This window comes from Gossypium raimondii, chromosome 3, assembly GCF_025698545.1.
Source record: "Gossypium raimondii isolate GPD5lz chromosome 3, ASM2569854v1, whole genome shotgun sequence".
Taxonomy (NCBI): Eukaryota; Viridiplantae; Streptophyta; class Magnoliopsida; order Malvales; family Malvaceae; genus Gossypium; species Gossypium raimondii.
Genome location: NC_068567.1, coordinates 55,063,955 through 55,124,902, shown reverse-complemented (window position 1 = coordinate 55,124,902; position 60,948 = coordinate 55,063,955). Strand labels below are relative to the sequence as shown.

At 33.0% G+C, this 60,948-nt stretch overlaps 4 protein-coding genes across 4 annotated transcripts; 2 read left to right on the top strand and 2 right to left on the bottom strand.

The window, feature by feature from the left end:
* The first annotated feature begins 8,235 nt into the window (after positions 1 to 8,235).
* Positions 8,236 to 15,223, top strand: LOC105794769 (LEAF RUST 10 DISEASE-RESISTANCE LOCUS RECEPTOR-LIKE PROTEIN KINASE-like 1.1). Its single transcript, XM_012624077.2, has 4 exons — positions 8,236 to 9,102; positions 13,037 to 13,069; positions 13,761 to 14,009; positions 14,101 to 15,223. The coding sequence occupies exons 1-4, from the start codon at positions 8,322 to 8,324 to the stop codon at positions 15,075 to 15,077; spliced, it is 2,040 nt and encodes a 679-aa protein (XP_012479531.1). The 5' UTR covers positions 8,236 to 8,321; the 3' UTR covers positions 15,078 to 15,223.
* Positions 15,224 to 17,825: 2,602 nt separating this feature from the next.
* On the top strand, positions 17,826 to 18,705 carry LOC105794775 (uncharacterized). Its single transcript, XM_012624085.2, has one exon. The coding sequence runs from the start codon at positions 18,102 to 18,104 to the stop codon at positions 18,570 to 18,572; it is 471 nt and encodes a 156-aa protein (XP_012479539.1). The 5' UTR covers positions 17,826 to 18,101; the 3' UTR covers positions 18,573 to 18,705.
* Positions 18,706 to 19,927: 1,222 nt separating this feature from the next.
* Positions 19,928 to 27,690, bottom strand: LOC105794767 (vacuolar-sorting protein BRO1). The gene is made up of 8 exons (XM_012624075.2): positions 26,872 to 27,690; positions 25,266 to 26,216; positions 24,910 to 24,999; positions 24,574 to 24,642; positions 22,206 to 22,346; positions 21,200 to 21,248; positions 20,779 to 20,882; positions 19,928 to 20,679 (listed from the first exon to the last, which is right to left on the bottom strand). Exons 1-8 carry the CDS (start codon positions 27,550 to 27,552, stop codon positions 20,155 to 20,157), a joined length of 2,610 nt encoding a protein of 869 aa, XP_012479529.1. The 5' UTR covers positions 27,553 to 27,690; the 3' UTR covers positions 19,928 to 20,154.
* An 18,851-nt stretch (positions 27,691 to 46,541) lies between these two features.
* Positions 46,542 to 49,739, bottom strand: LOC105794771 (probable leucine-rich repeat receptor-like protein kinase At1g68400). Its single transcript, XM_012624079.2, has 2 exons — positions 48,299 to 49,739; positions 46,542 to 47,585 (listed from the first exon to the last, which is right to left on the bottom strand). The coding sequence occupies exons 1-2, from the start codon at positions 49,644 to 49,646 to the stop codon at positions 46,903 to 46,905; spliced, it is 2,031 nt and encodes a 676-aa protein (XP_012479533.1). The 5' UTR covers positions 49,647 to 49,739; the 3' UTR covers positions 46,542 to 46,902.
* Between the last annotated feature and the right edge of the window lie 11,209 nt (positions 49,740 to 60,948).

Sequence of the window (60,948 nt, the reverse complement as noted above, 5' to 3'; positions counted from 1 at the left end):
CATATTGGTTAAATTTAAATATGTAGCATGTTTTCATATGTTTTGGGGTGTGCTTAAATAAGTTTAGGGAATGGATATTTGCATGCTAGTTGCATAAGAGAATTGGGTTAAAGGCTTGTATTTTTAAGTTGAGATGTGTATGTATGTATGTATCCTTAAAAGTAATAGGTGACTTGAGCATGAATTGAACCTTTAAACTTATGATTTTTGACCATTTTGAAGAAAGTATCGATAAAAAGGATCAAGGTATCGATACCAAACCAAATGAACAGTTTAAATTTTGACAGAATGCCAAATTGGTATTGGTATTTTTCACTAGTATCGATAAATCTTTAATAAAATCGATACCTCCAAAAATGTATCGATAAAAATGTTTTGAACTAATTTTTTTTTCTAAATTCCGTAGTATGTCAAAATGGTATCGATATTTAATTTGGTATCGATATCTAATAACAAAATATCGATACCTCTTACGAAGATATAAATACTTTGTGCAAGATTTGAAAAGTTTATAATTTGGTCCTTTTTCATGCTCGAGTCTAACTCTTTGTATCTTAAAACTTGATTTAAGCTTGTTTTTGGTATGAATATCATGTTATATGAACACTTGTCTATTAACACTTGTTTTAATTAAATTTTAAATTGAAATTGCACGTTTTTTACTTGTTAACTGTTGTAGTATCTCGTAACCCTAATCCGGCGACAGAGACGGGTGAGGGGTGTTACAAAGCCTATTGAGTTGAGTAGGGTATTAGGAATATTCCTATTCTAGCTACAAATTAACTGATTCATTAGCACAACTAGGGTTAATCCTAATATATTCAATCTAGATTTCAAACCTAACTTTCTTTTCCAAGATAATTTAAGATTATCAAAATTGTTACAACCTGAGGATGAAGCAAGCAAATTAAATAAGCACTTGACTAAACAATTAATTAACATAGATTAAAACAATTGAAAAGAAAAAAATCAATTAAATAATATATAGGACCAATAATCATTCCACTAAAATAGAGTTTAGTTCATCTTAAGTTGCGAAAACACCAACAAAAAAAAATTCAAACAATTTTACATCAATAAAAAGTAAAAGAAAATAATCTAGAGAGAGAAAAGATGAATTTGTGTTAAGCTCTCCCGATCTCCTTGTCATGGCAAGCTTAAAGTTTCCCTTAATGCAAGAGAGTTTTCTTTTCGCCTCCAAATGAGTTCTTACTCTTTCTTTTTTCTCAAAAGCTTTTAATCATGAAACATTTAAATTTTTTGCTTTTATTGTTGAACAAAGAATTCCATTAGAGCAGACTACTTATTGCCAAATTTTCTAAAAGCTCTAACTGTTTCATTCTTCATTTTAGACTTATTGAGAAGAAAATAACAATTATATCCAAACTAATTCTAAAATAATGAAAAATAACCAAAATGTGAATAAACATAATTAGTCTATAAAAAACTATAAATGTAACACCCCCAACCCGTATCCCTCGCTGGAACTGGGTTACAGAGCATTACCGGAACTTATTGATCAAACAGATATAAATTTATACATTGATATCACATAATATTCAGGTCAAAAACCAATTAAATTCATACATAATGCCCCTTATTTGAGCCCTCGAGGCCCAAAATACGTGTTAGAAACAAATCGGGACTAATTCGAAAACTCAGAGAATTCTTCGTAAAATATTAAAAATTTTCAAAGCTGCAGGGTTCACACGCCCGTGTGGTCAGGCTATGTGTCTCACACAGTCCAGTCACACGCCCGTGTGTCTGGCCGTGTGGAGTCAAAATGTACCTTTAACAACAAGTTTACCATTCCCTGCAAGCTTGAAAAATAAGCAACTCAAAAATCATTCGTTTAACCAATTCAAAACACAATCAAACACATCCATAATATGTCAAAACAATCATCCTAGGTGCCTAGCCAATGTATCCTCATAGGTACCACAATTATATCATCAAAACATACCAATAAAACATCATTCAAGTCCAATTTGTAAACATGCCAAATCCAAATCAATTTGCTTAGTTCATGAGCACTTAAACATAGAATTAAATTCACATGCACCTATCTAGATTTAGTTCAATTTATCATGCCATAATATGACTTAAAAAACAAACACATATTTATATGTATAAAACCAACCAAAATTAAACTTATAACTTGATTTACAATCAAACCACAAAATAACTATTATTTAGACACCCTAGGTACATGCCGACACAAAAGATAAACATCACCACATTTGAGTTCGGGATCGTTGTTGGATGCTGAATCGACGATCAAAAGTTAAGTACCTAACCTGCGCAAGGGAAACAAAACCGTACGCTGAGTAAAAACTCAGTGGTATTTCTATAATCCGAATATAAAGGAAATATGAAATCACAAATATACCATCTAATTATTTCAATAACCATATCACATTTCATTTGTTTCACAATATCTCAATTCTCATATTTGCTATATAAATAGTTGTTCACAATATAATACACATATCATTTAAACAATAATTTTGTTCATTCCATATCCATTTCATGAATACACAATTCATGTGTCTCAATCCATATTTCAATTCATTGTCCCATTTTCATTTCACATACAATATAATCTAACATCAATCATAATGCAATTTTCAATTAATTACCCCTATTAACACGACTCAGACTCAGACGGATACACGGATCCAACCAAATACACCAGTTTGGCACCCAATGCCTCATCAGATAATTCGAAGTAATAATTTGATACCCAGTGTCTCATCGACTAAACCGAAGTAAATTGGCACCCAGTGCCTCATCAAATATATTTGAAGTAGTAAATTGACACCTAGTGTTTCATCGACTCGAAGTCGAAGAAATCCCTAAACTCTTCCAATCCTATGGCATGTCATTTATATCCGACTTATTCCGATACAGTTAATAAGGTTTCAATTTACTTTTCAAATACAACCAATATTCATTTCAATTCAAATAATCGATATATTCAATGTATATACCATTTCAATCAATATAAACTCAATAAATTCATCACATACTAAATCAATTCATTTCAATTGCAAAACACAATAATTTTCATCTCAACACTTACCATATACATTAAATTGAATTATAACAATTAACAACTAAATTAGATTATAGAAATACAAACCAGAAATTCCGAGCTATTCCTTGTCGACTTTATATTTCCCCTTTTTAGTCGAGGATTCTGTTACGACGTTAGCTACGGAATTAAAACAATTAAAATTCATCAGTACAACACAATTCAATCTCATATTTAATATTTTAATTTTTACTCAATATTTGTCTAAATTCCAATTTAGTCCCTAATTCGAGACTAATTTTATTTCTTCACAGATCAATTCTATATTTTCATTCAATTTCCACTTTAAACTAGATTTAACTCTCTAATTTCACTTAAATCCTAAATTTCAAATTTTCATAATTTAGTCCCTATTACTCAAAATTTACATTTTATTCTACAATTCAATCCTTTTTCACTTCTAACTTAAAAATCTATCAATCTAATCCCTAATACTAAAATTATTCAACATTAACAACATTTAAAAACTCAATAATTTCTAAAATTTTGACATGGGTCGGGTAGTATTTAATATCGAGATTCCAACAACATAAAAATTAAAAGAAAAGAGACTAAATTGAGTGATCAATTGAACTTGAAACTTTGAAACCCTAATTTTCTCCTTTCTTTCTTTTCTCCTACTTCGTTTTTGCTTATCTGTTTCTTTCTCTATTTCTTTTCTTTTATTTTTTGTTTTATTATTATATAATATAATATATATAATATATATACTTAAACATTAAGATATAATATTGTAATATCATATATTTTAACTTTAAATTTTTAATAATAAACACTTATGTCGCCTCATTTATGAGTAATGGTATAATTGCTTCTTTAGTCCTTTTACTTTTCTTTAATCTATAATTCAACTTTCACCTTATATGCAATTTAGTCCTTATACTTAATTACTTTTAATTCAAGCAAATTCACTTAATCGAAACCTAATTAATAAATATTTACGAGTCCAATTTACGGGAACGGTGTCCCGAGAATGCATTTTTTTAATTTGATCCTTTTTAATTAATTAACCATCAAAAGGTTAAAATTTCTTAACGAAACTTTAATACCACCTTAATGACACTCCGTAAATATTATTTACAGCTCAGTTTATAAAAACAAGGTCCTGATACCTTATTTTCCAAAACCATTTGAACTTAATAAATCACTTATATAACATAAATTATTAAATCAAAAACCTTTTTAAAAATCACATTTGACTCATAAATATTAAATAATAATATTTACGAACTTACTCGTCGAATTTGGTGACCCCAAAACCACTGTTTTCGACACCACTCAAAAACGAGCTGTTACAATAAAATCTAATAAAAACTAACCTAAAAATTAAAATATTACGAAAATTATACTAAAATAACTGTAAATATAAAAGTTATTGATAATATACCATTAATATACAAATTTTGTTTATAAACTCAAACACTATTAAATTCACAATATTTGATTATCGTTTCTTTTTTTATTGAGTTGAAATTGAGTGACCATCGCCAATAGACATTATTAATCCTCGTCACTCATATTAGATTTTCGAGTTAGTATCACAAGCAAACTCAATATTAACTCAATTGGAAAATGCCAATTTTTTTTACAAAATAACAAATATATTATTATGAGGGTATTTTGTCTTTTTATATTTTATATAAAATTTATAAAAATAAATTTAGAAAAGTACTCATACATTGTAGAACTTAAATTTAAGAATCATTATCTCTAAAAGTCTCAACTTTATCATCTTAATCAAATCCTCGCTACTTTTATACACATTTTTTTCATTCATATACTAATTTAATAATCTCATATATAATCAAAGAAATCAATTAATAAAATTTCCAATCGATTCACACAACAATTAAATCCTCTTTTAGTCACGGTGAGATGGAATCTTGGAGAATAATTTTAATATATTTTATTTATTTTTAGATGAATTTTAGTATATTTTATTAATAAATATAAATAAAATTTTACTAAAATTTAATAGTATATTTCTATTTAAATGTAAATTTAATATTTTATTTTTAATTTTTTAATTTTTATTATATACCTACACTAATTTTAATTTAATGTCCTTAATGATCCTTTTAAACTTTCATCTCCCTATCACTATTACAATCAAATCCAAACATATAATTTACAGTTAATTTTAATTTTATCACTACAGTATTTAATCTCATCTTTACAATTCAGTGTGGTTATTATTTTTAACTTCACTGTAACTATAAATTGTTTACCTAAGAAAAGGAATCACACTTTACTTGCCTATATAGCATAGAGTGAAAAGGGGTAAGTGGACATGTGTTCTTTTAATAATAATAATAATAAAGGTTAATATGGGTAAGTAAAGCAAAGGGCCAGCACAGTGCAAACATGTAACTGAATCGCAGCTTAGGTTATCCAAATAATATTTTACAATAAAAAGAAAGCTAAATAAATAATATTGAGATTAAGCGAGCATTAAAAGGCCTTAAGTTTATAAAAGAAATTCTATCACATGTGTATGTGTAAAATTATATATTTAGAACATAAAATTAATTTTAAAATAACATACGATAAATAACGAAATTCATGGTTTGAAATTAATTAATAACAACACATGAAATATATACGATATTAAAATAAAAATATTCTAAATTGTGAGTAAAAGAAATTTAAACAAATTAATACATCTTACTAAGAATATTAAAGACACTATAATTGTTTATCACGGTATTGTTATCAATCTTGAGTTAGTTTCGAGTTGAATTGTAACGTCAACTCGGTCAACAACATTATCAATATATATAATTGAGGAGATAATAAAGTACACATAATAAAATTAAAATGTAAATATCATATTGATACAAATAGTATGAGCTAAAATCTAATTGCGTGCACATTTTTATTAAGTTTAAAGAAAAAGATTAAAATATTCTCATATAATATAACTTATTTTAATTATAAAAGATATTTTATAATTTCTTTATCTAAGTTGATCCTTAATTGACTCGTAACACCAACTCAATCAAACTTAAAATGATAATATGGATATAGAAATGAACGAAAATCAATTTGTTAATTAAATTTAAAGTTGAAAAACCTTTTGTTTTCAACTATTTTAATTTTAATAATTAAAACAATTTTCTTATTGTCTTTTTATTTAGGATTTTCTTTAATTTTTATATATTTTGAATTTTATATTCCACAAATTATTTTTAAAAATTCAACTATTTTAGTAATTTTCATTTAAAAGAAATGAAAACAAAAGTAGCTTCTATTTTCCAGAAATCAAGGGGCATCGCCATATTAAATTAGTCTATTCTTAGAAAGAAAATGCATTTTACCCAATTTTCAATCTCACTTAGGCATTGCATTCAATTCTCAGATTAATCCCTAAAGTGCATAGAGTACGAGGCATTACGCCAATCAATACGTGTCTTGCCAACAAAATTTTCTTTTTCGTTCTCTAATGATTCTTAAAAATACTTTTTAGGAGGAATTAAAAATTTCAACTTCTGAACAAAAAAATATGTTTAGACTAATTTTTTATTCGGAAAAAATACTTTTTCTCTGAAAAAGTAACTTATTTATGAATATTTTTGTCCTAAAAATGTTTCTTAGAAATAATACTAATCACACCCTTCAACTGAGGATGTTGCCAAAATCTGAAAACACGTATCACTCATTTAAATTCTTTTTTTTTCTTTTTAATGTAATTACAAAATTCAAGAATACAATTAAATATTAATATACTAAATGAAATAAAGTGAATTGACTAATAAAAGCAGACTATATTTAAAAGACTCAGCATAAGATTAGATCAAATTCACACTTATATCTGAATTTTCAATATTGCTTTAGGGTAAAGAGGAATGTATACGTTGAATGGAAGTGCAAAATATATTAAAGTGATTAAAGAAGGCGAACCACTTGGTTGGTCAACTTGTGCAACTTCCCTCCTAGTGGCCCCAAGCAATTATTGAACTCAATTCAACTGTCTAAGGTATAAGGCTGATCATTTGGACAATTTTTGCTGTAAGTTTTCAGAGTTAAGACTCCATTTTGAAGATTAAAACCTACCCTCCTAATCTATTGACACTTGAAAATACTCAATAAACAAAGTCAACAAAGAAAAATCTAAGCTCCACTTCTTGAATTCATCACGACCGGATCAAAACGATTTTCCTATTCATAAATTTTTGGTTAAATTATATCATCAATCACTAAATTATGGGTAACTTTTTGTTTTGATCACTTAATTAAAAAAAGCTACAATTTAGTCATTAAATTATTCGAAACTTTTTATTTAAGTCACGGGCTGTTATCTTGTTTTAAAAAAGTTCTGCCAGCGAGCTCCAAATAATAATTTGACGATCGATACAATGGATTTGTACCTATTGATGAGGAGAAGAATATACCTTAGATCCAAGTCGGTTTGACGGTCAGTGTCAGAGATAAAAAAAAAAACAAGTTTGAATTTTGGTTCGTAGATTCGTGACGTCCAAAGCTGTTTTATAAAAAAAGAATTGAACTGTAAAAAAAGGAAAAAAAAACTTATGATTGGTGTAGACAATGCGAATAAAAAAATTCATATAGTATTGATTTTAACAACCCAGTGACTTAAATGAAAACATTTTAATAGTATTGATTTTAAAGAAATTCATATACAATCAAATTATAACGTTTTTAGTTAAATGACCAAAACGAGAACGTAATAACTAATAATATAATTCACCCTAAATAGTATAGTCCAAAATTTACAATCCCAGGTCATACATTGAAGGCTGTAAATCATAAAATTGGCTTCATCTTAGCTTGTGAAAAGTATAATATTTATAAACTTTAGGACCGATATATCACATCGGTCCAATAGTTAAGTTTATATATCTATATGACATCAAATCATATTATTTCTTAATCAAATTCTTTCAATCGGAGATGACGTAACGATTAGCCTTACCTTAGTTCAAAGTTTGATTCAACTCTTGGACTTCTGGTTTTATTATTATTTTAAAAATACCAAGAATAAATAAAATAAAAATGTAAAATTGAATTAAAGTTTCAAAAAGAACTTTACCCCAGAATCCAACCAATTGCAGGCAGTTGGGTGGATGGTATTAAGGAGGTGTAATCTACATCACACAGTAATAGAAATCCCCCCACGTCCCCCCACCCACTTTTCCTTTTTATAATAATATATTCATGGTAAACGCTTATCTTCTTCCCCCCATCATCACACTTCCCAGTTTCCCAAATGAATCAAATCCGATCCATTCACCTTGCATCACCTCTCCTCCCGGCATTAAACTTGGTACTCTTCAGTTTCATTTTCCTGCCCACAACAGCTTTTGCAGTGGACGAAAGTTTTACCATCTGCAGAGTGCCCAGATATTGTGGTAAGCTAAACATAAAGTTCCCTTTCTTCATCCAGGGGCGGGATGACCCGAGATGTGGTTATCCAGGATTTGAAATCCATTGCAGAAACAACACAAAGGCAATTCTCAGCTTGGGTGATGGCAACTATAGCATCGATAACATCTTTTATACCAACCAATCTGTCCTCGTTTCCAGAGCTGTTCGTTTTGAGACAGATTCCATTTGTAACCATAAAATCCGAAACGTATCCTTGCCTACTGACCACTACCAGCTTCCCCCCGAGATTACAAAAATAGTTTTTCTCTTTAATTGCAACTTAACCTCCTTCCCGAAACTTTCACCGCACAAGATTGGTTGCCCTGCTGAGAATGAAACTAATTCAACGTTGGCACTGTTCAATAGCGATCCGCAGCTGAAGTTTGCTTCAGAAAATTGCAAGGAAAGGGTAGTGACACCTGTGGGTTTTGACCAAGGAGAAGAATTACCTGTTGAAGGTCCACTGAATATAAGTCTACTGAATAGAGGGTTTGTGTTGAACTTGACAGTGAGCAACTGCACCATTTGCGAAAATAGTGGTGGCAAGTGTGGATTCGATTATAGTACCCGCCATTTCAAGTGCTTTTGCCCCGATAGGCCTCACGCTTGGCACTGTACTCATGGTATGCATCTCTCTCTCTCTCTCTTTGTGTTAATTCATGCATAGTTAGTCTGTAAGTAATTCAACATTTGCCAATGACCATTTCCTTTCACTGGAAAGGATAAGGGTCGAGATGCTGTCAGAATCTTTTTTTGGTCATTTCAATACACTAATCATATACGGTGAATTAATTAATGATAAATTACACCATTAATCATTAAATTATTACTAAACTTTTATTTTAGTCATTTAACTATAAAAATTACAATTTGATTATTGAGTTGTTCAAAAAATTTAATCAATAGAGATGTTTAGGCACTAACCAAGTTTGGGTTAGGCTTAGTCATGATATATATTATCACAATTAGGGTGAGTTTGGATGGACGGTAGCGATATTGTAGCGTGAGAGAAAAAGTAAGCTAAACGCACCGCACTCAATTGCCCATCTAAACCCACCTTTAATTTATGTTTATTTAAGCTTGACCTGAAATATAAGTTTAAAATTTTGTTCAAAATCCGTTCATATTTGTAAATAGCTAATCCAAACCTATTTTAGGCTCAACCATATTATTTTTAAAAAAAATTAAAAATATATTTAAATTATTTAAATTTAAAATATTTTTTATTTATTAAATTTTTATATATAGTCATCTTAATAGTTACATTATAATAATATATAATACTATCATAGATTTAATTTTTGATGTGTTATAAATTACATAATATATAAAAATAACATAATTAATATACCATATTATAGATTTTAAAAAATTAGTCGGTCTAGGCTCAAACCTTGAATATTTAAGTTTGAGCTCGGTCCATATTCAAAACAGGTTTAATTTTTTACCCTAAGCCTATTCTTCAGGCTTAATATTTTACTGAAATTCTCGTAAAGTTCAGATGGGCTTTTGAGTTCGGGTGGATAACCCGATTCATAAACAAATCTAACAATAACTGATTTATGTGATGTTTGACATAAAAAAAATGTGGTTTTTTTTTATTAGAGAATCATACTAATAATGCAACGGTAGTCTTATTTGGGTGATGTTACGTTGAATAGCAACAATTGAGGAGTAATAGTCTCCCTTACTTTAAAGAGATAGGAGAAATCTGTGGATAAGAATGCATGGTGGTTTGAACCACTCCATTTTTATTGCTATTTAACGGTATGGATTCACTCTTCAGTAACCTAAGAAGCATCATTTGCCTCTCTAGTGACACCCAAATAATAATAATTTATGTAATGTTTTACATCAAAACTGTCTGTGACATTTGGCTTCGAATTCTTATGGATACCCCCATAGAACGGAATTCGGTAATGAAAACCCTCTTCTTTTTTCCTCTTCCCTTCTAACCCATGCCCTACGTCTGGCCCAAAGACCAACCATTAACAGGTTGTTCAGTTTGGTTTGGCTTTGAAAAACATATTCCAAGGTAGATCAGTTGGGTGGCTGCCATGTCTGAATTTTCGTTTCATAAATCCATTCACACCAGCGTCCCAATAAGTCTGGACCGTTTTCCTGAACGTTTCAAACAAGCTGCAAATAATGCTTAATATCAGAAATAGTACTCGGATTTGTCTGCACGCGAGTCAAACGCGGAGCAATTAAAAGGACACTTGCCCTTCTAATGCAATCGAACCTCACATTCCTGGTCTTCCAATCCTTCTTAGTCAAGCCTTTTTGGGTGCACATTCTATGGTCAATTATCGTTATTGAAGCACCAAGGAAATAAATAGTAATACTATATGAAAAAGCTCAAGTGAGAGAAGTTGGGTCATCTTCAAATGGTTGATGTCATGCCCTTGTTGATTTTGCTGCTTCTCTCGCAATTCTTGATTCTTCACTCAGCTGAACCTTGCCCAGTTAGCTTCCAGTGCGGAAATCTTCTTGGTGACTTAAAATTCCCATACACTGAAGAGAGTCGCCTTGAGTGCGGGTTGTTTGTTGTTAAGGATTGCAATGGAACCAATCCGAGTGTGCAGCTAGACCGGGTAGGACAATGGTATCGAATTCATAAAATCTCCCAAGCCGACACCCCTACCGTTTACGACGAAAGCCTTGTTCAGCAGCTGAGGAACAGGAATTGTAGTGGTCTGTCCATGAAGAATTTTTTACCCCATCTTCTATATGTCACTTTTGACATCACTTCCGGCCAAATTGCCTTGTTGGTAGTTACTAAATTAATTATAAATACAACTAAGACAAGCGCATCTATCGAACAATAGTATAGTTATGGTGGGTAGGGAATATAGTATCCATGATGACTAAAAGTATTAGTAATTACCGTTTTTCTATTATTTAGCCTATAAATTGAAGTGATTGTTTTATTCTAAAATTACTAAACTAATTTAACTAAGAAAGTAACAGAGAATAAAATAGTAAAATAATCATAGGTACCAATGAGAGAGATAATACTAGGAAAGAATCTAGCTAGACTCCACTTATTATTATGAATTTGAATTAAACGATTTATTCACTTGTGCCTTGAAATCTCAAAATTATGTTAATATCTTTTCAAGAGTAAGGACAACTAACTCTAAGTTAATTAATTGAAATCTCTTTCTAATTAAAACTCTATTGTCGCATTAAATCGATCTATGGATTTCCCTATTAGATTTGACTCTAATTCGGTAGATTTATGTCATCTTATTTCTAGGATTGCATGGAACTCCACTCAATTATGCTAGATCTATTCTTAAACAATGACTTTTGCTCTATTGATTAAGCACATTAAGCATAAATTAATATCCTGAAAATACTAAAACATGAAATAAACATACATAATTGAGAACAAGAATTAAGTATTTATTATGTAATTCAGAAATCAAATAATAAGATTCATCATAGGTTTCATCTTCCCTAGGTATCTAGGGAATTTAGTTCATAATTTAGAATAAAACCATCTCAAAGTTAGGATAACAACCAGACATAAAGAAACCCAGTAAAACTTCTAAGGAAATTGAATAGAGATCTTCAATTTTGAAGGAGATTCGCTTTTGAGTTGAATCCGGTGGCTTTCTTCGAGTCTTTTCTTTGTTCTTCTCTGTTTGTTCCCTTAGGTCCTCTTCTAATATGTATTTATAAACTTTAGAATACTCAGAAACCCTAAAAATTGGGTTTTTCTATGTAAAAGAGAAGTAGGGTGCGAAATCGACATGGGCTAGCACGGACGTGTGGCCAGCCCATGTGAAAATGCTCTGGCTGTGTGGATGTTGAAAACAACTCTTTTTGCTCGATTTTGGCTTGTTTTTCGCTCTTTTCGCTCCCCTATACTCACCTAAGTATAGAAATATGAATTTAAATGATTAGGAGCATCAAATTCATTAATTTACATAATAAATCATCTAAAAATACATCAAGAATGGAATTAAAAACATGTTACTTTTATGGCTTATCACTTGTGTACATGCAAAACCGCTGTGAATGCTAGTTTTCTAGAACAAGTACAACTCAACCACACTGTCTGCAACAATTATACCATATACTATCATCCACCCGAGACATGCAAAACTCATAGATTATCAAGGCTTTGTCCTTGCTCCACTGTTCAGCTCCCTCGTACCAATACTCCACCGAAAACGGTACTCACTCGTTTATTTTATTAACTCCCTATGTATCTAAGCCTTGTAAGGAGTGTCATTGGGGTGGAGCTACGTTTCTATTTAATTAGGAACCGTAGTTTTCACTGTACCAATTGGAGTGGCGATACATGTGTAGGTAGGAACCGGAGGCTTTACTGTACCAAAGGTATATCCAATCCATCATTTCGATATTGTTAATATAGACATTACAGAGTCTGCTGTGTTTTTTTTTCTTCTCCTTCACGGTTGAGTATACAACAAAGGTGACTAGGTTTTGACCTGTGAATTACCCATATACACTGACAAAGTGCATTAGTTTTTTTTTTTTGCTTTTGGATAAATGTTGACATACATACATACTACTCCTTTGTAGGAGCAAACACATTGGGACTGAAGCTGGGACTAGGTAATCTCTCTCTTTCTCAACTCTGTTTTCTGGCAAAAAATAAAATAAAGTAGTGGCCATACTTTTTATTATTGCTAATTAAATTTATCATAACCAATAATAAGCTATTGGAAATACAAGTTTAAATTCTGATAAAGCAGGAAAGGTTTTACTAAAAGATTTATATAACCATGAATATAAATTAGGGCTGGAAACATTTTAGATGGAATCATATTCATCACCAGTATCATTATCCATCATTTCTTTTCATAAACTAAAATAAATTTTATATATTTTCATATTTTTTTACATTTAATATTTTAACAATCCAACCATTAATTTTATCAATATGACTCTATTTCTACCATATCGATTTAAAATATTACCTATATTAAAATATATTTAATGGTTGAAACATTTTACATAAAACAAATAGTTAGAAAAGTTTAATATACTCCAAACTTGATACCTATAATTAGTATGATAATTGGATTGTCAAAATATTAATTATACAAAGAAATCACTTTTTTAATGGTTCTAATTAATTTGTGGCATTTTAATATTTTTTTTCAGAATTTTTTTGATATTAAAATAAAATATTCATATTGAGATAACTCCTTTAAAATACAAACTCAATTTAACCTACCTTAAATTTTATTCGTTTAACCTTTTAATCTAAATTCTTAAAAGTAGTAGGTTGTGATTTGCGTAGGAATTGGAGGCTCAGTCACAGTAATGATACTGATATTGTGCATCTTTGTGGTCCGGCGTCGACCTTCCTCTTCAAACTTTCTCAGAGGAAAATCTCCATCCCATCTCTCTTCAACATCTGACCTCGAAAACAACGCTACTGTCTGCTTTGGACTTCCCATCTTCTCCCATACTGAACTTGTGGAAGCCACCAATAATTTTGACGATGACAAAGTCCTTGGTGATGGTGGCTTTGGGACTGTCTATTTTGGTATGACGCTCCCTATCCATACTACCACGTGTCCTCTTTGGCCTATGAAAGCCCTTCATGATTTGATCTTCTCTCCTTTGGTCTCGTGTAGGGAAACTCCGAGATGGGCGAGAAGTTGCAATCAAGCGACTCTACCAACACAACTACAGACGCCTCGAACAGTTCATGAACGAAGTCGAAATCTTGACCCGCTTGCGCCACAAAAATCTGGTCTCTCTCTATGGTTGCACTTCGCGCCGTAGCCGCGAACTTATCCTTGTTTATGAGTTTGTTCCTAATGGCACCGTTGCCGATCATCTCCATGGTGATCATGCACAGTCCGGTTTGCCTGCATGGCCTGTTCGAATGAGCATCGCGATAGAAACCGCGACTGCATTAGCTTATCTCCATGCCTCTGATATCATACACCGTGATGTCAAGACTAACAACATTCTCCTAGATGAAAATTTTTCTGTCAAAGTAGCAGATTTCGGGCTTTCTCGTTTGTTCCCCAATGATGTCACCCATATCTCCACTGCTCCACAAGGGACCCCTGGCTACGTTGACCCGGAATATCACCAATGTTACCAGCTTACTGAAAAGAGCGATGTTTATAGCTTTGGAGTCGTTCTCATTGAACTCATATCGTCAATGCCTGCTGTTGATATCAACAGGCATAGGCATGAGATCAATTTGGCAAACTTAGCAATTAGCAAGATTCAAAAGTGTGCATTTGATGAGTTGGTTGACCCTAATCTTGGGTACAAATCATGTGAACAAGTTGCAAGGATGACGACTTTGGTTGCAGAGCTGGCTTTTCGATGTTTGCAGCAAGAGAAAGAACTGCGGCCTTCGATGGAAGAGGTTTTGGAGGAACTACAGAGAATAAAAAGTGAAGCTTACGAGTCGGAGAATGTGCAACAGGAGGAACACTCTGATAGTGAGGTGCCGATGAGTGTAGGGCAGCCTCCTTCGCCGCCAATCGGTGATCAGATTGTATTATTGAAGAATATCCATCTGCCACCTTCTCCAGTTTCTGTGGCAGATAAATGGATTAGCCAGAGAACTACACCTAATTCCAGTGAATGAATGTTTTTCTTTACTATGCTGACTATATTCAATTGTCATTGCCATATTATAGAGGAAATGTAAATAGTAAAGGGAGTAGTCAGTATATATTTTTGAACAATGTTCATATTCTGCAGATCCTATTTCAGGCTTCCCTGCTTTCTGCACCTCATTTTTCTTAATTATAGATGAATAAATTACCTGAAGAATTTTCAGATACGAAATCAGGTGAAACTATAACAACGGCATGGACATTGGTTTGCTTATATTATATGAGATATCTTAAGCCAATTAGAAAATTTTTTGTCACCAATTTGTATCTGATTCAACCTGTAGACATTTCCCCATTTTTATCCCTGAGCATGTTGAATTTCCCATTTATCAAAAAAAATTCATTCTTTTCTCATGAATCCTACGAATTGATCCAATAATGATAAAACTGAATTTCTATTCTGTTTACTGAATGACATGAAATTTTATCTAACTTCATATACCATATAATATATGTGGAAGGTATGAAATACGAAATGCGTATAAACGGAAGAAGAAAAATTATACTCAAATTTTAATTTATACGTGTTCATATATTTTATCGTGTTAGTTTCTGTTTTGTGGTGTAACATGTTTTATTTTTTTTTAGAATTACTATAAGTGCCTTCATCCATTTTATGGTACGAGGCTAAACTTGTTTGGGTCAGAAGTGATATTTAGGTAAAACTTTCTCAACAATAACGAATCTACAATTTAAACTCGGCCCAAATACCTAGAAAAGAGTCTACTTCCACTTCTTTCAATCATTTAATATAACTTGTTTTAATTATTTTCAATATTGTATAGATAATGTTTTCATTCCTTCCATAATTTGGATAATTTTATTAGAATAATCTAATTTTAATTCTAAATTAATTATATAAAAAATTAAATTTGTACATCAATTAATATAAATGTTATGTTTAATTAAGGTGTAACAAATGTGGGTATTAATTACATATGTTTCCCAAAGATAATCATGTTTAAGTTATATAAGGTGTAGAATAGTATAAAGAGTGGTGGTTCATGTTGTAAAGAAGTGCAGAAAGTCATTAAAATGAAAGTGGTTCACAACGTGAATAGTGTGAAGTGCCCCTAGAGGTAGTGGTTTAGAGTTGTTGAGATTGTTCTTGAGTAAAGTGTATCTCATATATCCGATCTCATGTCCTGTTCTATTTTGAGAAAGGGATATTTATAGGTAAATAAGGGTTTGGAGTGGGTCTCTCGTTGTATGATTGTCTCCTAGGTGAAGTAATTTAAACCTAAATCAAAATATGATATGGATTTGACCACTTTTGAAGTTGATGAGTTTGAAAATTTGAATATATTAATAAAAATAAAATGTAGTGATTTGTGTCGAAGCCATACTCAATTTCACAATGGCGTAGGTGTTCAAGCATGAAGAACATAGAAATTAGATTAAAATATGCTATAAGTCATTATACTTTTTCAAAATTAAGAATTCAGTCCCTATACTTTTATTTCATAAAATTTAATCTCTACTTTTCAGATTTTAAAATTCAGATCAACTGTTAATGCTGTTAAATTTTTTATTAAATTTATTGTTATGACATTTTGAAATAAAAATACTCACTTGGTAATCATGTAATTAAAAAAATAAGTTTGTAATCAACTTAAATTTAATAAAAATAATTAACTGTATTAATATTTGGACTTAAATTTTAAAATCTGAAAAGTAAAAAAGAAAATACGTAGACTAGATTTATAATTTTCGAAAAATATAATGTATGATTTTAAGGTAGAAATTAAGAAAATGTAAGTAGGAATGGAAGGTGTTGTTTTTGGTGCCTCGAAGGTGTGACATCTGATTCTATTCTTTCTAGAAAGGAAATGTGCGGTGGAAAAGGGAATGAAATGCGCGATTCACGTTCCTCTCATTTTATGACAATAGAGTTTCAAACTTTGGTTAGGGAAGAGATTGAATCACTATTTCCTAATATTATAAATTATGTTTTTCATTACAATAACAGGTTATGTAAAACTCATATAAAAAAAAGTAACTAGCAGTAGCACGACTCGAATCCAGGTCACATTTAAAACGATGAATATTTTTCACATCAGATCATCACTATTATAAAATATGTTTTTGTTTAATTGGAAAGGGCTACAATTTAGATTAATATACAACAATTTCGATATTCTATATATTCACTATTATAAGCTATTCATCAACATAATTTTGATTGTCTTCAATATTGCATCCAAAAAATACTTATTGTTAGTTTAATCTTTATTCTTATTTTAATTAAAATTCGTCATTAAATTTTTATAAAAAATGTTAATTAAAACATTAACCTTTTAATAATATTGGTGTGGTAATTAGTGTGACAATCTTCGCATACTTTATCTTGATATGACACTATTTATCTTATATGTCATGTAAATAATTTAAAAGTTATAAAAAATCAAAATCAAAATTCAAAATATATAGAAATTCATAAAAACGAAAGGCATAATGACTAACTATACAAAAAAGGTATTTTAGCCATCCATTTAATTTTTCGCCTCTTTTAATTCTTAAAGTTGCAATGTTTATTAAATCAACTCAAAATGAATGGTGACGTGGCATCCACATGTATTAAATTTTAAAATATTAAAAAAAATTAATTTTGCGATGATTTGCAAAGTTAATGGGTAAAAGAGTGGAGGAAGAATCAGAATTTAAGATGAAGATAATATTTTAAAGATATGTGTATAAATTTAGAATTTTCTTGGAAAATGCAGCCTCCGGGCTGGCTCTTGGGTCCTACCTTTTCATCTCTTCCAAGAGAAAAGAAAATTCGATTCAAAGCCTTCCCTTTTGAAAATTAATAAAGAAAAAGCATGCAAAAGTCCCCAACATAGATTCCTTTCTTTTGCTTTCAAGCAACCAATACCCCTCCAAATCTCAATCCATCCTTCTGCTGCCAAAGTTTCAAATTCCAAACCCTCCCAATCACTTCACTTAAAATTTCCCCATATAACTCTTCAACCCACACCCAACCTGAAACCAATATGACGACGCTGCAGAAATTCAAGCTACTAGCGACACAATGCGGCGTCACCCAAAGCCCAACACGAAGTCCAAGGACGAGCCCCCTCCTCAACTTCCGCCGCCCTAAAACCACACTCCGAATGCTTCTTACCAGAAGCGGTAGTCGCAAATCGTCAAGTTGCCGGGAAATGGTGTATCCACAGAGTTTCTTCGGCATTTCAGGTGAGAAAAAGAAGGGCGACAAGGATTTAAGTGGTCGCACTTTGAAGGATTTATTCGTATCATCAGGAGGAGAATACGAGGAGGACCAAGGAAAAGTGGTGAAGGAGAAATTTGGCGGGAAGGGGGAAGTTGAAGTGGCGACGAAACTTGGCGGTGTGAATGGGTTGGGAGGTGAAGCGGGATCGGCACGGGCAGGGTGGATTGGGTTTAGGCATAGGATGGTGTTGAGGAAGGCTTGGCGTCCCATGCTTCAGACCATCCCTGAGTAATCATTTTATTTGGGTGAGGCGTTTAAATCTCTTCTTAAAACCAAAATTTTGCTTCTTCTTCTTCTCTCTCCCTTGTATCCAAATGCTGGGCTTCAGATTGATATATTGTTAGAAGATGACACGTGTGATGATATTTAATTTTTTTTTTTAGATATTAAATGTTTATCCTTGTCAAACCTAAAGTTCCAACCTTCACATACCTTGATTTTTCAATTCAACCAAACCCTCTTTAATTCCAACAAATAAACAATAATTATTTATTTTTAGAGATAAAATGTGCTTTCTTCTATGACTTTTAAATGTTATTTAACCAAATTTTTAAGGGTTCTTTTCATAAATATCTCTTTAAAATTTTATTTTATATCATAAAAATTAAATTAAATTATATAGTAAATAACAAAAAATTAATTTGGTTTTAAGTACTTAGTTCAAATATCTCGATTTGAATAGTTTTTGAACGTATCAGACATTCCTTCTCCATGCCCAAATACCCATAAATCATATCCATGGATTTTGATCTATATAACATTACAAATTGATATTATTTAATTGGGATTGGGAATCTGAAAAGAAGGAAATAAAAGTGGAGCCCAAATTCTGGTACCTTATTATTTTTAATTTTAATAATTGATCCCCTACTTTCACCCTTTCATACGTTATTGCTTTGTTTTATATAAACTTTGATGTATTTATTTTACAAAATTAAACTAATTTGTAAGAAGTTGGCTCTCATACTTGGATAAAATTGTTAAGACCTTGCTATTGAGTAATTGACATGAAATGAACTAGCAAAACCATTTTATATGTAAAATCAATAATTCGAGTTCAACATATCATGTTTCATCTTGTTTGTATTATTTTTTATTCCAAGTTATTATTCCATTGAAATTCTCATAATGGGTCGATTTTTTCTCACATATGCACCCATACATTATTAACCAGCGTGATAATACTTGGACCTTTCTTAACCCCTTCTTCTCAACTTCATTGTTACTAATCTTAATATTTTCAGTACTTTTCAAGACAATTTATCATTGCCTCTTAATATTTCCAAAACCCAATCATATATTTTTTAAAATGCTTATAAATAAATTAAAAACTGAAAAAAAGAAATCGATGGAATGAAGTTGGAGCTTCAGCATTAAAACAAATGTCAAACGGTTCATTTTGTATTCTTCATTAGTAAATTTTCTTCAAAGACAGCTAAACTGTGAAGACTAGGTAGCTATTTACACTAAATAAAAACAGAACAAAATGGGAACTAAATAATCCAAAATATGAACTGGTAGATGGTGCTAATATCGTTAGAATCTCTACAATAAGGAAGAAAAAAAGTCAGACATATAGAAAAAGTATGAAAGAAAATCAGGCCATCACATACAAATTATTAGGACCAACAGACGTCAAATGCTCAAAATGAATATGTTACACGACAAGATCTACGTGAATCCAATATCCATTGCACAGCAGGTAAGAAGCAAAAAAAAAAGAAAAGAAAAGAAGAAATTACAACATACAGTAAATCATTATGTATCACGATTAAAAAATATTATTTATAAAGGAAAAAGGTTGGAATAGATGATCATTGCTTATAATAGCCACTTTGGTGGGGATGATACGGATTTGGAATGGTATATGGAGGTCGAGGATGAGACCCAGATTGCTCTGCAGGGGCATTATAATATGGCCCACGCCACCCAGGATAGGCAGGTTGGCCGTATTCATGGCCGACTGGTGCATGTTGTTGGGCATGTGGGGGAGGATAAGGAGCAACGGTTGATGGGGGAACATGGTAAGGAGATGGTTGCTGTGGGGCAGTATATGGGGGAGGAGGATGACCATACCCATGCATTGGCTGCTCAGGAGGCCTATAATAAGGGGTTTGCGGTGAAGGATGGGATATACTCTGAGATTCTGTTAGCTGCTGTGTACTGGATCTTGGATTTTGACGGGGCTGTCCAACTGAAGGGTAAGGCCCTGTGCTCTCACGGTCCTGGAAGTTGAAACCTGCCATTTGCCTTTGAACATCTTCCATCATTTCTCGACACTGGATGTTTCGAGTCATCACAAAATCACTGCATTGCTGCTTGATATTATTGATTGCATCCTGTTTAATAAAAGCAGCACTTTTGATATGTATGCATGAAAAACTTAACAATAATGACCTTAACATGCTGCCCTCAGTAGCAGATGTGAAATTGCTTACCTGAAGAGTAACATAAAACTTTAGGCCCTCGTTAATATTTTCCTTGATTTCTTTACACTTGGCTAAAGCTGCTTGAATTTGTTTGTAACACTTCTCTCGTGATGCTGAAATAAATAGTGATATAAAGCATAAAACAACAGATCTTGTCAGAAAATCAATACAAAGTTGCAAACATAAAAAAATTAAAGACTGAATAACCATACAAATCATCACACTAAATAATGTACATGGCTGTTATAACTAATAGAACTTTAGACAAGTACTGGTTCCAAAATCTGTGCAATGTAATTAGAATTACATATTAAGACAAACCATACAATACAGATATAAGATCTTCAGTGCTGGGCCAGATACATCAAGCACAAAAAGTACAATGCATGCATATGAGATTCCCTTAAAACAATTAATAGGTTTTTAATACCTTTATAATCTTCAAGATTAAAGACAGCACCAAACTCTTCATTCTGAACCTGCAGAAGGCATTTCAAACAATGGTGTCAATCATTCAGGGTACATTTCCTAATAATCAGCAAGGACGAAAATCCAAACTACAGCATTAGAAGCAGAAAGCAACTAGTGCAAATTAACTTCATGTCAGGACCAAAGCTAATGCAACCAAGTCTATCTCTATCCTTATAAATTTACCAAAAAGAAAGAGGAATAGAAGAAGGAAGCTTTCATTTAAAATTATTTTTCTTAAATAAAACAAGTAGGACAAATATACAATAAACATATTTTTAGGGTTTAAAGAAACTATGGTACTGAAACTTTCCAGTCTTATTTTGAAACCCCATGTTCTACGGGCACCAATGGCTCAGGATACTATGCCACAATTTTAAAAGTGACTTCGAATGTTTGATAGTCCAAGATTGAATTAGACCATAGCAAGGCAAGGCATAGCTTGTGGACTGGCAACCAAACAGATGACACACAGAAACTTTCTCACTCCAAAAATAGATTATGCAAGAACCAAAAGATGGCATATTTATGTCTCCAATAAATGTACTCAAATTAATCAAAGTATTTTTTTTCAATATACACAAGAAATATTCTTTTCTTTGGTTATGACAGCTCATATAAATAAGTTCATCATTCAGGATGCCAATGATAAATAAGGAGTTATTATATGCAACCAGAAACATGAAGCAAACATCACAGCCACTCTCAGAATGAAGGGCCCACTTCCTTTTACCATTAAAACTAGGAGTGTCTTGTGAACCATATGTTCCATTGCCTTATGGGGGCCAAACAATGACAAGGAAAATGAGAATATGTGATATTCACTTGACTACAAACTATCCCTAGCTTTTACATCAATTATCGGACATTCTATTCAGGGTACTAAAACACAGTTGTCTCGAAGTATCATATGCTGTGTTGAGAAAATCCAAAGGACCACGAAAGAATAAAAAGAAGAGATAATAGACCTGAATTTGCATCAATAATTGTTCTTGTGCCTCAATGTTTTGGGCAATTTCCTCACAAATGTGATCATACTTCGCTATCTCCTTCCTGAAAAGATCCTCATAGGAGCCAGTGGACGTCATCAACTTAGGTAGTATGTCATCCTGCACCAATTTATCATATAAGACTACTAAAGTGTATGACAAATACCAATAACTCAGCTATGACAACAGAAACTAGACAAACAACCAATTTAAATGAGCATTAACTGATCATGAAATATAATTTTATGCTAATATGAAGCCTGAAAGGCCTAACAATATAAAGAGAAAGCTTGAGGAAAGGAAATAGTCAGACAAGACAAATTAGATGTAATCACTTCTAAAGCAAAAAGACAACAAAACCATCAAGAATTTCTCTTCCATAATACATTCAACGAAGAACAATAGTGCCAAAATCACAATTGAATTTCTTTCCCTAGTGAATTGCTCCAGCCATCCAATAAGAGAACCAAATATTGTTTTCATCCTCACAGATCAAAACATCACATTTTAATTCTCATGTTCCCAATATGTATCTAAAACGCCTTCTGAGTGAGGAACAATTAGCCACCCATTAAATTGCTAGTTGGCAAGATATGCTAACCAGTGTCTGGTAAGTCATTAAATGACTCATACCAAAAAAAAAAAATATGGAGCCCAAAAACAGGGGGAAAGCTTTACTATAGAAAAATTTCCCTTTTCTGTTGAAAAATCTCTTGCACCATATAGATCATTGCATTTTGCAAACATGGATACCAGTGTGTTGAGAAGAAACACTGTTGAATCATACCAACCATCGGGTATCATTGCCACACTTGACAGCAAAACCATGAATTTCAACCCCAAAATAAGCTTTCAGCAATTGATGATTTTCAAATATAGAAAGGAAAGCACAAGCATGAAATAAAACCTCATTTTCCATTTCCCTATAAGCTCAATGAATCACAATTTGGAACACCAACAATCACCATTGGAACTGAAATCTCTTATAGAAACAATCCATCAAAAACCTCCACGTGATCACATGACCCGCATTTCCCACACATAGACGTAAGCTTAGTTCCAAAAGACAGATTCAATCACAAATCAAGATTTTATCACATGAGAGCAAATTTTCATCCTTGGGAAAGAGATTTCTTGCTTGCACAAATTTCAAGCAGTGAATAAATCTCAACTGGTCTGGACATTAGTTTAGTTCTTGTTCGTATTATGTTTCTTTTTCTTATCTAGTTATCAAAAACGAGAAAAGACGTAAAAAAAAAAACCAATTCAACGTTTACCCATACAATGCAGATCAAAGGAAATAGCAAGAGAAAGTGGCATTTCTTAGGGCCAATGAAGGAAAAAAAAAATGAAACAAAACTTTAGAGAGGGAGAGCAAGTTCACAGGTTTAAATAAAGGATTGAGAGGAGATGAAAGAAAAGGAAAAGAAAGAAAAACAGAGAAAAAGAAGAAGAAGACTGGCAGACCACCAGGCTTATTTATGAAAGCATTGACACGCAGAGTGGGAAAAAAGAGAAGAGAAAATAGGAAAGCATGGCAAGCGAACCAAAAAATACAGAAAAATGCAAGAGAGAAGGGAAGTAGTCTGCTGCTGGAGGTGTAGAGACAATGGAAAGGAAGGCATACAATTTTCTTTTTCTTTCTGTAATAGACAAGAACAAGTAAAGCTGAAGGGGATGCTTCTTTTGCTTTTGTTTCAACTAGTAAAAAATTAATAAAATTATGCAGACGAGTATCTGGGAAGTTACAGCAAGGAGAATTTAGACTGATGAAAATAATTTTCAGATGCAAACCGGAAAGTTTCAAGGAAAAAATGGTGCTTGGAATGAGAGGGAAAAAGGTGTTCAAGTCCAACTTTTGGGATGGGACAAGGGACGGGAGGCAAGATATAATCCTAGATCATCATAGTATGTCAAAAGAATCAAAACAACAGAGAATCGCAGAATAGAAACTACACATATAAAGAAGGGTTGATCTCCTTTTTCAAGGAAATAGAGATAAAATAGGCATGATTATTTATTGGATCATAAAACCCACTTTTTGAAGAGCTCTTCCCTCTCTTCAGATTGAACACCAATTGCAATGATTCAATAAACAGCCAACAGGATAGATGTAGTTAAATAATACCCCTCTCCCCTCCCTCAAGAAACGTATAAGAAGATTTCTCCTCATACAGCTTGAAAAAAATGATTAAAAGTTATGTCTACGCATGGAATTATAATGTTAAACACATTCAGGTACCATTTAGATAAAATAACAGTGAAACAGAATGCCTAGCACAGTGGTTAAGGTGATATATAATAAGAAGGCATGCAGAAAATACATAGCACAAACAGTTAACTTCACCTTTCTTTTCATCTCTTTAAGCATGTCTTCAAGGCCTGCCCTCTGAGCACCTAGAGTCTCTAATTGCCTCTGCAAGGAAAATATAGGAGATATTAACCATGTTGTATACATAAAACTAAAATTTTGTTTGACTTGTAAAACAGGAAAAAGACAATATCAACTCAATGACTTGCTTAGTAGCTTAAGGGTGCAAAAGTAACATAAGATAAAATATCACTTTTCACATTGTGCCCTATCCTTTTTTCTTTTTATCCTTGGGGTTTGGGGTCCTTGAGGGGAAAACTGAAGCATAGGCTAGATACTCAAGAAATTTTGGATTAGAAAAGTAGAAATTACCAAGCTCTGCTTCAGGGCCCCAACTATAGCATCTTCATTGGCATCCAAAGACATTATTGGCCTTGAAAGACTTGGTAGGGCAGCTTCTATCTGATAACAGAATATGAACATATAAGCAAAAGGATACCCATAAAAAAGAATAGTCAATCCATCACTTCAGTTATGTTATTGAAAAGAATAAGCAATAAGGTTTTCACACACATATATTCACAAGCAAAACAGTATGCAAAAAGCAATACCAGCCAATTTAAAGGAAGCAAACTAATATCAATTGCATCCTCAAAGACCAGGCAAAATAACTTGTACTTAACTTGTAGTGCATAAACACAGAAACAACAAATAACAATTCAACATACCGGTCGGTGGTTAAGGATTGACATCAGTGAAGAATGCTCTCTCACTGAACGCTCAATTCGAACATCACTTTCGCCAGCTTGCTTTAAGTTAGCAGCAAATTTATTTAACCTTTCCTGCAAAGACTTTGTCAGAGTGCTTGACTGTGGCCTGGTCCATCGTGTTCCAAACTGACTTCTAAACTGAGCATCCTCTGCAGCTTCTTTCTGCAAAAGCTCCTCAGTCTGTACCAGCAATTCCTGATTGACCCTCCTTAGATCCCTAAGTTGTTGTAACTCAGCCTCCAGACCAGCTGGGCCCCCACTAGCTTGCACCTTTTCTACCTCATTCTTAAGATCTTCTGGAAGACTAAAATTCCCTTCCAGAGCAAGAATTGAATCTGGCAAGTCCATTTCCTTAAGCCTAACACGGGTTAGCTCACTTCCTTGCTGCAATTTCTCAGCCTGTGTCCTGATGACATCATCAACCATTTCAGTATACCTGGAAAGAGCCTTTGCACTGCTGTCAGGAACAAGACTTGCAAACATCTTCTCCTTGCTTGCATCCAACACATCATTCATTTGCATCGACTTCACCATCGAAAATGCAGGGAGAGGAGGTAAGGAACTAGGAGAAGGAACCCTCATAAGATAAACCCTGTCATTTTCCTTCATAGCCCTCTCCAGGTTGCGATTAAGATAAACTTCTAACTTGCTAATTGCATCCAGAAGCTGTGCAGGAGCCCCTTTTGATGATTTCTTTGCCTCAGTTAAAGTACTAACTCCACTCCTTAAACGGGCAATTTCTTCTGCAATCTCTTCCTTCTCATGTAGCTCCAAACCATACCTATAGCAAGCTTCTGCGTAAAAAAGAGCTGCCTTAAGCTGCACATGTGCAATCCATGCTTTTTCAAAATGGTCCTTCAAAGGAGCTGCATTTAATGCGGCTAAAGCTTCCTCATAGTATAATCCAACCTACAAACAATCGCATTAATCCTAAATAATAATAAAAAATGTAAATTCCACAAGTAAGCATGAAAGAACAATTACATGGCTCTGTGTTTTTAGTTTTCTACTAGTGCAAATGATCACTCAAGTGAAATAACTAAAGCTCCATTACTTTTTAGTCCATTACTTTCTAATAAATAAAACTGCAACAGTCATAATCTCCAATACTTCTCAGTGCATTACTTTCTAGTACATAATGAATCACCAATCATAAGTATGGCTTTCACAATTAGTAAGTGGATTCTACACATATGAATGATAATGATTAGTGTATTGAGAAGTAATGAACAAAATCATATGGGATTCACATTTGGATTTCATTTTACTTCATAAAAGAAAAAAGGAAATAGTATACAGCAAAAATAACTATTAATCAAAAACAACCCCAACGATCAAAATGCAACACCTATTTTAATATAACTAATCAGTAAAAAGTATTTATTCTTAAAAAATGAAATTTCTTTTTTAATTCTTCATAAAAACTAGAAATTAAAAGTTAACCTCATGTGCTTGATAAGTCCTCGCCAAAACAAAATCTACTAATTCATCCCAAAAAACACAGATTCCAATTGTCAATCAGGTCCAAAGCAAAAATAAAATTAAAAAAAAAAAAAAACCCAACCTGCCTAGAAATCTTGGCGCAAACTCCAGGAGTACTTCCTTTAGCGATGGTATTTTCAAAAACACACTCTTGAGCTTGAGCCAACATCAACCTCTCCAACATCCCGGCACACTCCACCGACAAATCGACGGTCGTACTGTTCCCCATGGACGCCTTTGTCGACGCATTATCTCTGAGGAAGGCAAACGACCCAGCCGCCGCGATAAACGCATGAGACGCTTGTCTCCTCCCTTCCACCGTAGCCCTATCGTAAGACAAGCCAATCTGACTATAAACCGCCCCGAGATTAAACAAAATGGCGGCTTTTTCTAAATGGATGTTCTGTTGAACCGCTTTTTGCTTCTGCTTAAATGCGTCAAACCAAGTGAATTGGATTGAATTGATGTGATCTCTGTCGGGGGAAATTGGGAAACGGGTTTCAATTAGGCATAGGGCTTTGAAGTAAGAGATGAGGAGGTCGCGTCGGGTTGTTGGGGCTGGGTCGGGAACGCGTTCGATGTCAGAGCGGAGGGTTTTGACGGTTGAAAGGTCATCTTCGAGGTTGACGGCTTCGCGTTCGGAGTATGTGAAGCATATGTATTGGCGGAGAGGGCGGTAGAGGTCGATGGAATTGGTTTTTTTCTCATAGATTGCTAGCATGATGTTGGTGACTGTCGCCGAGGACGAGGACGCGGCGGCCATAGCGATGGCGACGGCGATGTTGGTGGAGATCGAATTTTAGGTGAACGGAAACAGGGTTTAATCAGGAGTGGAATTGACGATGAGAAGAAAAACAAAATGGGGAAAAAAAAAGGGAGGGGGGGTGGGGGGAGAGTTTTCTTATTGGCAAAGGAAGGAAATTTCGAGGAGAACAAATAGATTTGCAGGTCTTCGAGGTCCCACGCGCTTGAACCCGTATGGTTTCTGTTTTAAAAACCGGTAAAACTTCTTGAAATCGGTTTAACCAGTTAGATCCATAGAATTATATTTGATTATAGGTCGGATGGGTTGCAAAATTGTAAACCCATTTTCCAGAATGGGTCTAAATTCTATCAAACTCGACCCATATTAAAAATATTATTCATATTAATTTTATATAAAATAAATTTTAAAAATATAATATATTAAAATAGATGTTTCCTAACAAATTAAAATACATTAAAAAAGATTTATACTTAAATAACTCTAACTTAATTGCAATTTAGCAAGCAAATGCTTTTAAAATAGTAACAAAATTAACCATAAAATAAGAGTTATACAATATCAAAACAATAATAATAAAATAGTAACAATATAATAATGAAATGGTTGCAAAACAGTAAGAAAACAATTGATTCAAGCCGGGCTCCAGCTAAAAAAGTCCTACTCAAAGCCCGACCCATTTAGAAAACAAGTCTTATTTTTTGTTAAAGTCTATTTTTCGAGCTTATATTTTTTCTCAAACCCTTCCACTTTTCGGACTGACCTTCGAGCCTGGACGAGTGTCCTGGCCCATGATCAAGTCTACATAAAACCATAAAAAATAATGTAAATCTAATTATGTAGTAATCAATTTGGTCCTTCTATTTTTATGAAAATTAAGAATTTAGTTCAATTAGATAACACTCTTGAACTTTCAATTTAAATCTTTTACTCAAAAATTAGCTGTTCTACTATTTATATATAAGGGAGAGAGATCCACTTACATGAAGTAAAACTAAAATTAATAATTTTTATTATTAATATTTTAACAATCGACCATTGAATTTATTAAAATATTTTTACTTATAATGCATGTAAATTGTTGAATTAATCGATATCTCTATCATATCGATCTAAAATATTATCTATATTAATATATATCTAATGGTTAAAAAATTTATATTAAAAGATAGATAGAAATTTTTAATTTGCCCTAAACTTGCCATGCTTTATCTATATGAATGGAATATGATATATGATGAGATAGATTATTAAAATATTAATCATCCAAAAAAGTTATTAGAGTGTATAAAACTACTCTAGTTTTACATAGATGTAAGTGAATCCTCCCTATAAAGACTTATTAAAATTAATAGCTCAACCATTTATAAACAAATTAACAAAATCAACAATTCAAGTTTATGTGTATGCCAACTCTGTATTAATTTATTAACTTTTGTAAAATAAAAGGACTAAATTCTATCAAATTAAAGTAAAAGACTAATTTCTCAATTTCTATAAAGTATGGGATGAAATTTATAATTACACTGTAAAAATAGAATGTCGGTAATGACAATATATATAAAGAAAAGAGAAATAAAAATAAAGAACATACAAATTTTTAGGTGGAAACCCTTTCGGGAAAAAACCACTGGCAGAAAAAAATTCACTATGTCGAATTCGAATTATTAGAAGAGGAGTAGACTAAGTCTATTTATAAGCTTGTAAAACCATATTCTAATAGGAGTGTAGTAAGATTGAAACACATTATTCTAATCAATATCAAATAGATGGAGTTTAATAAGGTTTAAAAACCTTATTCTAAAATAAAATAAAAGAAGTTTAGTTTTATAGGAATTTTACTTTTATTTTATTTTACCACTATATTTTATTTAAATAATAATTTGGGTCACTTAATTCTAATAACACCAAAATTAAATAAGTTTTTCTTTTGACAATTATAATATTGCAAGGAAATGATAATTCTAAAGTTTGAATCCTTATTCTTGGGTTCCATTAGAAAAACCTTAACCATATCTTTAAGGTGGCATTGGCATTAAATAAGTAATTTTATATTAAATATGTATTAAATACAACAAATATTCAACGAAAGTATTTATTTTACTAAATGGCATAATTTTTAATATAAATTCAAATGGTGAAACGTCATCATATGACAAAAGGTTTAAAAAGTCTTTAATAGAAAATTTAAAAGTAAAATTGAGTTTTTTTTAAATATATCAATTAAACTGTTGATGAAAAAATAAAATTAATTAAACCATTTCATTAACATAAACCAATAGTGATTGATTTGACAATTAATGAACATTGATGAGTTTAGGCCGGATGGTTTAGAAATTGCATTATTTTTTGAATTAAAAGTCGTTCCTATTGAACCAGAAGGGAGTGACTCTAACAATGAAGGTCCAGTTAATGTTAGAGGAACCTAACCAAATTTTACGGCGTATGAACCTCCACCACACATGCTTAATGTCGACATTGATGCTAAAAATGTGTTAGAATTTCCAGAACTTCCTCATAGAAGACTAGGCCATGCGAGTTATTCTACAAGTTTCAGTGATTTACAAGTTGGAATGGAGTTTTCCTCCAAAGACATTGTTGCAATGAAGCTATATAGCATAAATCATGGGGTCAATTTCCATGTTACAAAATTGCGAGCTGAAAAATATAAGATGAAGTGTGCAATGTGTCACAATAGATATCCATGGAAAATCATTCGATGAGAAAGAAGAAAGAAATATGACACTCCACATATTTGTGTTATTTCAAGTATGTTATAGGATCATCTGAAGTTGGATTTTGACCTTATCTCTAACGTTGCCTTTCCTATGGTGAAATACTTGTGTTGTTGCAGGTATGTCACAGGATCATCCAAAATTGGATTTTGTCTTTATCTATGACATTGTCATACCTAGGGGTGAGCAAAATGCGATTCGATTCGAAAAACTCGATAAAAAATTAAACTTTTGAATTAAATAGTTCGAGTTATTTGAGTTAATCAAGTTATTCGAATCAACTCGAATAAAAAATTAAGTTTTTTATTTAATTTTAATACGAATTACACAATTCGAGTTATACGAAAATCTGAATAAGAAAAGACAAAACTACGTCGTTTTGATAAATGTTTATTTTTTTTAAAAGTTAAAATTCAAAATAATTAAGTTAAAAGGCAAAATTACGTCGTTTTGATAAATGTTTACCCATTAAGTTAAAAGGCAAAATCATTATATTGTTCATGTAGTTAAATAATCTTGTACTTCGTCTACTAGTTAAATAATCAGTCCATCTAAACGTAACTTAAGTATAAATAATAGGATTCGTTAACTCGACTCAATTTGATCGAAATTTTTTGACTCGATTCGATTCGAAAAAATTAAAATTGAGTTCGGTTACTAAAATAGGATTTGTCAACTCGACTAACTCGAAAATTTTTTACTCGATTCAACTCAACTCAATCGAATACTCACTCTTAGTCTTACCTATGGTGAAAGCGAATCCTAGGATTCTCATGCCGATTTTGATTGCTAATATTCGTAGTGAGTAAGATTACATCGTGTTGTACTACAAGGCATGGGTTGCAAAATAAAATGCAATGGAAAATATGTATAACGGGTGAGATAAACCATACAATGATCTATGACAATGGTTGAAGGTATAGAATCAGTACGTCCTAGGTGCCGCCATTGATCTGTAAATAAAACATGTGTATCATGGAAATCGAATAGTCCAATGCAAAAGAATTTTCCATTGTCGTTTTTGGACATTTAAGTCATGCATTGAAGCATTTCGATATAGTAAGTCATTAGTCCAAATTGATGGCACATTCATGTATGAGAGATATGAGCATAACTTGTTGTTGGTTGTTGCAAAGGACAGTAATCAGAAAATCCTACAAATAGCTTTTGCAATTGTTGAACAAGAAATCGTTGATGCTTGGGACTTCTTCTTGACTAACTTAAGAAGACATGTTATGTCGTAACCCGTTATATGCATCATTTCTGACAGGGCTTCCAGAATATAGGTTGCGATTAATCGACATGGAAGCCTGATATGAGCCAAGGAGGTGACACTCAAGGGGTTGTTTTTCCTAGTGGTCCAATCACTCGAAGCAAGGCACGACAATTAAAATCAAAGATGAATACTTTTGTCCAAGACTTTGTTGCTACAAATTTAATTCATCATGTTCGTGACGTTGACAAATACGGGAATGCAATTCACTGGACCAATCTTGGAATAGTGCAAGCCCATAAATTGGTGGATTAATCTTTTATGTATCTTATTATTATTATTTACTTAATTCTCATTGGTTGGGACACATCACTTATGAGTTAAGTAATTTTATTGGTTAGGTTATTATTTATTTATTTTCTTCGATAAATTTAAAGTGTTTTATTAGGGTTCAATTCCTCTTGTATTTTACCTATAAATAGGCTTGCTTTCTACACATTGGGGGGGTCGAATAAAAAGAGAGTATTTGTTTTCTCCCAAATTTGTGTGAGGCAAATTTTTGAGAGTAGAGTGATTCTTCTCTTGCTATTTAGTTTGGAGTTTGTTACTTTCGAGGGTATTTCAGAGTTGCAAATATTCAAATTTCTTTCCCGTTCATCGGTGTTTCTAGAGGTTCTTCTTCTAGGGGTTTCGTAGGGAGCTGCTCAATCATTGACGTTTTTGGTTACAAGTTAACCAAGGGTTCCATAGGGCAAATCTATCCTTTTTTTTCTTTTTATTATTATTATTTAACTAATTTTATTTATTCTCGTTTTATTTCTAATTTGTGCTTCTCTTGTGTCTAGATCCGGGTTTCCGCATCAGTTGGTATCAGTTTCAAGCCATTCGGTGTTATTTTTTAAGCTAAAAAAATAGCAAAAACCGTAAAAAAACCGCAAAAAAAAAGTTGGCTACCTTTCATACGTAGGTTTCTTCTTTTCCTATTATTGTTATTATTTTTATTTTTATTTTTCCCAAAATTGAATTTCTTTTCCTTCTTCTTTTATTGACTCAAGTATAATTAAAGCTTCAATTTTTGAAAATCTTAAGACACCAAACGTTTCTGATTTTTGTTTTTTTTTTTTAAATTTGGGTAGAGTTTTCTTAAGTTTTCTTCTTATTAAAGCTTTTCTTTGACTCTAGAGTTAGGGATCGTTGCAGGTCTACGTTTTTTTGTTTCTCTTACGCTTTCTAACACTTTGTTTCTTCTTGTGTTAGCAGATATTAAAGGCACGCACAATTCCTTCATCCGTGTAGCCTCCACTACAATTTGCCTCGTCAAGTTTATTGGCCTCTTAGAGCAATTAGAGTCTTCATTGTTTCTTTGAAGTTTGCACCTCCGTTAGTTGATCTTGATTAGTAACCCTCTCCAAACATATTTACAAGTTTTGAATCATTCAGAGCATTATTCTTTTAAGAGCTAACGAGTGAGGTTATTATTATTATTTCTTTCTTGTTCCTGTTTGTTTGATCTTTCACAGATACCATGCCGCTCACTAGATCCCAAACTAGTAAAAATGAAGAGGGTGAGCAAAAAAGAGAGAACGATCCTTTGGTCGAGTTGTTACAAAAAGAGATCAAAAAGTTGCAAACTTAATTGAACATTGCATGACCGGATGTTACAAGAGTAAAGGAGTATCTTGATACAAAACTTACAACTCGGAGAGATACATTGCCGATAATTACAAGAAGTTGAGCGAAGCCTTTATAAGCCGATCAAATTCGCGAGATCGAACTTTTAAGCGAAGGAGGACCATGTTTTGATGATGACTTTGAGTCCGAGTATGTACCTAGAGAAAGGTTGGAGCGAAACAATGACACCCCAAACCAAAAATTCCTTCTTTACGAGGGAAGAATGATCCGATGCTTACCTTGATTGGGAGGAAAAGATGGAAGCGGTCTTTGCTTGTTACAATTACTCGATGAGAAAAAGGTAACATCTGTTGTCATTGAGTTCATTGATTATGCACTAACATGGTGGAATCAATTATGTAAAAGTAGGATTCTTTATCGAGAGCAACCTGTTACTACTTGGGTTGAAATGAAGCGCATCTTGCGAAAACGGTTTGTTCCACCATACTATTATCGAGAACTCCATCAAAGACTCCAACATCTTGTTCAAGGAGATAGATCTGTGGATGACTACTACAAAGAGATGGAGACTATTCAGATTAGAGCCAATCTTGTTGAAGAGGCTGAAGTGACTATGGCTAGATTCCTTGTCGGCCTAAAGCCTGAGATTGCAAATCGAGTTGAGTTACAACATTACATGGATGTTGAAGAGATGCTTCAAACGCACTCACCATTGAAAAGCAATTACGAAAGAAAGGGACAACGAGGGGTGCTAGTTCGGTTTCTAATCCTGCTTGGAGAGGAAATTGGCAAAAACAAGATGATAGATTGTGGAATAGGAGAGATGCACGGTTCAAGCCAAATGAGCCTAGAACTTACTCCAAATATAGAGGTATGCCTAATTCATTTAAATGTTCTACTTCTACTAATCGAGCTCCATCTTCTTTTTCTACTTCTCCTAGTGCCATTAAACAGCCAAAAGATATTACCTGCTTCAAATGCCAAGGAATGGGTCACTATGCTCGAGAATACCCTAATAAAAAGTCATTGGTGATTCGAGAAGATGACGAGGTTGATTTGAGTCTTATAACGAAGATGAGATGCCTTCTTTGGAAGATGCTGATGATGTGCATACTCATGATGAGTATGAAGAATACTTGGAGTATGGTGAGAAAGCACTTGTTGCTCGAAGGGCTTTAAATGTCCAGTTTAAAGAGGAAGGGCGCGAACAAAGAGATAACATTTTCCACACGAGATGTTTGATTGGTGGACAACCTAGTTCATTGATCATCGATAGTGGAAGTTGCACCAATGTGGTGAGTTCGTCCCTTGTTAAGAAACCTGGCCTACCTTGTGTGAAACATCCAAGGCCATACCGCTTGCAATGGCTGAATGATAGTGGGGAGGTAAAAGTATCTAAACAATGCTTAGTTTCATTTTCCATTGGTAGATACTCTGATAAAGTTTTGTGTGATGTTGTTCTAATGCAAGCTGGGCACATATTACTTGGACGGCCATGGCAGTTTGATCGACGAGTAAATCTTGACGGTTTCCTTAACCAATATACCCTTGTGTTCCTTGGAAAGAAGTTTACTTTGGCTCCACTTCCTCCTCAAGAAGTCTACAATGATCAACTCAAACTTGCTAGTGAGATGGGTAAGGGAAGTGAGGTAAAATCATTGAAAAAGGCTGAGAGTAAAGAGACCCTTAATGTTAAAAGCCAACTTAAAGGCCCAACATTGGTGAGTGATTGCACACACAAGTCACGAGATGAGAGAGTGAGTTTATTCGCTAGGTTTCGAGATATCAAATTTGCTCTTTGTACAAAACAAACATTTGTAATTATTAGGTTTAAGGAAAAGTTTGTTTTGACTAACCCTAATATACATTTACCTAGTTGTTTTGTTGATCTTTTCCAGGATTTTGAGGATGTATTTCCTTCTGAAATGCCTAAGGGATTACCTCCTTTACGAGGGATTGAACATCAAATTGACTTTGTGCCTGGTTCGAGTATTCCGAATAGACCAGTCTATCGAAGCAATCATGAAGAAACTAATGAGTTGCAAAGGCAAGTTGAAGATCTCTTAGAGAAACGGTTGATTCGTGAGAGTCTAAGCCCTTGTGCGGTCCCTGTACTTCTCGTCCCAAAAAAAGATGGTTCTTTGAGAATGTGTGTTGATTGTCGTGCTGTCAACAAGATTACGGTAAAGTATCGATATCCAATTCCTCGATTAGATGATATGTTGGATGAGCTTAATGGTGCATGCATTTTCTCTAAAATTGACTTAAAAAGTGGTTACCATCAAATAAGAATGAAACAATGTGATGGATGGAAAACTGCTTTTAAGACTAAGTATGGCCTGTATGAGTGGTTAGTCATGCCATTTGGCTTAACTAATGCTCCTAGCACATTCATGAGATTAATGAACCACATACTTAGACATTTTTTTGGAAAATATGTCATTGTGTATTTTGATGACATATTGATTTATAGCAAAACTTTGAATGATCATGTTGGGCATGTTAAATTAGTATTGGATGTGTTAAGGCATGAACGACTCTTTGCTAATCTTGGAAAATGCACCTTTTGTATGGATAAGCTTGTTTTTTTGGGTTTTATGATAAGTTCTACAGGAATCCATGTTGATGAGGAGAATGTAAAGGCAATTAAAGAATGGTCTATCCTTAAAATTGTTTCTGAGGTAAGGTCTTTCCTTGGGTTAGCCGGTTTCTACCGCAGGTTTGTTCGTAATTTTTCCACAATTTCTTCGCCTTTGACTGCACTTATTAAAAAAGATGTATCTTTTCATTGGACAGATAAGCAAGAATTAGCATTTAATGAACTTAAAGATAAATTATGTAATGCTCCTATTCTTGTTTTACCTAATTTTGAAAAGACCTTTGAGATTGAATGTGATACTTCTGGTGTAGGTATAGGTGCCGTCCTCATGCAAGATAGTAAACCACTAGCCTACTCTAGTGAGAAACTTGGTGGAGCACATTTGAACTATTCGACCTATGATAAAGAGTTGTATACCCTGGTAAGGGCATTAGAAGTTTGGCAACATTACCTTTTACCAAAGGAGTTTGTGATTCACACTGACCATGAATCACTTAAGCACTTAAAGGGACAAGGTAAGTTGAACAAGCGACATGTGAGGTGGGTTGAATTCATTGAATCTTTTCCTTATGTTATAAGGTATAAGAAAGGCAAAGATAATATTGTGGCTGATGCTCTATCAAGGAGGTACACTTTACTTAGTACTTTGCATACTAAGTTATTAGGTTTTGAGTATCTCAAAGATTTATATGCCACTGATTCTGATTTTGCAAGCATTTATGACGCATGTGAACATGGTGCATTTCACAAATTTTATAAGCATGATGGCTATCTTTTTCGAAATAATAGACTATGCTTACCAAGTGTTCAATGCGAGAATTGTTGGTTCGAGAGGCTCATAGTGGTGGTCTTATGGGTCATTTTGGAGTCACTAAGACTTATGATGTTTTACATGAGCATTTTTATTGGCCTAACATGCGAAAACTTGTTGAGAAAATTTGCTCTACTTGCGTTACTTGTAAACAAGCTAAACCCACTGTGATGCCTCATGGTCTATATACTCCTCTTCCTGTTCCTAGTTCACCTTGAACTGACATTTCAATGGACTTTGTAATAGGTTTACCAAGGACAAAGCGTGGACGAGATAGCATCTTTGTGGTTGTGGATCGATTTTCTAAAATGGCTCATTTCATTCCATGCCATAAGACTGATGATGCAACCCATGTTGCCAATTTATTTTTCCGTGAAGTTGTGAGATTACATGGAATCCTAAGGACTATCATTTCCGATAGAGATGCAAAATTTCTTAGTCACTTTTGGAAGGTGTTATGGGGTAAGTTAGGTACTAAACTACTTTACTCTACTACATGCCACCCTCAAACTGATGGTCAAACCAAGGTGGTAAATCGAGTTTTAGGATCTTTGCTTAGAGCCATAATAGGTAAGAATGTTAAATCTTGGGAAGAATAGATACCCTATGTTGAGTTTGCTTATAATCGCTCTGTTCATTCTTCCACAGGTTTTACTCCTTTTGAAATTGTATATGGCTTTAATCCACTTACTGTTTTAGATTTGCTTCATTTACCTTTGAATGAGATTGCTAATTTAGATGGTGAAAGGAAAGCTGATTTAGTGAAAGAGATCCATGAGAAGGCTCGTAAAGCCATTGAGAAAAAGAATGAGTCCAATGCACATCGAGCTAATAAAAGGCTAAAGCAAGTCTTGTTTGAACCTGGAGATTGGGTATGGGTGCATATGAGGAAGGAACGATTTCCTTCTAAGAGAAAAAATAAACTTGATGCACGAGGAGATGGACCATTCCAAGTACTCGAGAAAATAAATGACAATGCTTATCGCATTGATCTTCCTGGTGAGTATAGTGTTAGTGCTACTTTCAATGTTTCTGATATTTCTCCTTTTGAATTTGATGTAGGTTCAGATTCGAGGACGAATCTTCTTGAAGAGGGGGAGAATGATACGAGCCAAGGAGGTGACACTCAAAGGGTTGTTTTTCCTAGTGGTCCAATCACTCGAAGCAAGGCACGACAATTAAAATCAAAGATGAATGCTTTTGTCCAAGACTTTGTTACTACAAATTTAATTCATCATGTTCATGACGTTGACAAATACGGGAATGTAGTTCACTGGACCAATCTTGGAATAGTGCAAGCCCATAAATTGGTGGATTAATCTTTTATGTATCTTATTATTATTATTTACTTAATTCTCATTGGTTGGGACACATCACTTATGAGTTAAGTAATTTTATTGGTTAGGTTATTATTTATTTATTTTCTTAGATAATTTTAAAGAGTTTTATTAGGGTTCAATTACTCTTGTATTTTGCCTATAAATAGGCTTGCTTTCTACACATTGGAGGGGTCGAATAAAAAGAGAGTATTTGTTTTCTTCCAAATTTGTGTGAGGCAAATTTTTGAGAGTAGAGTGATTCTTCTCTTACTATTTAGTTTGGAGTTTGTTACTTTCGAGGGTATTTCGGAGTTGCAAATATTCAAATTTCTTTCCCGTTCATCGGTGTTTCTAGAGGTTCTTCTTCTAGGAGTTTCGTAGGGAGCCGCTCAATCATTGACGTTTTTGGTTACAAGTTAACCAAGGGTTCCATAGGGCAAATCTATCCCAATTTTTCTTTATTATTATTATTATTATTATTATTATTTAACTAATTTTATTTATTCTCGTTTTATTTCTAATTTGTGTTTCTCTTGTGTCTAGATTCAGGTTTCCGCATCAAAGCCTATGGGATTGTGCACACCATAAGTATTGTATGCATCATATCGGGTCAAATTACATGGGTCAATTTCACAAGGATGATGAACAACGATATGTTATTAACTAGGTACCTAGTAAATATTATTTTCTATATCATTTTTAACACATTGTTTTGCATAAAATATTGTTATAATCAATGTCGATAATGGCAGTAGGAATGATCGCAAAGCAATAATGAAAAAAAAATAAGAACACACAGATTTTATGTAGAAAACTCTTATCGGGAAAAACCACAGGCAAAGGAAGAAAAATTCACTATATTAAAAAACACACAATATAAGAGGAGTTCGACTACATCTATTTAAGGGTTAAACAACCCTGTTATAGTCAATGTCTAATAAAAATAAGCATAGTCCTGTGCATATTTAACTTGTACGGCATTCATGTCACACAACTCTAACAAGTATGTTGATGAAGTGTACAACCTAAAACGTGTATATAAAGTATTGAGGTCTAAATTCCTACCAGCCCTAAATAAAGGTAGATGATCGTCTGTTTCAAGCGTTCCATTCAAATTGCTACCAAGTATTGAGTTGCATCGCAAGACAAAAGGTTGATCAAAATCTAATCGGATACGCAATAACATGGATATTTGGGAGAAGATAAACCAACCGAGATTATGTAATTTTTTTAAAAACCCAGGAGATAGTAAGAAACCATGTCCATATTTGGGAGTAGCATTAAGGCGAGGATCGAAATAAAAAAAATTAATTAAGTTATATTTTTATATTTTTTTGGTAAACATACAAAAAGAAACAAACAAACATTATTTTTTGATAAAATGTAAATAAGGAGATTAATGATGTAAAAATATAGTACAAATATTAATGGAAGCTTTACGTATATAAAATAAAAAATTAGAAGTTAACAAACTAAATAATGATGTACATGATAAAATTTTAAAATAAAAAAATCATCTTCAACGTCGAACTGAATGTATGCCACAACTCAGTAGGTGTCGGTTACAAGGAGGACTTCATCATGGTTGAGGTTCCGGCTCATCATCGTCATCTTCATTTACATCTCCATCTTGATCTTTGTAACACCCCTTACCCGGTTTGGTTGTCGAACCCAAGTAATGAGATGCTACAACAAATACCAAACAAATTCCATACAATTTATTCATGTGATTCTCAAATAAATATTAAATAATCACATACAAGCTTGTATAAATACATTATTCAATCCATTTCAGGTAAATATTGAATATACAGAAGCTTAAAAACAATTCAAGAATGAACAGAGACCGATTTGAATTAAAAACAAAAAGTTGGGAAAATCTAAAAATAGAGGAGACACGATCGTGTCCCGAGACCGTGTGGAAGAATTGAGGTCGTGTGGATGGGTCACATGATTGTGTGAGAAAATCGTGTAACAACTTGATGCTGTGTGAAATTAGGGTCACACGACCGTGTGGGTAGACCGTGTGACATAGCTCGGCCCGTGTGACTTAAGAACATGGCCGTGTGGCTAGACTGTGTAACTCTCTGAGACCGTGTGCAACAAAAATTTACCAAAATCCACAAGCCACACGGCTATGTGTACCTGTAATTACCTTTCAAAACAAGTTTCCTAACATGCTTCACTTAGGCTACAAGTCATCCGTTTTAAACCATAATCAACCATTCCAAAAGCAATTAAAACAAGCCAATTTCATCATTTATAATCACCATCCTGAATTTCTAACCAATATGCCACAATTGGCACCTCAATCAACAATTCAAAGCTATCCAAATGAATATATATACAAATGCACCAATATGCCTTTAAGGTACCTCAACAATTTGCATCATTCCATCACAACCAAAAGAGCATACAAATACTACTTCAATAGTCCTCAAATGACCTATCCAACATCATCTACTCAAACACAAATAGCTCTTCAAACAAGCTCAAAATTTAAGTATTAACTTACCAAAACATCTCCTAACATAACCTATATATGACATCCATCATTACATATTCAAGCATCAATCAAAACTCATTGCATATCATGATATCATCTCGTCCATGAAGGCATTAGGCATATAATCCAAACAACCAAACAAGTTATCTATAACATGACTATTACCATCCTATTTTTCCATATATATATATATATATATACATAGCCTTCAAAACTCCAACAAAACACAAAATAACCAATATAAGTATAGAAACATCCCTAGGTACATGCCAAGACCAAAAGAATAATTCACCAACACTTGAGTTTGGGATTGCTGCTAGATGTTGAGTCAACGACAGAATCGATAAGTACCTAATCTGCGCATAGGAAAAACCAACCGTATGCTGAGTATAACTCAATGGTATTTCTATAATTTGAACATTTATGCAATTTATATATATAAAGATTATTAAAATCAAAATTAAATTAACTATTAACCACTTATTAATAGCAATTTGCTCACTCTTTTGATCAAACTCAATTCTCTAAATTTCACAACATTACATGGCAATTTATCTCCTATTATATATGATGGCTTAATTCATACATGAATTTATTCCAACCAGCCTTTCAATTCCATATACATACATTAATCAACATCTTTCTTTGTTCACATATCCATTCACTATTTCGGTGTCCATTTCACATTTCATTTCATTCCATAACATTTAAATAGAATTTTCATTATCATTTTCCATTTTAAAATCATTATCTCGATTTTACCATTTATTTCCCCTATTAACACAACTCGAACGGATACAAAGATCCAACCAACACACCAGTTTGGCACCTAGTGCCTCATCGAATAAATCTGAAGCAAATAGTTGTGCCAAGCACTATAAGTAAGTTGACACCCACTATCTCATCGGTTAAACCGAAGCAAATTGGCACCCAATGCCTCATCAACTCGTAATCGAAGTAACCCTGAACTCTTCTTATCTTATGGCATGCCAACTATATTCGACTTTGCCCAAACAGTTAATAGGGTTCCCATTTCGTATTTCATTAGCATCAAATATCTCATTTCAGCTTTATTTTCATCATGAACATATAAATTTACATATAACAGCGTTATATCATCACATTACATACTCAATTTCACATTTGAACAATATATATACATTTTTCATAAACATTCAATTTAATCTTCAAATATATCAATCAATTGATTCATTAATTAATTTCTTAACCACAAATGTCTCACCTTGTATTCTCACCATACAAAAAACCATAAAATCTATACAATTTAGTCCCTTTTCAACTTTAAACATAAAATCTATCAAATTAATCCTTAGAAAATCAATTATCCAACAATTGTAACATCCTCAAATTTTAACAGTACTTAAAGTTACGACATGGGTCAAATAGTTTAAACTACCGAGATTTTAAAAACATAAAATTTACAAGAAAATGACTAAATTTAACTAACCAATTTGAAAACCGAAGATGATACCCTTGATGGTCAAACTTCTCTTCTTCTTCCTTTAGCTTTCGTGAGTTTGGAAGAGTAAAGAGATTTTAATTCTCTTTCATCCCACTCACTTGTTTTGTTTTTATTTTATGACATTTTTTTATTTTTTAATCTTTATCTAATAGTTAATTAAACTATTTTTATTACAAACATAATAAGAAACTGACCACTAATGCCTTAATGGAAAAATTACTATATAAATCCATTACCTAAATTCTAATTATAATTTCTTAAGCGAATTTCACTTTTATCACTTATGTGATTTAGTCCATGTACTTAAATTAAGCATTAATTCAATGAAATTACCTAATCAAAATTTAATTTGCTTCTAATATAACTCTGTAAATATTTAATAAAAATATTTATGAGTCTAGTTTACAGAATCGGGGTTTTGAAACCACGCTTTTCGACACCACTGACTTCCGAGTCGTTACAATCTTCATCTTCATCTCTAACGGTATCTTTATCTTCATCTTCCGTGTTAGACTGCATTTGCATCTTAGGTTGCCATCGTATATTATCGATTGTATTAGTTGGTGGTTGCGAAGATGACTCACCTTTAAATAATAATGATTCTGGCGATGTTTGCGACACTATTGGAGGAGAAATTATGGTGTCAAATAACCTGGTTGTGCATAGAATGTTGGAATTGTAGGCTATGGCAAATATATTAGTGTTGTTGATGGCAGTGGTGTGTAATATTCTTCTGCGGATAGAGAGGGTGTAAAAAATTTCCTGGAGAAAGTGTTGATGCATTGTATAATGCATAATTTGGAGCTTGTGTGTAAAACACAGGGTTAGTAATTGCACTAGAAAAATATGAATCATACTAATCGGGAGGTGCATCTATTAATATAGAATTTGGGGTTGGAGCTAATAATGATGAATTCAATGTATATACTCTTGATTGCGACCTCATATGGGATCGTGTTGGCCTTCTATAACGAATTTGTCTACTCTTTTCCTCCTCTGACAATGGATATGGCATACCATAAAGTTTAAACTATGTCATTTAATCCGAAGACATCACCAAATCCAGTCTGACAATTGGTTTGCGCATAGGTATGAAATTGTGTCTATGTTCCCACAAGTAGATATATTTGGTATGGAATTTAGGTCAATCTTCATCGATTCTCCCTCGCAAGTCAATCTTGTGAAGATTATTGAGGTTCTGAGGTGAGGGTAGAATATCTTGTAAAAACCTAGAATGGCGCATCACTCGATCAAATTCATGCATCTAAACCATTGCAAAAACTATCAATGTCACTTTGACGTGCCATATATTGCGATTTGTCAAAAATTTGGACGAGGTACATTTTTGAAATCTTAGGAAACATGTAAAAATCTCTATAACACCCTTAACCCGTTTACTTTAACGGATTAGGGTTATAGAGTATTATAATACATAACGAATAAAATAACATAAAACCATCCAATTATTAATTTAAATATCAAATATTCAAAACCAATCGTCATTCATAGCATATATATACGATTACAAGTCTTATATCGAGCTTACTGAACCTAAAAATCAATTTAGAAATAATTAGGAACTATTTTGAAACAAAACAAAATATGTCAAAAAATTGAAAATAAGGGTCACATGGCCGTGTGGCTTCGAAACATGGTCATGTGGCCAAATCGTGTATAGTTTGAAAATAGGATCATATGGCCGTGTCACTAGACCGTGTGCCCGATCGTGTGCAATTCGAATTAGGGTCACACGGTTGTGTCGTAGACTGCATGTCAAATTGTGTGCTATTTGAAATAGGGACACACGGCCGTATCTCTAGGCCGTGTAGCAACATGTGATCGTGTGGGACAAACCTACACCAAAAATTTAATAGGCCACATGACTGTGTAATGTGACCGAGTGTGGCACACAGCCGTGTGGCAGCCCGTGTCCCAGGCCATGTGCACCTAAAATGGCTTCCAAAATAAGGCAAAACATCATTCATTTCTTAGGTACCAAGCCAAACCATTTCCAATCAGTTTTACCTATTCAAAACACATTAAAACATGCCTAAATCATACCAAATCATCCAACCTAGGTGACTAATCAATGTGCCCTCATTGACACCACATATAATCAAAATTTATCAACCATTCAATTCATCCATTCTAAAATCCTAACTAACATTAAGCATACCAAAACCTGTTACCACATAAGCATCCAAAATACCATTCAAACATGACTTATATCAACACCTTACCAAAGTGCCAAATATGCAATACATGCATCAAAATTGCATATAAGTGCACTTACAACTAAAGTACTAAAACATGTTCAACATTTGCAAAATAAGTATCATATATACATGCCACAAGTAACCACAATTCAAGACTTTAAAATCTACCGATATAAGAAGATGGTAGATGTGAGCTCCGTTGATCCGATCAATACATTTCAATTATCCAAAATATACAAAACATAATAATAGAAGTAAATATATACAATACTTAGTAAGCTCATACAATTCAATTCAATAACTTATCTTAATTATTTAATAGTTAATTGTAAATAACCACTTGAAAATTAACCTTATCACAACATAATTCAACAGTTCTGAGTTAATAAATAATAAACATATAGATATTTAGAGTTCGTATTTTGTCCACTTTTATAAGACAATCTCACATTGTACATCCTTTTATATGTCTCCGATGGAACTTTGTAAAAGAACTTAATGCACGAGTGGGGGAAACATTTAATGCTCATTCGAGCTAGTCGAGTGCAGAAATACATGTGTTAGGTTACCCGTCTAGGCTAAACCATTGATAACACAGAAAAATGGCCTGACTAGGGCTATATATACATGTAATGTTACTAGTCTAGGCTAAACCTTTAAAACAACAAAAGATTACTAGTCCAGGCTAAATTTATGTCACATGTATATCCGAGTCCACAATAAATGCTGGAGCTCGACCGGGTCGAGAATCAAACAGAAATATCATATATGAGACTTTTACTCAATCTATCGAAATTATTTCAAAATTTACTTTTTTTTCCACATAATCCAACTCAAATTTCAGAAATTTATGTAACTATAAATAACAACATTTTATAACAAAATAGTAACTACAAAAATAACATGAACTTACATGTGGAAGTGATTCAACTATCAGAGACTAATCAGTAATTTTATTTCCTCACACGTCCTTCGATCGTTGAGATTCTTGATCATACAATGAAAACAACCTTGGCCAAAGCTTCTTGCTTCTCAACAATGGTGAATCAATTTTTGAGTAAGTGAAATGAAAAAGATGACTGTTATTCCATCATGTATTTTATTTTAGTTTCATTTATTTACTATTTTACCCTTTAAAAATTAAACATATTTTCTTATAAAACAACACAAAAATCGTCTACTAATAAAGAAATTGGTAAATTTACCACCTAAGGCCCTCAAGTCAAGTTTCTAAAGCTATTTAACACCTTTAATTAATAGAAACTAATTTCTTTGGTGTTTATGATTTAATCTTTTTTACTTAGTTAATTAACTAAACGATAAAATTTCTTAACCAAATTTTTATATGAAACTAATAAATACTTGTAAATATTAAACAAATAATATTTGACTCACTTGTCGGAATTGTGGTCCTGAAACCACTATTTCCAACACCACTGAAAAACGGGATGTTACAATCCTGCCTCTTCCAAGTACTGTTCAATAACATGCGATGCTCTCGCACTTAAATTGTATATATATGTTTCGATAATCCGATCTTCGTCCTGATTATATAAACATAGAAAAATTTAAAAAATAATAATATTGACAACTTAATAATGATATTAATTAAAATAAAAATATAAAATATAATCTTACTATTTGTAATTGGACGTCGAATAAAATCTTTAAGAAATTACAAATGATTAGGATAGAAAATTGAGAGGTTAAGATAGAAAAGTAAGAAAAAAAGAGTTGAAAGAATAGATTAATAAGATTGAAGGAAAAAAATGAGAAGTGCAGAAGGTATACATTGGAAAAAGATTAGACGTCGGGGATTTTTTTTTCAATAGTCATTGTCCTCCGTTTAACATATATTTTTTAAAATAAATCAACTGCTTTTGCCACGTGGCACCAGTGTTATTTACCTAAATTTCGAAAAAGACAACCTAAAACCCTAAATATTTTTTTTTTAAAAGTGGCATATATGCCTAATTTTCTCTTTTTGTCTTTTAAAAAAGGGATGGTATAATTGTATTGAAGTCCCTTCTTTTAACTAGTTGATTGTTTTCTTGACATGGTGCCACATGGCAGCTCATGATTGGGCCATGTGTCTTGACAAGTCAATGTTTAGCACCGTTAGGGGAAGGTACAAATTGAAACTATAGTTACCACATTGATATGGTATAGTGTAAATCTTGTGAATGTAATAAATTCTGCAGAAATCATGGTTTCCTTATTTTCCTTACTTTTCATAAATAAAATATTTTTTATTTATGTAATTCAATGTGTGGAGTGTCTTAATTATTTTTCATCTTATACAAAATCAACTAAAGAGCAAATGATTGGACTTTTCATACATCAACATAAAAATTAAGCTAAGCTTTCAAAGAAGACCCACATGCGGATTTGTCAAATAATGCTGGCGAAACCCATATCTTTTTATGGTTCATTCTTCAATGATTTCAAATGATAACCTTTAAACCCACTGCAAAGTAAAAAAGCGGACCCATCTTTTCATGATTCTCCAGCCAAGCAGCTGATACAAAATATTTTTTACTGTATGAGTTGATGGTAAACTCATCTTCTCCATCTCTAATTATAAAATAATAATTCATTTAAGTATGCTTCCATGATTTTTGCTGACAATAGAATTTTCTATAACTCTTGGCCTCTGCCACTTCCACTTCCACTGCCATGCCAGCTCATGTTAATTAAATCAAAATTTGCTAATATTCTTAATCTCTTCAATTAGCACAAAACTAACATTAAGTTTCAAAGGGCAAAAACCTGATTTTACATCAACCTCAATGCCTTCTTTTTCTTTTTTACCTAACCCATGGGAAACTTGCAACAATCACTGGCTAACAGCTCCACCGCATGTGTCTTCAGACAAGCAAGGTGAGTCGGATACCGAGTCAAGTGCTTGATCATGACTCGGTGACACTTCTACCCCACGAATCTCGTCAATCATCTTCACGACGTGGCTTATTTTAGGCCGTTGATCAGGTGATGCGGAAGTACAAGCCATTGCGATCTGCAATAGCCCAACCATTTCCTCCTCGATGTCCTTGTATCTCATTAGCTCTAAATCGAAAACCTCCGCCGTCCATTCTTCCCTCACCACCGACTGTACCCATCTGGGCAAGTCCAGGGGCCCACCATATCCATACACTGCTGCCCCACCATTATCCACTACAGAAGGGCACTTCCCTGTCAGTATCTCAAGTAGCAACACACCAAAGGAGTACACATCGGATTTCTGGGTGGGTTTCCGACCATCAGATGATAATTCCGGTGCACGGTAGCCGTTTGATCTTGGGGCATTGTTGGTGGGTGATGCGAAAATGGTGAGCCCGAAGTCTGACACGCGTGCATCCCCTGATTTATCAAGGAGGACATTCGTGGATTTGATGTTACCATGGGTGAGTTTAAGAGCCTTGCATGTGTAGTGAATAAAAGCCAAGCCACGAGCTGCTCCGGCTGCTACTTTGAGCCTTGTACTCCAGTCCAATGGTGTTCTCCCAGGTCCTCGGTTCCCTGTTGGGAAAGAAACAAAGGTTAATACTATTCTATATTAAAAAATTGGAATATAAAAATAAAAGGCCGGGGGGGGGGGGGAGCTTAAAGCTACAAAACAAAGGTCGTAATCCCGGAAATTTGCATGCAAGTAAAATGGATCATATATCAGGTGGGTCAATCCATATCAAGAAAGTGATGGACGAAGAACTGATGATTTTGATCAAGACACCCGGTAGGTGTTGTTACATGATCAAACGGTGTCTATCGTTTCACTTTTTGGTCATATTCGCAGGGAAAAGAAAAAGCCAAAGCCTGTCATTGGGAAAAGAACAAAAAGAAAAAGTGAAGAAGACATAATTGTCTACCAGAGGGCAACGTGAAGTTACCAAACAGGCCAAACCAGAATAAACCCGCTATTCGTCTCTAAGAGTAGACTCTAAGCTGTGCACTCTTCCTCAGGCAGCGGGATGACATTGTTAATGGATTTCAACCAAATCAAGACTTGCGTAATCAAACAGCTTAGGCCAGTACTAACGACAACTGACCCACCATACATCCACCTACAAATGTATCTGGCAGGTGGCGGTGGCTACTCCACCCACCCACCATAACGACCAGACTCATTAATTTTGCATGAATTGAGCTTTAAAACTACTAAATGTTTCCCAACTTAATACCGGAAAATGAAAGAACCGATTCATAAATAAAGGAAAAAGGCATCTGAAACGTACCATGAAGTAGCCAGAACAAGCTACCATTGGGCATGTAGTCGTAGACCAACAGCTTCTCTTCCCTGGCAAAATAGTAAGCTTTCAAGCTAACCAGATTGGGATGCCTCAACCTTCCCAGAACTTCCATTTGTTGCTCGAACTCTCTCTTCCCACCCACGTTTGCATCTTTCAATCTCTTCACGGCCAGCACATTTCCGTCATCCAATACCGCTTTATATGCCGTCCCGAACCCACCTTTCCCCAACATTTCCGCCGAAGCTCTCAACAAATCCTCCAGCTCAAACCTCCTAACCCCTTCGAAAAACACCATTCTTCCCCTCTCGAAACCTGGCTGTGCTGGATATGGACTCGAAGAATAGACGATTTTTTCTCCTTCAAGCACCTTGGAACCCTTCCCGTCTCTCATTTTTGCAACGTAGTTTCGCCAGAAGTAACAATAAAGCAAGAGAGATACCAAAGCCAGAACCAAAACATCGCCTAATATAATTGCTATTAAAGCCAGTGGGCTTATCTTGCCTGCATTATGACGACGTTGAGAGTTCGGGGTTCTGTTGGGGTTTCCACTTGCTGGTAATGAGCTTGGGGATGAAGCTATAACAGTTGGGTTTCGACCTGGCATTAACGGCGACGCTAATGCCCCGTCGGATCCGGGTTTTGTCGGGTCACTCCCAGTGCTCTTACATTTCTCCAATGGCGCTCCACAAAGAGCTGTATTTGAACCAAAGGCCGCCATTGGGAAACTCGACAAAGACTCGGGTATTTCACCAGAAAGCCTGTTAGCAGAAATGTTTAAATCCTGGAGATTCGGAAGATTTAAACCAGAAACCGGCCCTGAAAACCGGTTCTCCTCAAGCCGGAGCGTTAAAAGATGAGTCAAACGGTTGATCGTCACGGGAATCCCACCGGTAAAGTTGTTAAACGACAGATCGAGACGGTACAACCGAAACAACGAGGTAACCGAAGCTGGGAACTCACCGGTGAACTGGTTGTGAGATAAAAAGAGGAGCTTGAGAGCAGTGAGATTAGAAAGGTCGGGAACCGGACCCAAGAGATGGTTTTGCTTTAGACTAAGTACACGAAGCTGGGTGAGTGAAGCAAGGGGTTGGAAGGAGCCGGTCAGGCCGAGGTTTTCCAGTACGAGCCGAGAGATTCGGTTCCGGAAACAGGTGACTCCGCTCCAGGTGCATACGTGAGTGGTTGAGTTCCACGAAGTTAGCTTGTTGGACTTGTCAGCAGCTGATTTGAAGTCCATTAATGGCTTCAAATCAGGGTTTGGAATAGCTAAGACCAGAGAGAAGAACAAAAAGGAGAGCAAAAAATGTGGGAATAAGGAAGAAAGTTTTGCCATGATTTGCCCTGTGGAGTGGGAGCGAAAGAGATTTTCTCCCTCAAAGCTTTAGCGTGAGCTGAGGGTTATAGTAGTGCTAGGTAGAAACACAGTAGAGAGGTTAGAAGAGGGTGGGGTGTAATTAATGGGAAATATGAAGGGTTTTATTGGTATTAAGAAGTTAATTTACTGGCCTTTTTTAATTTTCTGGCTGATTGAGCTGACCCAGCTTGTAACGTGTAATAGTTACAGTATTGCGTACTGCGAGGTAAAATTATTATTAAAAAAGATAATATTGTCTTCCTCGCTTCCTCAATTAATTCTCTGTAACGCCTTATTATATTAACTGCATTAACTTCCACTCTCAATCTCAATCTCAATCTCAATCTGGTGCATTTCGGACCGCCAAGATAAGATCCAAGGCTCACGCCGTTATCCTAGAGGTGAAGCTCACCGTTGACGAGGCTTGCGTTTTCTTTTCTTTTTCAGATTTGTGTAAACAAGTTGAGCAGATGTCATCACCAATACTTTTTACTGGCTCAATTATGAAGAAATGCCGATTTTTAAAGAAATTTAATTGATTTTATGATATTTGTTTTTTAAACAAAAAATTTATTAATTACATAATGAATTAAGCATTTAAAATTTAAAAATAATATACTTATTAATTAAAAAAAAACTTGAAATAACATAAAATAAAAATACAAATGCAAGTAGCAGACAAATCATACCCAAAACTAAATGATAAAAACACTAACTTTTACCATCTAACCAAAGGAGATGATTTGTCAAAAAAGTCAAAAGGTGATTGAAAGCGCATCCTTCCAGATGCGTTTTTGCCTTTTCTCTCTAACATTGACCTATTTCAATAAATATTACAAAAATCATCCTAAATAATTAAATTTCTTTAAAAATCGACATTTTTACCAAATTTAGCCCTTTTTATTTTATTTAGTGTTAGTTTACCATTGCTCTTGTTATTGAGAGTTGCTTTTAAAAAGCTCAGTTTGAAAAAACATATATTTTTGAAAAGTATTGTAGAAAAATGATGTGAAAAGCATGATTTAGTAATATTTGGTATTATTATCAAAATTGCAATGAAAAGTTAAAATCTCCATTTTAAATATGATGTTGGAAATTAAAATGCCTAAAAGATGATAAAAGATAAAAATGTCCTTTTCGATGTCAGTTACCTTCAATGAAGCGAGTTTAATGTCAAAAACTAATTCGATGATTTGCATAAGAAACATCCCAATGAGATCTGTTGAATACCCCTGGCAAACCACTAGGATTGTAAATGAACCAAGATTGAACGAATAAACATATGTCCATGTTTGTTCTATTTTAAACTTGTTCATATTCATTTAATGTTCTTTAAAATTTTCAAAATTACATTCGTGTCTGTTTATTTAAAAATATATATGTTCATGTTCGTTCATTCAAGTTAAATGAACATATTCGCAAACATATAATTGAATATGTTCACTAATAATGTCCATGAATAATAAGCAAGCAAACAATAAATAAATAAACATACACACATATATATACATTATTTTGTAGATATAAAATAATTTTATTAATATATAATAATCAAATAATAAATGAATTTTAAACAAATTTTAAATGATTTATTAAACGAATTTAGTTGAATACAAACAAACTTGTTTATGAATACAAGTGTTGTTTATGTTTAGTTTGTTTAATAAATAGGTTTTAAAATTTTGTTCATGCTCGTTTACTTTATTTGATAAATGAATATAAATCGAACTATTCATCAAACGTTTTGTTACTCCACCGAAATCTTTTATAGTTATCTTTACCAAGTTTTTCTTTCATAAAGACAATATTATAGGATAAAATTATCCATGTTGCTTATAATCTAAATTTTTACTTTTCATTATTTTATTCATAATATAATACCAAAATATTTAAATAATGAATACATAAATTTTTTACGATAAAATAATACGAATATATTTATTATATAATTAATATAAGTTAATTAAAGTAAATAATTGTATAAAAATAAAACACATATTATTAGAAACAATAGTATCGTTTTTAATAAATTTCATTTATTATTAAATATTTTATAAAAATAATTTATAATTACTAGGTTTTGTAAATGTTAAATAATTTTAAAATCCTATTGTATAAAAATTTCAATATAATGTCTTTCGTGGTCATTTTTCTTATCACTATAATAGGGTAAATATCAAAACCACACGTGAATTTTGTTTGGATGTATAATTTGATGTATGAACTTTGATTGTGATCAAAATATATACGTGAAACTTTAATTTTAATTCAATCGTAAATATTTAAAAAAATTACATCGATTTATTTTTATATTGGGCAAATATAATTCTTTGTGTTTGCAATATGCAAACATAAAATAATAACTATATCGATAATTGTATTAGTAGCTTGTGGAATTTGAATCAAACCAAATTTTATTTATAAATTGCACAATTTTAAAATTTATGAATACCATTGCATATTAAACCAAAATTTATGTTGTTTTGAGATTTTTCCTATTATAATTCACCCCACCTATCCAAATTCATCTTTCATCACTGATTTTAATCTTGCCATCATAACTCTTTTTATTCTCATAAGAATCGATCTCATTGTTTATTCATATTACTAATACAATATGTTGATATTCGAATCAATATTTACTAGTTCATTTTGAGATTAATCTTCTTTTTGTGGATAATCTGTGAAGAGGTAAATGACTAATCACAAAATGTGATTCATCCCCGATCACATGGCTAAGAGATGATAATTTCAACTTTAGATTATATGCCATGATATAAAAGTTAAAATAAAAATATATTCAGTATCATAAAAATAACGAAATTATTTAAAATGTTTAAATTTATCTTATTGAGATTACAAGATTTAATCATGTAATAAATAAAAAGCAAAAAGAAAAATGGTATTTGCCACTTGACCCTTAAAAGTTTTTTAACAATCTCATTGTGGGTTTTATGTTTAAAATTATTTATAGTTGTTTTCAATCCATAGAAGTGGGATAATGCACTTAATACATTCAAACTCACGTTCTCCCATATTAACAATAATGTTAATACCAATGGAGTTAAAGGAAATTTAAGGTAATATATGTTTGACACAGTTGATTGAATTAAGGGATAATTGTCTGCTTTACCAAAGCAAATATTAAAATATTAAAAACAAGTTGTACCCATTTTTCTCTGGCTTTTGCTTTTTGCTTTTTGCTTTCAACTTTGACTATAACTTGGTTTCTCGATGTTGTTTACTTTCATAATAATAATGATTTGAGATATACCAAAAATAATAGTAAAGTAATAGTGATATTAAATGGAGCTTATGATAATTTAATTCAGCATTACCAATATCATAGTCCAATAAGATCGTTATAAAGAGCAAAATACTTACTTCCTATAATTTGAATTTCTTCACTAAACCCTTGGTTGAGTTTAATAAAACACATTAACAAGGTTGAAGTAAATTCTAAAATGTTTAAATTTTATTATTAGTCCTTATTGTGGATTTAATTTTTCTATTTTAATTTTGTCATTTTTATTCCTGTATTTTTAAAATTTTAAAATTTTGGTCATTGTCGAATGATAACTATTAAATTCATTAAGTTCGTCTATTTCTAAAATTTGACGCGACAAATTTATTATCGCATGTGTAATACTATATTGGCTTGTCATTTCTACATACTATTCAAAAAATAATTAATGGATTTAACGACTATCATTTGCTTTAAGATCGAAATTTCAAAATTCGAAAAATATAACAACTAAGAATGATCCAAATTGTAACACCTCTCACCCATCCTGACAATCGATGAGAATAGGAGGTGCTACTTTGATGTTTCCAAAACTCATACAAAATTTGATACTACTATAAAAGTATTTCTTTCACAATATGGTTTTTGTGCTTTAAGTAAATTTGAACACTTTTATAAAGTTTTAGATTCAATTTGAATTCATTCGGGTCATCCAACATATATGGGAAAACGTTTGTGGCACAAAACAAGTTTTCAATATTTATCAGCTCAAATCAATGTCGTTGAAGTTTAGAAAGGTAGGGTTTATCAAAAAACTGTAAACTTCAAAACAATTTAATAAAATTATAATGGTGAAATTATTTTGAAGGCCTTTAAAACAACTTAGTTCATTTAGAAACATTTCGAGAGCGATTGGAAGTGCCCAGGATAAAAAAAATAAGCTTCAACATGAGTTAGAACTCACAAAACATTTCGAGAGTGATTAGAAGGGCCTAAGTATCAGTACATAACCCCTAGGTACCGATGCCCAAGGCTATGTATCGATTCTTAGAAGCAGGGTATTGATACTTAGCCCTTGTACTATAGTTTTTAGCTACTAACTTGCCCTATTTTGGTACCTATAATAACGATATCGAACCTTGGGCTCTTGAACTTGAAAATTAGTCCAAAAACACTCAAACGCATACCTAAACACTTTCATAACATATCCATAATTTTTACAATCTATTCAAACACATTCAAATGATATTTTTAAACAACATTCAACATAAGAATATGCTCAACAAACTCGAATATCAAAATATTATTTATAAATAGTCCAATTCTAATACATTTGTTACTTGTCAACATAGCTCAAATAATTACAAACACTCCAAGGGTCTAGCCTTTGTGTACATGCCATCATTAACACAAAATTAATGGTTCAACCTAGACACTCTTCAAGTGGTGATGTGATGCTTCCACGCCTTTAGTTCCAACTCCACAAGAAGGTTTTCACCTATGCGTTTAATTTAACTAACATGGTAAGTACTCAAAGATTAGCCTAACTTTCCCAACCATTATTAGTTTGAGTCGTTTATAAATTTTATGCAAGGGTTCACTTAAAATCGTATGTTAAGGGAACTTCATTCCATATTCCTTTTTAGCACAACATTAGTACTCAAGCCACTTTCAGTTAGTTCTTTTTATTTATTCTCAATACATAATTAGAGTGGTTCCAATTACGATCTTCTTTTCCTTAAAGCAAACTTTCCTTTATAACATTATAACTGCACCCCTATTATCTGAGTCATTCATAATTTTCGTAATTTAGCCACTTAGCTCTAGTAGTTTCACGACTCCTCATTTCTATTTATGCATAAGTTAGTAAATGTTAAACATTCATTTCATTTCCTCTTTAGCCAAGCCTTTTAACACATTGTTCATATCACATTTCTTTACTTACTAGTCTCCACCCTTAGTGCTTATCATTTTATTTCACAAATTAAGTCTCATGTTTATAATAAAATCTTATTATCAAAATTTTAGTTCATTTTACCCTTAATAAACATTAGTAAGACAAAATTCAAATACATGGGATCCCAACCGATCACCCTGAGTCAATGCCCTAGAAGTGCGTCCAATCAAACACCTTAGAAATGGATCCATAACGCACATAAGTACTACGCCTAAAGGCATCTTTTAACCACAGTTTGAAACCGCATCTTCTAACATAGACGTGCTAATGACCCCTATGATATGCCAATTGTATCCTCACTAATCACTAAATTACTAAGGCATTACAATATATAATCAAATGACATTATAAAAGTAAGAGAATATAATACTTATCGTGAGATTTGTGACTTTTTGTGACATTTAAAATTGTCACAAAGAGCACTTCTGTGACATTTTTAAAGCATCACAAAAACCTTTAGTTACGGTTCATGTATGACGTTTTTTATGTTTTGCCCAAAACGTCATGTAAACTCAAAATTTATCTTTGTATGATTTTTTTGTGTGGTTTTTGTGACGCATTAAAACATCACAAAAAAATCATTTTTCTTGTAATGGGCTAAAGATCAATCAGTTGATAAAAGACTTGAAAACCAAATTTTCTAAATAAAAAAAAAATTGTTACAAGAGTTTTTTTATTTTATTTTAATATATTATAAAAATCAATGTTATTATAAAACTCAGTTAGAAAACACTTAAAATTTTTCTTTAAAAATTCAAATATTATTATAAAAGCTATTTTTGCATTTTTAATATTATAATTTTAAGGAAAATAAATTAAACCACTACTTAAAATAAACTCCTCTATAAAAAAAACTATCTTCTCAACTCTAAAATTGTTAAAAGTAACTGACTAAAATAACCTTTTAAAATATGAAATTTAAATTTTTTGATATAATTAAAATGATTGACTAAACTATTTTTAAAATATTTAATTTTAAAATGTATTTAATATTTTGATATATATAAAAATTCCTATTTAAACTTTCAAATATTTAAATAATGATGTTTTATATATATTGAAACATGTTATATTCTATCAAAAGAAAAATAAACACGTTATATATGCTATTGAAATAATCATGTCTTATTTCCAAGTATCATTAACAACTTTTTAAAAATGTGTTTTAAATAATTACACTTTTGGTCATTTTATTTTTAAAATTTGTAGTTAAGTCACCTAATTTGAAAATTTTTACAATTTAATCATTAAAATTTGTAAAACTATTAATATTTTATCTCAACACAATTGAATTTTATATTTCAATTAGAATTTCTTGGTTCACTCATGTAGTTTGTGTCACGCCCTAAAATATAGGGGGTTAATTGAAATAATTAATCAAGAAATGAATTAGACTTGATGGTTAAGTAGTTAGTGCACTCCCTACAAGTCTTAAGTACAAACCACTCCTCTCCCATTTCTTTTTCTTTAATTTTCAGCAAATTAGGATAAAAACCACACTAAAATAAATATTATTTGGAGTAAAAACTAAATAAGAAATAGGCTTAGGCCTAATGGTTAACATGCTTATTCTCCCCCTTTCATACTTAAGTTTAAGCCATTCCATCCCCAAAATGCATTATTTTTATTTTATTCGACAATATAGGGTAAATTACCATGCCGCCTATAGGGTTTGAAAACCCTAGGTATTTAGTCCCTATTTTCCTAATTACACTTGAATTTTTATTCTTTTTTCCAATTCAAACAAAATTTTACCTTATTTCCTCTATTTCTGTTCCATCATCTTCTTTGCATCATAATTTCTCTCTATTGTTGAAATTATTTTTGCTTCCCGAATCAAAATCATTTCCCGTTCAAATTATTTTCCCTCCCAATTATCGATTACGCCATTGATAGCATCTAATTCTTTTTATCCAAGTTCGTTAAGTACACTTGTTTCAATTTGTAGAGCTCGTAAATTTTGCAATAGCATCGATCCACGTTAATCTTTTAATTTGATCACGATCTTTTGTGATTCTTGCCAAAATCTTCCATTGATCTTGTTGAATCTTGATATCCAATGTTAACTCATTTATAATGTCATTTGAAAGACTTGTTTTAGGTGTGTCAAATCAAATTTGATCATGAGGAATGTCGATTGGGCTCCCGATGAAAGGTGTGTTCTCTTACAAGTAAATCGGGGCAAACCGTGACTAGGAATAGTGCCACACGGTCTCTCATATGGGTGGACTACACGGCCTTTCACATGGCCATGTGCCTTACAAACCCTAAGCTAGTTTGAATCTCACATGACCAAGAACCTTTCACACGGCCTGCCACATGCTCGTGTCCCTCCTGTAGGTTAATTTTGCAATTGCCACACAACCATAGTCTATTACACGACCTGGCAACACAGTCATGTAACATTTCCACACGGTCTATAGCCTTTCACATGATTGTGTGACCCCTAATTTAAAGCTTTGCCCATAATTTTGTGAATTATTTAGTTTAGTTCCTGTATGAACCTCGAACTATTTTTAGAAATTTTATTCACACGATTGAGTCATTGATATTATGAGCATGCTAGAAATTGTGACTGGATGATTGAACTGTTAGTGATTAATGATGATATGTGAATATATCATGTCTACTGTTATTGTCAGACTAAATACCCCTAAAACTTTACCCGAAATTCCTAAAAAACCCAAGGAAGCCTTCGATTTATTTTCTCCGATGAAGTCATCGATTAACCCCAATGGGTTCGGAGACCCCTCGAATCGACAGAGAGTTGCCGCCGATGGAGATGGGAGTAGAAACGACACAGTAAGTTTTTTTAAATCTTTTTTTATATATTTTATAAAAAGAAAATAAAATAAAAAAATAGTACATTGAAAATAAAAAGAACATTTTTTTATTTTTGGATTCTCTGTTGAATTTCTTCGTGTGTAAAAAAATACATATGGTGGTTGTGGCTTTATAGTTGCATTGAATATACAATATATTATTTTTAAAATTTCTTTCTCTGCTTTTGTTGTCCTGTTTCTACTTCTGTTTTTTGTTTTTTTTTTCTTTTTTGCAGGTTTCTGTGGCAAGGTCAATGGCAATAGAAACCACTCCTTGCCATTTCGGTGAAAGGAGGGCAGACTTAGGGCAGTGCGCCTGCTAATATGGTAAAGGCAGAGGAGTTGCGGCAACTAGAGGCTTAGGGGAATTAGGGTTTTTTGTTTTAGGTTTAGATAGTGGCCTTTAGATTTTTAGGGTTTTTTGTATTTGGGCTTCTATAAATGGACTTTATTATTTTTTTGTCTTGTTGTTTTGTTTATTTGATTTGGGTTTGGGCCGGATAAAATTGGCCTATTATAGTAGTGTGAGCCCATCACATTCATGGGTTTGAAATTGGGCTTTGTGACTCGCATCATGATCTCAACGTGTTTTCTATTGAAAATAAAGGAAATAACAACATTAATGGGATTGGGGACAATTGTGACGATTAGGGGAAAAAAGCATCAGACAGTAAAAGGCATGAGAATGTTTTTATAGGCAAGAAAATTGGGCTAGGTTTGGGGCCTATTAACTTTTGAACCAAAGGCCTAAGCGAAGGGAAGCTCGAGTCGAGAGGAAGTATTAATGATGATCTAGGCATTGGTTGTAAAAAAGAGGATTGTTTGTTAACTAAGGCCCCAGGTAAAAGGCTTGTTTAGGAGTATGGGTTTAGGAGAATAATTCTTTCTAATCCAACTTGTATTCAAGGTGAATGTCAGTTAATTCAGGTGAAATGATTTCTGATGGGTTAAATCCTTTGGATGGGACCGTTTGAATTATGGACAGATTTTTTATGTCCTATTGCTGGTGATGGGAGGGATCTTCGAATGGGGGTTGATAGCAATGCAAATGGTGGGGGTTCTTCGTCCAGTTCTCTTAACGTGAACTTATCTCATTTTAATCCAATTTTTGAGGGCTTTATTAAAATGGAGATGGTGGTCAAAGAGGGTTTGCTTGATAAGGAGAAACATAGTACGGTGGTGTTAAAAGAAAATCAAAGCCCCAATCCAGACGTTTTCATGGCTGGCAACCGTGACGCTTCTTTTGGAATTGTTTCTTTGCTTCCAAGTGGAAGCGACAATTGTGTAAAAGTGGGTAATAGTCGACATGGGAAGAAAATTAGTAATACTATTCGTGGCCCAGGAAAAGGCTTCAAAGTTTTGAACAGCTCTTGGGTGCCTCTAGCTGAGTCGGGCAATTCAATGATTGATTTAATTTCGGCTCAACTTGCGATAGATAATGTCAAAGGACAACCAAATAAGTAGTAAGTTTAGTCCACTTTCTCTAATTTTTGGTTTATGGATTTAAATTTTACTCTTATGTCCTGGAATTGTCAATGATGTACGGGGTCTAATTTCCCTCAAAATTTTAAAGAATATAACCGAGAATTTAAACCAGATATTGTTAGTTTTCTGGAGCTGAGAACTAGTAGGTTTAAAGTAGATGTTGTCGTTACCAAGTTGAGTTTTCAGTACTCTTATCGGGTATAAGCAGTGAGGAATTTAGATCGGTTGGAAAGATTCTGTTAGGATTGAGATAATCTAAAATAATCCCCAATTTATCCTGATTCGTGTTCTTAGTATTGGATGGCTTGCAAGTGTCTTTATAGCCTTTGTTTATGGTAGCCTAAATAAGATGAAGCAAAAATCTTTCTGGGAAAATCTAAAATTGTTGGTTCCTAAAAAGGCCGATTCCTTGAATGGTGATAGGGGATTTCAATGCTATTCTGTCAGAGAGTGAGAAGTGTGGGGAACTCTCTAGCGGTAAATGTTACCCTTTTTTTAGAAAATTTATAGACTCTTTCGCCTTGCATGATTTAGGATTCAAGGGTTCAACATTCACTTGGCATAGGGGTAGAGTCTTTAAAAGACTTGATCGAGCTTTTGGTAATGATGAATGGGTTAAGTCTTTTCCCATATGTTGGGTCTCTCACGTTCCGAGGGTTAAGTCAGATCATCGAACCCTTTTCCTTTCTCTTAAACTGGAAGTCTATGCTTCTAAGGGACGTCCTTTTCGTTTCTTGGAAGGGTGGATTGATCATTAAGTTTTTTTCCGATTTTGTCAAAGAAAAATGGAATTTTAATGGTAACATGACAAAAACCCTTTCGCACTTTACGTATGATATCAATATATGTAATAAAATGGTGTGTGGTCATATTAGATCAAGGAAAAAATAGCTTCTCAATAGATTGGTAGATATTTAGAGAGCTTTGGAAAGCTCCAACTCTAATCAGCTTATGAATATTGAGATGCAGGTTAGGGATGAATTGGAATTTGTCTTGTATCACGAAGAACTATTGTGGAAGCAAAAATCTAGATGTCCAGTCTAGGCCACCAATATAGTTTCTTTATGTCCCAATACATCTTATTTCCTCCACAATGCATGGCATAAGGGTTAGCATACCCCTTCCAAAGTATGATTTATCTTATGTCCTTATTGTTTGACACACAATATCTCACACGGTAGTACAAAATACCAAAGTCATTAAACTCATAATCCTCGGTTTTGCCATCTTCCACCTTTTTGATCCATGGTAACAAGGGCACATCTAATGATTGTTTAGCCTTGATTTTATTGGTTAAGATCTCATTGGTTAAGGTAGGTTTCACTTGTAGCTCAGCTAGCAAGCTTCTATCAACCACTAAACTTAACCTAACAAACATCATTTTTAAACTTAACCTGTATAGATGTAGCACTTCTCACCATACAAGTAGTGCCTCCAAATTTTTAGTGTAAAAACTACTACAGCCAACTCTAAGTCATGAGTTAGGTAGTTGCACTCATGTTGTTTCAATTACCTCGACACGTAGGCAACTACTTTACTGCATTATATTAACACACATCTAAGGTCAATATAGGATGCATTGTTGTACACTACATATTCTTTCCCTAGTTCGGGCTAGATTGATATAGAAGCTTGAGTCAGCACCGCTTTTAGCTTTTCAAAGCTAGATTGTTGTTCATCTATCTACTTAAATAGAACATCCTTCCTCAATAACTTGGTTAAGGGTGTGGCAATCAAAGAGAACCCTTCAACAAATATATGATAGTACCCGAC

Coding starts and splice junctions, on each gene's coding strand:
- LOC105794769 (XM_012624077.2), top strand. CDS start 8,322: ATGAATCAAATCCGATCCATTCACCTTGCATCACCTCTCCTCCCGGCA. Junction 9,103..13,036: donor CGCTTGGCACTGTACTCATG/GTATGCATCTCT, acceptor ACTCCTTTGTAG/GAGCAAACACATTGGGACTG. Junction 13,070..13,760: donor GGGACTGAAGCTGGGACTAG/GTAATCTCTCTC, acceptor TGATTTGCGTAG/GAATTGGAGGCTCAGTCACA.
- LOC105794775 (XM_012624085.2), top strand. CDS start 18,102: ATGACGACGCTGCAGAAATTCAAGCTACTAGCGACACAATGCGGCGTC.
- LOC105794767 (XM_012624075.2), bottom strand. CDS start 27,552: ATGGCCGCCGCGTCCTCGTCCTCGGCGACAGTCACCAACATCATGCTA. Junction 26,217..26,871: donor GCGCCAAGATTTCTAGGCAG/GTTGGGTTTTTT, acceptor GATTGTTTGTAG/GTTGGATTATACTATGAGGA. Junction 24,643..24,909: donor GGGCCCTGAAGCAGAGCTTG/GTAATTTCTACT, acceptor TTTTCCTTGCAG/AGGCAATTAGAGACTCTAGG.
- LOC105794771 (XM_012624079.2), bottom strand. CDS start 49,646: ATGGCAAAACTTTCTTCCTTATTCCCACATTTTTTGCTCTCCTTTTTG. Junction 47,586..48,298: donor CTTGTTCTGGCTACTTCATG/GTACGTTTCAGA, acceptor CTTTCCCAACAG/GGAACCGAGGACCTGGGAGA.